The sequence below is a fragment of the Cebus imitator genome, unplaced genomic scaffold, assembly GCF_001604975.1.
Source record: "Cebus imitator isolate Cc_AM_T3 unplaced genomic scaffold, Cebus_imitator-1.0 Scaffold92, whole genome shotgun sequence".
In the NCBI taxonomy this organism is placed as follows: domain Eukaryota; kingdom Metazoa; phylum Chordata; class Mammalia; order Primates; family Cebidae; genus Cebus; species Cebus imitator.
In genome coordinates this window covers 12,666,600-12,738,688 of record NW_016107407.1, presented here as the reverse complement: position 1 = coordinate 12,738,688, position 72,089 = coordinate 12,666,600, and positions in this window count along the sequence as shown.

The following is a 72,089-nucleotide window of genomic DNA, read 5'->3' as shown; positions in this document are numbered from 1 at the left end:
CTTGCCGAAGAGATAGTGTGTATTTGAGCATCTACCATGGCCAGCTGAACTGCAGAATGTCCCACCTTCTTGGTCTATCTGGAACAGTCTAGAGGAAATGTCATTTAGTTTGTTTCCCTATCCTGTAGGAAGATTTTTCCACAGTCACTAGTGAAAAGATAAAAAGGAATAAGCATAAAAAATGACAAGTCTAAATGAAGTATGAAGACAGCAAGTGCAATAAAATTTCAGAAAAAAAGGGAAATGATATTAGAGCAAGCCGTTAAGTAGCAGGGCAGAGTGTGGATGTTAACCGGGTAGAGATCAATTCCAATGAGATAGCACAATGAATGAAGGCTCACAGCAAAGAGAATATAGGACTCTGATCTAATGACTTAGATTAATTGTTTTTATTTGGATAATGCTGGTACCGCTTGCCAAAATTACTGAGTGATAGAAGTAGTTGCTATACTTGTGATTGCTCTTCTATGTAATGGAAAAATAATTGCAAGATACATTTAAAAAGGATATTTTCTTTTAGATTATGCCATTGAAGAAACTGATGTTTCTGTAAATTTTATCATCTGAAAGAGTTAAAACAAATGGAATTTATTCAGAATGTGCATTTGATACAGAAACATATTCCTATGCTTTAACCTTCTGATTGTGTTTTATTTGGATCACTTAAAGATTTGTTCCAGCCTCTAAGTTCAAGGATATAAAGCTTCAGGATATGTTGCATATGTGACCATTCTACTGAATTTTTTTTTCTGATAAAACCAGAAAGCTTGGAATAAATATTTTCAGTTAGAAGATAATTTCATGGAATAAATGTAGACCCATGCTTCTGAAAATGAATGATATCAAATGTCTGCTTAAAGTTACCTTAGTAATTGGTGCATTCTTATAAGGTTTGATCACTTCAATAAGCAGACATTTCCATCCTGTTAGTTTGTTAACCTAAGTTCCCATCATAATCCTAACAAGTTGATTTTTTTTTTTTTTTCCTGAGACGGAGTTTCGCTCTTGTTACCCAGGCTGGAGTGCAATGGCGCGATCTCGGCTCACCGCAACCTCCGCCTCCTGGGTTCAGGCAATTCTCCTGCCTCAGCCTCCTGAGTAGCTGGAACTACAGGCATGTGTCACTACCCCTGATTAGAATCCTTTCTTAAAAGGCCACCGTACTATTGAATTAAGGTCCCAAGCTCTCCAGATACAGTCACATTGGGGGCTAGATTTTCAGCCTATAAATTTTGGAGAAACAGTTCAGTCTATATCCATCCCATCTCTGGATCTAAAAATTACAGAATTTGGGCTTTCAATAATTGTCTTTATGAAGTTTAAAGATAATATTATTCCTGAATGCGTATAGATTAAATGACACTGTTAAGGTCAGTACTAGAGCTAAGGCTGGGCGGCCTGAAACCAGAAAAAGCATTCTTCCCACTTCATTAGTCTATTCTTTTTTAAACAAATTAATAAATAATATGCAGTTCAATCATGAGCCAGTTGAATTTTCTAATCTACTTTCCTGCCACACGGAGTGTCACTTCCTGCTCAACCTATAGAGGTAACACCTGATGGCCCCAAGGGCTGGCTCTAGCTTTGCCAGGAAATATATAGAGTGAGAGTCTGTTAGATCCCAACACTCTGTTATTTTAATTTGCCTTCTGGATTTTTGGATTGTTTTTGCTTGAACTTATTTTGACTCTCCCCTGATAACTGTGGACACAAAGTAGGTATATGTCACCTGCCTTTATTAAAGAACTTCCCTGTGATTTGACTTCAATAAGTGCTTAGCTTTCATTCATGCATTCCAGCATTTGTTCATCTGTTCATTGATGTTTAGCTAATCGATTCATTTCAGGGCCATGACTTTAAGTTGGGTTCTCTACTGGACATGCAGATACATACATGAGTAAGGGGTAATCCTGCCAATGAGAACTTTGCGATCTTCCCTGTCTTGAATAAATAGACAACAAAAGAGTTTAATTTACATTTTCGATAATACACAGAACTTATGATTCAAATTAAAAGAAGTCAAATGAAGAACCACAACTACTCAGTATCAATTAATGCTCATAAAGTTTGCTAAGGCTTTTTGAAACATCCTTGGTCACTAAGCATTAGGAAATAATGACAAAAAACATGAGATAAGATTGTAGAGAGGATTCATCGCTATTTTCTAAAAACCTACTCTGGCCTTTTATTCTAAGCTTGTAAACTCCATTAGTAAAAGAAAAATGTAGGGGATGAACAGGAAGAAATAAAATTAACTTTGCCTTAATAGCTGCTCTGTTTTATTTGGGTTGACAGTATAAAAATATTTAGGGACCAGGAGATGGAGTGAGGGGGATGGTGGGAAAACAGGTCGTTGAATCATGGTATCTCTGAGTATTACATAGAAGCCAAGTTATAATATGGAGAAGACGAGTTGTAATACGGAGTATTACAGAGAAGCCAAGTTATAATATAACTCTGTCTAAGGCAGCAGTTCATAACCTTGGCTTTACATCAGACTCACTTGAAGAGGTTTAATAGAGAATATTTCTGGATCTCATACCAAAATTCCAGTGTAATTGGCCAAGGGCTCTGTGTGGGAATCTGGCATTTTAAAAGCTCCCCAGGTGATTTCTAATGTGAAGCCAAGTTTGAGAATCACTGAACTATTATTGTCCAGTGAAAAGCATTTCCCAGATTTAGGGAAAACCAGCCGGTTAGGGAATCATTTCAGGAAACCAGGAGACAAAATAAGTACCAGAAAGGCCAGATGTAGCCTTCTCTGGGAGAAATGAAAAACATTTCTAAAAGATCAATTAAAATCTAAATTATAAAAGGCATCCATTAACTAATAAGAAAGAAACTACATAGCCAGTAGTCAGAAATAAGTAAGAAAGAAAAGTGTTTGTTAGTAAGGATCAGTGGATAGTCATGTGACCTGGCGAAACCTGCAAACTCATAGCAAGGTGCTACATTAGTTTGTGCTTTGCTTTAACGCATATGTTATATTATTATAAATAGAAATCAGAGCACAATTAAAATGCTTTTTTTTTTTTTTTCCCCCGAGACAAGGTTTCACTGTCATTCAGGCTAGAGTGCAGTGGCATGAACACAGCTCATTGCAGCCTTGACCTCCTGGGCTCAAGCGATTCTCCAGCCTCAGTCCCCCAAGTTGCTGGGACCACAGGCTGAGCCACCATGCCTGACTAATTTTCTTTTTTTATTTTTTGTAGAGACAGGGTCTTCCCATGTTGCCTAGGCTGGTCTCAAACTCCTGGTCTCAAGCAATCCTTCCACCTTAGCCTCCCAAAGTGCTGCGATCACAGGTGTGAACCACCACGCCTGGCCAAAATGCTTGATGTTAATTAATGAAAGAGTTATATTAATAGTTCTCAAAATATTTCATGTGGTTAAGTTTTTAGAAGTCATGAGTCTCTTCATGGAATACCATGAAATATTGATCTAGTAAACATGTGGAAACTAAATACATCTTTTTGTGTTGAATAAAAAATGATCTATTTTGGACAAAAAGTCCTATGTACAATTTATAGAAAGAGTCAAAGTTTTAAGAAAAAAAATACTCATATAAAAACCAACAAAGAAAACACTGTTATTAACCTACATTTCTCTTCGAGTTGTGAAAGAGTCATCATTATATGATTTTTAAACAGCAGGATCTCTTAGTTCTGTGAACAAAAATCGATATTCTTTGAGAAGCTAGTTTGGGAATGACTTCCTTTTATCAGTGAACAAAATATATTAAAAAGTGCTGTACTCTTGCCTTTCCTGTGATTCACACAGGAAGAGAACCTAAATCCTGACTTTGTACATGACAAACAGGCTGACAAAACAGAGCCAACTGTGGGATGTATCTTATAGCACCAAACATTTCAAGCAATAGAGAATATTAAATGGGGATTTCACAAAGAAACAAATGAAAGGAAACACCTCTGTTAAATGATGCTCTTTGAAACTGACTAATAACTAAAACTCATTTCAGATGAAGGCTCCATTATAAAAAGGTCTATATTCCATGATGTATTTTTTGTACTAGTGCTATAGGTAAAAACATTTGGTCTTATGGGAATTCATTTCCTATTAAGTATTTCTTTTAGAACAAAATATGTGCTCTTGTTTAAAAGGGCCAATCATTTTAGTGTTCCATCATCTGAGTTAAATTATCTTGGGACATTTTTCCCCCCAAAATTCTAAAATTTCCCCAGAAATTAAACTCAAGTTAAAAAAAAAAAGCAACCACCTTGCAGATCAGACATATGGAAAAATGTTAAGATATCTTATTAAAATTTACCAAGAAAAAAATGCTACTGGGATTTAAAAAATGTGACAAATATACTTCACTGCATAAATGACTACAATAACATTCATTTCTATCTCCAAAAAAAGTGGTTTTTCTTCTACAAAAACATTAAAATTCTTCTAACCTTAAACTTTGAAGTGGGCTAGTCTTAGATCTGATTGAAGGAAAAAAACTGATACGTCATAGCTTTGTCTCCTTGTCTATTTTACGTTACGTTAGATTACATTCCATAAGTTACATTAATAATTTATTCATCTAGTACTGTAAGAGAATGAGTTCTAGGGAAACTTTGCAGATAGTTCAAACTTAGCATTATACATCCAGCTATAAAAATCAAATAAAATAAAAACAAGAAATTTTTAAAAATGAAAATATCTTGAATGTAAAAGGGGTCCCTGCCTCTGTCCTGGGCCGGGGTGGGGGCCCAGCCATGCCTTGAGATGAGAAGGTCACAGTGGCCAGCAGGCCTGGATGGCCCTGTCCCTACTGTGGCCCATGCTGCTGCATCTCCCGCTATAGTGGGTTGGATGGTGGCCCCCAAAACATAGGTCCATCCAGACCCTCAGAACTGTCCTTATTCAAAATAAAGGTCTTCAAAGATGTCATTAAGATGAGTATCTTGAGGTGCCATCATTCTGGACTGGCTGAGATGACAATGACAGGTGTCCAGTTAAGAAGAGGAGAGGGTACAGAGACACGGAGACACAGAGGAGGAGGCCACGTGAGGGCAGAGATGGGGACAATTTAACCTTTCCTCAGTGTCTTAGGGTCCTCATTATAAACATCAGGTAAGGTGAAATACGGAAATAAAATGATGTCCCCAGAAACCAAGGAGGTATGTACAAGTTTTGTATGACAAAAATGGCCCCAGAGTATTTTGTTTTGATACCTGAGTTCTTCTGTTTTTTCTCATAAGCTTCTACTTCTAAAGCACCCCAAACATTCCTTTGCCAAAGGGTTCTAGAGTTCATCTTTACCATAGCTTACTTCTGGGTTCTCAGTTGGGTTCTATGTCCTTCATGGTTCTATTTATGATATACTGGGAAGAGGAGATTTTATGGTCATTTCTCCTACTTTGGATCTCTCCTGTTTGAAGAAATAAGTCAACCATGATGCTTTATAGAAATAGGTATTTAAATACACTCATTGATTTTTGAAGGAAGTGGGGAGATGGCAGGCAAATATATCTTGTAGAATCTATATTATATGGAATTGCCTGTTAGCGTCTCAGCAAACTCATCAAGAACTGAATCAATGAATAGACCTTCAAATGTGGAACTACTCCGGAGACTGGAGACCCATCTACAACTGTCTTTCTCTCTCATCTGGTGCCAAATCCCTTCCCTAAGAATCTACTGTAAGTGAGATATTCAAGGCAGGGTAGTGACTTCACAAGCAGAGAGGTAGAGGCAGTGCAAGGGAACATCACTATCCTTCAAAAGACAACCTGTCATCTCAGTGTCCTTGCTGGCAGAGGAGTTGCCACTAAGGAGGAGCAGCCGACCTAGAATTCTTCATCCTGAGTTTCCCTTCCCAGGCCCCCATGTGCTGATCTTGCGGAGGCACAGTTCCTGTCTGACTCTGGCCCAAGCCTCAGTACAGCCCGGGGACTTGATAGCCACAGCACAGCTGAGCTGCTTGCAAAAGATTTGATAATAGATGTGACACCTTTCTGTCCACTTGTCTCACTTGACTTGGAGCTTCTCGAACACAGAGACTATCTGTATCTCAAGCACATAATGATCAGTGGTCCTTCCTCATCACATGTTTGGTAAGGACATATGCTGCTGAGGATCCCTTCGGGAATTTCTTGTTTGTTCAATGTAGCTCTGAATACAAACCATGACACAAGGTGAGGCTACCTAGAATTACTGCTAATCTGATAAATTTAGCTTCAGTGCATCAATTTTGTTTTGATTGTTTCTTTTTTATAGAGACAGGGTATTGCTATGTCACCCAGGCTGGAGTGCAGTGACATGATTGTAACTCACTGCAACCTCAACCTCCTGAGCTCAAAAGATCCTTCTACCTCAATCTCGCAATGTGCTGGGATTACAGGAATGAGCCATTGTGCCCTGCCCAATTTTGTTTTTAAAATGGTAGATTAAAATAAGAAAATCTTTGATGTTCATGAGATGGAAAGTGTTAAGGGTCAGAATAAATATTTCAAAGTATACACTTTTACCTCAGATTAACTTTTGTTTTAAATACAACAGAGATGATACTGAAGTACAGATGCTTATATTATAGATGCTTAATATTATTATACTCAATAAATCAAAACAAGGAATAGCTTGAAGGATCTCTGCTTCAGTTAATTCTAATGATGGTTTGATCATAGTAAGTTTCACACGGTACCCATCAGAGTTAAATCTCATTAGGTTTGAGGACAAGCAGATACCATTTCGACCTTTAGAGATGTGTTACCGCTTGATTAAACTTTTTAGCTGAATGATGACTTTTTATTGTTTTCCACCATAGTTAGCCCCAGTTCCCTCCAGTTTAGAATGAGATTTTAGTCTAACATTAGAAAAGGGAGGTTTAAATTCTATCTGGACACACAGAAAGTGCTTGGATAGGCTTGTGAGGGGGAAAAGTGGTTTTAGTTGTTTGCCGTGAACTGTTAAGATGTTTAAACAGATGGTGATCACTGTCACATGTCCTGGTGAAATGGAATATCCTTTTCAAAAATTCCTTGCAGCTTCTTCCTGATTATAATAGGCTCATAACTTGGATTATCAGATTTTTATCACATAAGCATCTATATATACTTCCACATCTGCAATGATATGGAGGCTGCCCAGCACTGGCCTCAGACAGGTTTAAAGCCGTTTTGCAAATTCCTTCAAGGCTAGCTAACACAGCTCGATCCCACCCCCGCCATCTGAAACCTTTTAACCTGTCATGGTTTCTCCTCTTTCTGCTGGCTTTTCTGCAGGTATTCTGTTATATACAGCCCCGGGCAATGCCAATACAAATTTCGCTTAAACAAAAAATAAATTTAACTATGCCTAGTTATTTATAATTTTTAACAAAAAGAAAAATAACTATTTTCCTTCTTCCCTTTCACCTTGTCTTTAAAGACGTTTCCCTGATGCCCTTTCTGATTTCATGAGTTTGTTTTGTTTTGTTTCATTTTGCTTTTTTGGCAGAGTCTCACTCTGTTGCCCAGGCTGGAGTGCAGTGGTGCAATCTTGGCTCACTGCAACCTCCACCTCCTGGATTCACATGATTCTTGCGCCTCAGCCTCCTGAGTAGCTGGAATTACATGAGTCTACCACCATGCCCAGCTAATTTTTATATTTTTAGTAGAGACAGAGTTTCACCATGTTGGCCAGGCTAGTCTCGAACTCCTGGCCTCAAGTGATCTGCCTGCCTTGGCCTCCCAAAGTGCGGGGATTACAGGTGTGAGCTCCTGCACCCAGCGCATTACTTCTTTATATTCCCCATGACCTACCTATTGAGTAACAAGTTCCTATTAGTGAGTATTGCATTTTTCAAAGAGGAAGAAATTCTGAGAGTTCAATGTAAAATAGTTCTAATTCTACATATATTTAGACGAACAGAATCTAAGTTCTGTAAATACATAAGGTGGTAGATAGGGTTAATTAGCCCTACAATAGTTCTAAATAACAGTTCATGCTGGGTACAGCGGCTCATACCTATAATCCCAACACTTTAGAAGGCTGAGGAGAAAAGATCCCTTGAGGCCAGGAGTTTGAGACCAGACTGGGCAACATGGTGAGAGTCCATAAAAATAAAATAAATTTTTATAGTCCTCTATAAAAATAAAATAAAAATACCATAGTGTCTTAATTTTAAAAAGAAACCAAAACAGTTTACTTCTCCCATAAATGGAAGGTTGTTAGATTTGTGTACTTAGAAAGTTTGTGAAATGTTCCTTAAGTGTAAGGAGAATGTGAAATTTGGAAGTTTCTTGTAGAACCAGCTTTTCGTGATTTTACGATAGATGGATAAGCCATTCATGTACTGGCTTTCCTGTCATGGTGTCTTTTTATAAGCCAGGCACTGTCCTAGGCACTTTATATACATTATTTCATTAATTTTTCCTAACAGTCTTACAAATAAGGCGCGATTGTTAATCACATTTCAATATCTTACTTAACCTATTGTAGCCCAATGGGACAAAGCATAGGCTGTGGCTTCACTCAGATCTGAATGGAGTAGACAGCTAGAAAGCTCCAGGCACAGGACCCCATTCTGATCCGAGTGAAACCACAGCTTGTACTTTGTCCCATGAGGCCACGTCACCCGTGTGCTGTGAGCTGACTGATTCCTCTTCTCATTGTGTCTCAGGTGCTTGAAACTTACTGAGATTTATTCTTTTATGTTAAGTCATCGTCCCTAGTTAAAATACTAATCCTTTGGGTGGGTCAACAGGTTAAGCTGCCTTAGTCATTAATAACATTTAGTGTGAGCTAATGCATCAGATTCTTTCCACTGTGATTAACTTTAGCTAAAAATAGCAGGGAACTAGTAAAAGACAATCCATTCTCCACTTGGAGAAGATAGATGTGTCCTTTTGGCTTATTGGGATTGGTGGTTTCATATCAACAGGAATTTCATATTTTACTTGTTAATGCATTAGGTGCCATTTCTGCAACAAGATTTCATATGTAGCCTCTTGGAATAATTGAATTAAATACTTTGAAGTGTGTGAAGCCAGTGAACAAACCTTTATTTGAAGACTAACGTTCGATTTTGGTGTTCAGCTTTGTGGAAAATCAAACAGAACCATCTTCATTTTTTGCTTAGATCTCCCATGAGAAACTGATCATGGTATTGGCTCATGTTTCAATTTCCAATCTGTTTTAAATTGGGATTCATGGATCCTTTGGGGGCAGCATTTCAGTTATATCTGCGTAGCTTTCCCTTGAAAATCTGCTTACTTGGAGTCTTTGGGAAACTAGGAGAATTTACATATTTTTAAATGGCATTTTAAGGTTCTCCCACTGACAATTTTGTTAGAAGGTAGAAACACCAAGTGAAGGGTGGAAATGAAAATAAACTAAGTGAACAATTGGCAAGGTTTCATTTCCTTCTCAAGCAATGGAGACAGATGACCACCAGCTCACAGTGCTCACAATTCCCCCCCAGGCCACATCTGTGCCACTGCCACCTACTACACTGCTTTCAACATGTGCTGCCCTTGGCCACAGGTATGGGCAAGTGAGTCCAGGTGGGGGGCTCACAGCACCTCACCCTGCCTGGCTCCAGGTGGGCTAAGATTGTTTCTACTTAAGAACCAGGGCAACAGGTTGTATTATCTGGATCAAGTGACTCCCTTATTTTAATTAAACAGAAAACTTAAATTCAAGGAATCTGTCCAACAAACTGAATGTTTCTGAGAGGTATTATTAACTGATTAACTGGTCTGACCACTCCAGGCACTAAAATCTTGGCTGAAACATTCAGTCATGGTACACCCAGGCCAGATTGTTATCGACAACAATGCCTAAAAGGGTTTCATTTTACCTGGGACATTGGAAGGCCACAAAAGAACAAATTGAAATGGACAGAACCCAAATAGCTCGGTGTCATTGAACATTTGAATTGTACAACTCATACCTCTTGCTCTGATTCTAGGCTTACTAGATTTCTCACAAATTGGTTTTCCACATTGTTCACATACGGGGTGGGGAGGTCTGGGAATGCTGGTGTCTGCTTCAGCTACACACAGTGTTATTCATGATAAATGAACCAGTTGGTCTGCTGGTTTATTAACTTCATCTTTTGTGAACTTGGTTGGGGTGAGTCCCTGAGCCCAGTTAACCCTGGAGAGTGACAGGAATGCGGGTATACGACTTGGGCTGTGTCCTGGACAATGGTGAACTGGAACTAGTGTCACTTGGGTGATAATCAGTTGCCCTTCCCCCAAGAGACTACCCCAGGGGTGACTGCTCACTTCCATTTAAAACTTTTATACCAAGGTGTTAGATCCCAGAACAATAATAGTGTGTCTTCACTGATTCATTCCAGCAAGATTGTGTGACTCAATCAGCTGTTTGAGTAACAAGACAACTTATGCAAATTCTTATGCAAAGTCTTATGCAAATTCCTGCAAAGTTATATTAAAGGGAAAAGAGAAAAAATGTTTTGAATCAAATTATACCACATGACTGGCATAACTGTCTCAAGCAGACACAACCCTAATCACTGAGTCTGAATATTATTCCATCTATAAAATGAAGAGGATATTAATTACCTAAACTAGTCATTATATCTAAAATTACTTTATGCAATGTTGAGAATAAGCGCAGGAAGAAAAGCACCACATAAGAACAAGGTAAGAAAGCACGATTCCACAGATTTGAATGATCATTTTGGGAACACCTATAATCTATTCATGTGCTCGGCCAGGTGCTTTGCCTGTCATTTCCCTCCATCCTGAGCACAGCTCAGTGAGGTGGATGTCACCACATTTCACCCATGAAGAAACTAACGGTGATTTTGTTGCAGGACTTCTCCTTACTTCAGTTAAAGATGGGGTTTTTGTCCATCACACAGCCATGAAAACGTAGGCTCGCAGATGGTTTAAAGGGTGAGTAAAGCAGGGTTTTATTGGGTGAAACAGGGGAAATAAGGGGAAACAGGGACACTCACATGGCCAGAGTCCCTCTGCTAGAGCACTTCCCGCCAGGTCATGAGCACTTCCTGCCACTTCCTGAGGCTCCACCTCAGTGGGCAGGCTGGATGGAGTTTCCCCAGGGACCCCCTTCCTTCTGGCTCCCCCATTCCCTTCCCCGCCCCCATCTAAAGACTACCACTAGCTGCTGCTAGGTTAAGGTTAAGAACAAAGACTGATCCTTACTGCTTCCTGCTGACAGGAGGCGCTGTTGTTTTGGGGAAATGGCAGTCAGCGCTCCCTCAGAGGCCTATGTAAGGGTTCCTGGCAGAAGGGGCCACTGTCAAAGGCTCTGGTTTCACGACCATTTGGAGTTTGGTGGTCTGAAGGCAAGAACAGACAAATCAGGCTGTTAGGAAACGTGTCAAAATGAAATGTATCTGCGCTGTGCCTTTCAGCCTCTGCTGCCGTCTGCCTCTGGATCCCTCAGACCCAGTTTTCTTTCTAGGGCTTTGACCCAAAGCTTGAAATGGAGCCTGTGACAAAACAAGGGGAGGGGAAGGACAGCTCAAAGAGCTCTGACCAGTTTGCACAGGGAGAGGGAGGCCAAAGGCCTGAGTGGTAAAAAAAGACTTTACCCTTGTGCCAGCATGTTGGACTTCTGGGTTCCCTTCCCCTGAGCCCAATCCTAAGCCAACAAATTTAAGGTCTGGGAATTAACTTTTCAGCTTGGAGGACACATCTGAGGGGAGTGTCCTATAGTACAGAGACACAGTTACCTATCAGTGAAGAAAGAACTGAGAAGAAGAAAGGAAGAAGAAGGCTTCTTTTTAAAGAGTCCCAAGGGTTCAGGATACATTCAAAATGGGTACAGACTGCAGATGAATGACTGCCAATCTAGAAAGAGGGGAGCGGCATCCCTGATTCCCTTCTCTTCTTAGCAGATACCTGGGGTAAGTAAGGGAGAGAGGGAAGAGCATCTTCTTTTCATCTCTTGTCCTTGCAGTCCCAAGTCCTGGCGACCTTGGCAGGCACCGCAATGAGCAGCAAAGTGGCTTGCACCCATGAAGCAGGGGGTCCCAGAGAACAGGAATTATCCATTCTCACCCATGCCTTTATCCCACTTACTGCCAGTAGCCTGGAGTTCCCTAGACCCCATTTGTGCCATGGATACTAACATGGCCTTTATCAATGAAACAGGAAGCTTGGGTTGGCTAAATTGGCACTTGTGCTGTGCCTTTTAGCCTTTGGTGCCATCTGCTTCTGGATCCCTGAGATCCAGTTTTCTTTCTAGGGCTTTGACATAAAGCTTGAAATTGAGTCCAGGACAAAAATGAGTCTTGGGGGTATTGCATGGACTCCTTATTATAAGCCAAATGATACGGTGAAGCTGTGGAACTGAGTCCTCCTCCAACAAGGGAGAGAAAAGGGTGTCTTGTGATAACTGGCAGCTATAGCTATGCCTGCCGGGATTTGCATGCATGATGCTTGGCTTTGGTTAGTTCCCTTGGTTTCACCTTCCCAAAAAGGAAACCTCCAGGTGATGGGCACCCTATTCATCCCATCACCCGGCAGGATTTGCAGGATAATTGCTCAGAGCTAGAATATTGATCCAGATTTCTATAGTATCCATCCCTCTTGTTCTTTCTGAGATGCAGCCAGGGATTACAGTTGGTTCACAGGAGCATGCAGTGTTAGTCTGAAATGCAGGTGAAAACTTAAAAACAACTAATGAGTTTAGGATTTAATGACAAATGTATGGTAAGTTTTAGAACATCATTTCTCTCTCTCCAGTCCTCATTTTTGTTAAAAAAAAAAATTATGACAGGACTGAGTGATTTGCAAAATAGACCTTAGTCTTATACTTGGCCTGATTATTTGCATAAAGTGCAGCAAGAAGAACTATTTCTATATAGGCTTTTTGGATTGGCTTTCTTGAAAGAGTCCGTTTTCCATAAGGAATCACAGATAAGACCTTTTAAAGTCAAGTCTGGCCATGTGTTTGCATCCTCAAATACCTGTGAGTTTGGTGATCCTCTACTCTTAAGATTTCAAGATAAACCTGGAGCTCCTGGACCTGTTAGGAAGTGACAGTATTTAATGACCACAAGTCAGAAATCCTGTACAGGGACTGCATAGACAAGGGTATGAGGCAAGTGTCCCCATGGGGCTTTTACTGGCTCTAAAAGTCAAGCTTGACTTGCTTGACTCCTTAAAGGGAAGCATACCCTACCAGTCAAAGCCTTGGTAAAATAACTACTTTCTCCAAGTGTGTCCTGTCACAAAATAAAAATGGATTCTTACTGCATGGATGCAAACAGCCATATTGCCATAAGAATACTCACAGATAGTTTCCAAATTCTAGAGGAACCAGGCAGAGAGAAACAAACATGCTTCAAATTTTATTCATAGAAGTATACCTTACTCAATTATTAAATGCCATAAATAGTTCAAAATAAGTTTCCTTGACTGAAAAACAGAGCATGAATTAGCAATATTCCAAGCAAAAGTCAAAACGGCTGCTTCAGCTTCCTGAGTTTAGCCCATTTCGTTAACTCTTGTTTTGCTTCATAGTTGTGAGCATTTCAGCTGTTCATGAATCCTGTACATTTTCCTGTATTCCAATGTCACAATATCCAAAGTAATCATAAGCCTATATTTGAGAGCACCTGTCAAAGTCTTACAGCTTAAACCATCTTTTAAAAAGGATTAAAACAATATGACCTTTCTCTATACAGTAACATCCTTGGGATCGCAAGTCTGATGGGTTAGTTATGTTTTTGTTTTTACTAATACCAATTAAAATAAATACATTTCTATTAATTTGTCGCATTTTATCCATGCCTCAGCTTAAATCACCATACATGCCTCTAGAGAAAATTATACATTACCACACATAGGAAAACACTAGCAAGTAGAAAAATGGTGCCTTTGATCGGGAATTTCCAAACATACAGAAGTTTTCTCTAGCTTCTAACAAGAAAAATTTTCTGCATTTGACCTTTGAAATAATTATTCATCCTAAAAGTGTAGTTCAACAAGCCTGAGCATTTACTTCATGTCAAGTCCAATACTGTGCCCTGGTTATACCAAAGACTCATCCTTGCCCTCCAGGAACCTGGAATGTAATGCCAACAGAACGAATCCCTCCCCCCACCAAAATACTTATCATATCCTAACAAGTATTCTTATTATGATCCAACCTTAGCATCTACTTCCTCTTGTGACCATTTAAAGTACCATTTGAACGAAACTGATTCCTGAAAAAACAGACTGGGGAGCACAGAATCAAATGTTCCCCAAAAGGAGCCAGGTCAGATCAATTCTACTTTTGGGGTTTTTAAATTTTTATTGAATGAAATAGAGATGAGATCTTGAACTCCTGGGCTTAGGCAATCCTCCTGCCTCAGCCTCCCCAAGTGCTGGAATTACAGGTGTGAGTCACCACACACAGCCTGGATCAATCCTCTTTGACACATTAAATTCTAAAAAGGCAGTAAAATAATATGTACAACAGGAGCAGCATTGTATGAATGTATGCATATTTATGTGTAAAATAAAAGAAGAAAGTACGCCAAAATAAAAGTTAGAAGAAAGTACATCAAAATAAAAATATTAACAGAAAAAAAACCCAGTATGTCCAGGGTAGTTATAGTTAGAAACATAAATGACAAAGAAGTCTGATTATCTCTGTGGTTTACAACTTAGCCTTAATTATAATTGATAGCATACACTCAGACATTAGAATTTTAGAAATCCCATATAATTTTGCAACATATATTAGCATTATTCACCAGGATATAACCTGAAGAAGATTGAGCATCATTTTGGCAATCCCATGTACATAAACATGTCAAATAATCCTGTTTACCTCTCTTTTCTGGACACTTCAGGGGCCCTCTGAAGTATTCGAAAAGCCAGGTGGCAGGGAAGACAATTTTGAAACTGAAGTTTGATTCTGGGAAGGCTGCTAAATGTTCGAGGTTTAAAACACTTGATATTATGAAACAGAATTCCAGATTACCATAAGTTATGTATTTTGCCAAAATGACTCAGTAATTTTAAAAAAGCAAAAACCTTTTCTAACCGTTTACAAATTTTGCCACAGCAGATTAGCCCCTGAGGAAAACTTTGCTATACTTTTATCTCAATGCTCAATTTACAGAAAAACCATATAATACCCTTTTTAAAATGTAGTCAGTATGTTCACACAGAGAACCTCTGTGCAAGATAATTTTTACTTTTTCTACCACTTCTTTGAACCTTTAGCTTCTTCCTAATTTAACTCGAAACAATCCTTTAACCCTAAATAAAAGCTTACATGCCCATACCTTTTATTAGAAAGCACATTTCACTGTTCTTGCGCAACCTGCATGTAAATCTATTTCTAGGTGTTTCAATTAATTCCTGGAAATTGTTTTTTCTTTTTTTTTTTTTCTTTTTGAGATGGAGTGCAGTGGCACGACCTTGGCTCACTGCAACCTCCTCTTCCCGGGTTCAAGGCATTCGCCTGCCTCAGCCTCTAGTGTAGCTGAGACCTCCTCCTCAAGCTAATTTCTTGTATTTTTAGTAGAGCCAGGGTCTCACTGTGTTAGCCAGGATGGTCTCCATCTCCTGACCTCATGATCTGCCTGCCTCAGCCTCCCAAAGTGCTGGGATTACAGGCGTGAGCCACCATGCCATGCCACTCCTAGCAATTTTTAACTTTAAGGTAAAATTTAGTAAGTTGCTTTAATTGTGTGCTAACTGCAGCCAAGGTCTGCCTCCTTAGCTAAGGCTGTGGTTAGTTCCATGTGTCCTCAAGCCTCACCAATTGTGAAGCCGGCAAGTCAAACAGTTCTCAAATCCAAAAAGCAGTTTGTAACCTTAAAACGCTTAGCTAATCTTGCATCTCACCTGCAATTTACCAATAGTTTTTAGGGATGTCTATATTTCTTAAAGACTAAAGCTACATGAACTGGAAGGTATCAGTGATTTTTATCTTCCCTTTAAAAAATATTAGATCCAAGAACTTGTCTTTCTTTAGGCCAAATTAATTAGAGCTCTTTTTATAGACATCACACACAGTACACACACAGACAGGCAGAAGAAAACTCTGTAAGAGACAGGGCCAGGAAAACGTGCAGATGTTACCTCTGAGAGGGGCATCCCCTTGCGCAGGATTGCTAATCAAACCTCCCCAAGCAGTAGCCAGCCATGCTCTCAGGATGGAAAACAAGATGGAGGCTTGATTTCACAACCAAACTTTGCAGAAAATATAGTGATGGTTGCGGGGCGGGGGGCAGTGGCTAGCCTAGTATAACATCTTCTAAAAGAAAAAAAAACACTTGTAAAAGTTAACTTATGGGGCCGGGCACAGTGGCTCAAGCCTGTAATCCCAGCACTTTGGGATGCCGAGGCAGGTGGATCACCTGAGGTCAGGGGTTCGAGACCAGCCTAACTAACATGGTGAAACCCCCTCTGTAGTAAAAATACAAAAAGTAGCCGGGTGTAGTGGCGGATGCCTGTAATCCCAGCTACTCTGGAGGCTGAGGCAGGAGAATCGCTTGAACTCAGGAGGCAAAGGTTGCAGTGAGCCGAGATCATGCCATTGCACTCCAGCCTGGGTGACACAGCGAGACGCCTTCTCAAAAAAAAAAAAAAAAAAAAAAGTTAACTTGCTGATGGGGTAGAGAAAGAGAAAGGAAACAAACAGTTTAAAACTGCCTGGGAAGAACATCTTATTCTTATGTGGAAACAAGTTTAAACTTAATTACTGTCTGATAGAGTTAAACCCCCTCGTTAGGGAAGGGAAGGCTGGGGCAGCCTCAAGGGGCTGGGAACCTACCAGCTGGCTCTGCGGGACCCTTGGGCCATGCATCCCAGCCCAAGCGGGGAGCAGAGGGAGCTGCTGCTCACCAGTGGGTCCCGGAAAAGTAAGCAAAAGGCCAAAAAAAGGTCCAAACAGGCCCGGGAGCTACCAGGGGTGGGGTCATGGTTCCTCCCTCCACCCTTAGAAGTCCGAGGATGAAAAGGTATAGAAGCAACAGTGAGAGGTTCAGAGTGCCCATTTCACTCACTGCCTCTCAAGCCCTCATGCTGCACCCCAAAAATGTTGCAGGACTTTTCAGTGGGCAAGCTGGTTGGAGTTTCTCCAGGGAACCCTCCCACCTGGCTGTCTCAGTTTCTTAATTGTTGATGATTTAGAAACTCAAAAAAGATCAGGAGTAGAAAATGGCAGAAGCAATTTTAAACCCACATCCTCTGCCTTCAGGTCTGGATTACACTTGCTTATATAACATGCTGTTTTCTTACTTTTATTTTTGGAGCTGCGAGCGAAGTTTGAAAATAAGATATCTAAGAAACCCCTAATCAGACGTTCTTAAACGAGGATCATTCTGTGGCTTTTTTTCCCCTCTTCTCTATTTGGACTTTTATAAAATGTCAGAATCATCAGATATAGATAGCTTGTTAAATTAAGATGGTAGATGTTTTACTTTGAAAGGAAAAGATACTCCTCAGCAGATAGCCTTGACTCGTCAGCTACCACTGTGAAACAAAAATCAACTTCTGATTTTGGTCTTCTAGTTGTGCTGAAAGTCCACTGCTGGCTGATTGGATTGACTTAATTTAGTTCAATTCAGGAAATATTTATTGGGCAACTACCGTATGACAGATGCTCCTTTAAGGAGCTTACAGGGTAGGCATGATTTGCAAGTAAATTGGCAGCTACAACATAGTGTAATAAATCCCACTAAATTCTAGTGCTGTCGAGGTGAAAGCAAAGAAATAACAGCATGGCTTTGTGAAGATTTACTGGCCATTGTCATTGTCGGTAAACTCTTGAACCAGGAAAAATCACGCTAGTGCATAAAACAGGTATTTTGAATCCAGGTGTTGGCGCTGGGTTTTTTTTCTGTATAATTATACATACGATTTGGATTTTCTAAAGGAAGTCTATATTACTCTGACAATCTGAACAAAATGATGAAGTAACTAGAAAAAAGCAAAGCCAAATGGAACACAATGAATGACCCCTGTCTTTGCCACATCATTATTACTTGCGAATAACTTTGCCCTGTTCCTTTTCACTGAGTCATATTGTGCCAAACAAGTTATTTGGGTGAATGGGAGCAGAGCAGGAAAAGAATGAGGGGCCCAAAGTCAACCTGGGATTATTTTACTTGTTTTTTCTGTTGAGAGATACGTATAGAAAACTGAAGCCTGATTACTACAGAATGAGAATTATCGCAACAATTGAATTCAATGGATTCTGTGACCTAATGAAGATTAAAGAGGTGATTTTTCTCTCTCCTCCCTCCCTCCTTTCCTTCCTCTCTCTTTCTCTCTCTCTTTTTCTTTTCTTTTTCCCTCCCTCCCTCCCATCCTCTCTCCATCCCTCTCTCCCTTCCTTCCTTCCTTCCCGCTTTCTCTCTTTTTCTTTCTTTTTTCAAAGTCTCCCTTTGTCACCCAGCCTGGAATGTAGTGGCACAATCCTGACTCACTGCAATCCCTACCTCCTGGGATCAAGCAATTTTCCTGCCTCAGCCTCTGGAGTGGTTGGGATTACAGGTGCATGTTACCATGCCTGACTAATTTTTTTTGTATTCTTAATAAAGACAGGTTTACCATCTTGGCCAGGCTGATCTCAACCTCCTGATGTCAAGTGATCCGCCTACCTTGGCTTCCCTAAGTGCTGGGATTATTATAGCCATGAGCCACTGTGCCTGGCCTGAAGAGGTGATTTCCTGGCAGTCAGCCAAGTAAGATATGGTTGATTCAGGAGTTGTGATGATGGATAAATATGAATTCTGTATCATCAGGTTTGGTTCCCCCTTCCCAGAATATCTCTTTTTCCCCATAACATTTCCCAGTTCATGCATTTTAATCAAACACGTAACTGAATGAGTAAAAAAGGTCAAATCCAACTTCCATCCTGGTGATGATAGGCTAGATGATAGGATGAAGTGAATGCAAAGCAAAGCGGTGTTTGAACTGCTCAAAAGCTGGAAGGGGTTTCAGAACAGTCCACTTAGCCTCCTCAGGGACTGAGGAATCTTGGTCTTCCTAGAAGTCTTGGTACACAAACTATAAATGCACGATTTACAACAAGACTAAATAAACACATGCTTTAGCAGTGTAGATTGTAGGCTTTTGAGGGAAAGGGCCTACTTTGTTTGATTCTCATTTTCTGAAAAGTATCACCTTCATCTCAAGCAGGATCAAAATAGCCTGTAATAATTTGTCACACTGTGTTTATGTGGTCTATTTTTGCATTTCCCCAGGAGAAGCTCTAAAGGATGTGTTTATTGTGGTGAGCTCCCTGCTTTGACTGTGGCTATTGCTACTGGATAAATCCTCTTGCCCCTGTAGAAACAATGGAAAAGTATTATAGTGTGCTATTGCTGAAAAGACAATGTCATGACTGTTTCAAAAAGGGCCTTTGCTTTTAGTACGCAGATGAATTGTGATAGTCGAGGCTGAAAGAGCCCTTATTTGTGTGTGCTCTGTCTCTGGGAAAATGACATGCTGAAAAACACAATCAGTACATTCTACTAGTTTTAGTGTTGTGTATGAAAACAGAAGCTTTGTTGACTTTTTTAATAGAAGAGCAAAACTTACTGCACACTATAACTGATAGCAGCTGGTTTACATTTTCTGCTTTTTACCAACACACACATACACACACGTCATCATCATCTATATTAATCAAAAATAGACAGTTAAGGCCAAGAAAGGTATTTTTAAGTGAAGTTGAGCCAATGTTTGTGTGTGTGCCATAAACATATCTGTATTTTTATCTAAATTTGTCCTTAACTTTGACTGGTTCAATTGTATATTGGAAGGAGCATAGCTTTTTTTAACCTCATCTCTTTTTTTTTTTTTTTAACTTTTTTCATTCTACTGGAAGATTTTATTGTAGCAAAAGACAAAGGGACAAAATGGATAGTATTTTGATTGTCCTTATGACGCACAATGAAAGTTTCCAGGCAATAAGGTGGATGCATTGTTAAACACATGTGATTGAAAGAAGTCTTGAGAACATTCTCTGACATTTAGGGCACAAGATAACACACTCATATGTTTGATTAATTCTCTAAGCTTTCATATTTAATAAAGGTGGATTTACTACCATATAAATCTGGGTTCTTTTCTATGAAATTTATGAATTTCCTATGAGGCACAAAACAAGAGAGCCTGGAGGCTATATCATGAACAAATCCTAGCACTTGGCCAGTAGAGGGAAGGCACAGATGTGAAGGGCAGGAATGAGAGGAGCAGATTAAAGTAAGAGATATCTGCTGCAAACCAGGCTCTATTCGTTGTTAGCACTGTAGTACCCTATTTGGGGATAAAAATAATACATGTGTGCTTATATTACTGTTGCTTTATATCAAAACTTAGCAGTAATGGAGTCTGCAGATTATGGTTTCTGAAGCCTAGAATAACAGATAAAATGGAAGATTTGATACATTTGACACAGAGTCAAAACCTTCTGTACCTTCATTCAGAACAAGGATAAGGCATTAGTCCAAATTAGACCACTTGGAAGGGTTCTGAAAAAGCATTGAAGATTCATTTTCTCATGTGGCTTGCCTAAAACCACTGTGTTATTAAAATGTGTTCTAATATGTAAGAAATATTTAGATTTTTACAAACACACATTGAAAATGATCTAGGCTAGGTACTGTGGCTTACACCTGTAATGACAGCACTTTGGGAGGCTGAAGTGGGAGGGTCACTTAAGCCCAGAATTTCGAGAATAGCCTGGGCAACAAATCAAGATCCCGTCTCTAAAAACGAAAGAAAGAAAATGCTCTAAAGAGGAAACTCTCTCCACAGTCCAAACAGGTTGGCATTACCAATTATTTTATCGTATCCTCTATATCTTCAAAAACACCTTATGATCCTTAACCACACAATGTAATCCAAAAGAAAAACAAAATACCTATCTATAAAAATCAGATGCATGTCTTAATGTAAGTTTGATCTTTCTCCATAGTCAGAAACTTAATGTTTCATAGCTTTAGCAGAAAATGAAACCTTTCTTTACCACAAGTTCTCTATCTATATAATAGAAAAGTGTTATGGAAATTACCAAATAATTCCATATTTAAAATGTAATTTAATCAGCACTTATTTAAATACCAATGCAGGCCAGGCACTTTGCTAGGTATTGGGGATCCAAAAATTAAGGAGGTCACGGGTTTATTGTCTGGCAAGGATAGACAGCTGTTCCTTTAACAAATATAATTTGATAACAATACAATGTTTTTACAATGGGAACATACGTAAACAATGGGCATACAGATGAAAAGTCAGTCATTTTAGGGCAATTCCTAAATATACCTGGCATAGCTTTCACCTGAATGTTCAACTAGTTTGCTGTCGGGAAGTTCCCCCTACTTGTAATGTAAATCCCCCAGTAACTGGGAAGAGTACAGTAATCATTTAACCACAAATATCACAGCTGCATATCCTCTCACTTGGCAGTCAGGTGTTATCATAGGAACAGGAATAAAACAGTTGACCACCATTGTTGTGTTCTACACAATAGCTACTTGCCTAGGCTCAGATAGATGAGATTCCTCTTTCTCAATGACTGTACATGCCAATATCTCTTACGAGTTATTTTTCTTGAGACTACTGAGTCACTGCTCTTGACAGAAGCCTCAAACTAGAGCACCCAACTCTCTGAATGGGTTCATGGATCATTTGTAAGAATTTAAGGGGTTCTTCTATCTCTGGCTGTATGGTACTAGGTCCATCTCTTTCTTGCTATAAAAATCCTTTTCTGTTGATATTGTTGTTATTAACTTCTCCAGACATCTCACCCCACTTTACACATCTAAGAAATTTTGTTGGTTTAGCCATCTTTTCCAATTTTATAAAGACATAAAGAGAGTCACTCTGACTAATTGAATATGAGCCAAAAAATGAATTTTGTAAATCCACATGATATAAAGAAATATAATTTCAAGTAAGAAATATTGGACTATAAGATTTTGTGGGGTTGGGCAGGGAATTTTCTCCCCATAAACTTTTAAAAACAAAAACGTTAAGAAATTAGCAGATTGGCTACATAAATGCTATGTAATAAACATATGAGTAACAGTGCTGGGTGGCTGGGTGCGGTGGCTCACGCCTGTAATCCCAGCACTTTGGGAGGCTGAGGCGGGTTGATTACTTGAGGTCAGGAGTTCATGACCAGACTGGCCGACATGGTGAAACCCCATCCTACTAAAAATACAAAAATTAGCTGAGCATGGTGGCATGTGCCTGTAGTCCCAGCTTCTTGGAAAGATGAGGCAGGAGAATTGCTTGAACCCAGGAGGTGGAGGTTGCAGTGAGCTGAGATCATGCTACCACACTCCAGCCTAGGCAACAAAGCAAGATTCTGTCTTAAAAAAAATAAACAACAACAACAAAAAACCAGTGGCTTTCCTAATGCCTTTTATTATTTTCAGTGATCTTCTAAAGAAAAACACAGAACAGATTATTGATTGGTCAGGCAGAAAGCTAGCTTAGGGCTATAAGGCTCTGCTGACTGAGAGTAGCCGCTGTTAGGAAGCTCTGTTGAACTCCCAGCCCCGTGCTCTGGAGCTCCATGGTGTAGCCCAGTGCCTGATACAGAGCTGATGTCAATGTTTATCGAATTAATGAATGAAAGATGAACGCATAAGAGCATGGTTTCCTTATAGGGTTATTTGGAAACTAGGGTCCCATCTGACATTTAATATTTAACGTGATGGCAAGAATGCAGTAAACAATCTAAGTTTTTGTTTTTGTTTTGTTTGGGGAGGATAGTGAGATAAATTTCTGTTTGAACATCTAAAATCCAGGAGCAGTTCTAAACAGATCTTTATTGATCTAAAAATTATTTAATGACTCGAGTAGTGATGGCATGCTATTTTAAAAGTGTGCATTTACAAATAGTTGAAACACAGCAGATTATTGGAGAATTAACAAAGGAAGTGACTTTAGGGGGAAAAATGGCAGTTACTGGTAGTGAAGAAGGAAGTCAAGGCTTGTCAAATCTGGCTCTTACGTATTTGTGAAGGTAGAGTCTTCTATCACTGTGGTAGAGGGTTTGTGTATTGATATTGTAAAAAGAACAAAGAATGAAGAATAGTGTTGATCTTGAACTTAATTGTACCTCTGAGTAAAGCCTGGTAGTTTAGTGGCTGCAAAAGAGACTCCTTCCCACCACTGTGAAAGTGGCAACTCTTACTGGCAGATATAATTTTGAGAAGTCAAAAACCTTCTTAAAGCCTGAATATATAATATAGAGATAATACTGTTATCAATTAATGAACACACTGAAAGACCCATTAGGAGAGTATCAGATAGTGTCATGAAACAGAAATTCAGTTAGAAACCCAGTTTTAAATTATTGGGATAGCTAATGTAATTATGACATTAGACATTTATTGCCGCCTTAATTCCCTGTGCTTTAGAGGATTCTTTAAAGATTGTGATACCCTGAGCCTGAGACAGTGCCTCACATATGGAGGATAGCCTGTCAATATTTATTTGATAAATAGTTCATTCATGAAGAGTTTCTACTTACCTATCAATCATCTAAATCTCTAATTGTCCATTAGTCATAATGTCTATGTACTCTAAAAGAATTTATAATCTAAGTGAGAGAGCCCACCTAATCAGTAAAGTGTAAGTTCATAATAGTAAGTACTACAACAGTACAAGGAAGAAGGGGCTTGGCAAATGCATAAGGGAGGTAATTCATTTTATTGTGGCCATCCTGAGTGCATTATGATGGAAATCACATTTGATGCTGCAGTTAGAGGATGGGTAAGACTGGGGAGAAGAGCAGTCCAACTGTGAACAAACGTAGAGTAGAGGGGAAAGGAAAAGGTGGGTGAGGAAAAAAGAACATGTGACAAAGCACAAGGATAGATGGCAGGGGCTGAAAGCCAGGAGACAGGCTGGAAGAGAAGTGGCAGTGAGACAGTGGAGGGCTTTGAATGCTCACTTCTAGGACCTGGTCTCCCCTTCTTCAAGGATCTTTTGCCTCTAGTACAGTGATGCTAGCACTCTGATTATGTACCCCATAAGTCAACATTTCTAGGATATAACTTTGATGTATAAATGCTAATTTAAAATCATATATTAATATACACTACTATTTATGTATGACCCACATTGTCTAGAAAAGTCAAGGGAAGCTTTTCTATAATAATATTTTCATGCATAGGAACTGAAATCTATTAAAAATAAAACAGTATTGCTTTTGGTTTGGGCTTTCCAATAAGTTTTCTGTTGGAGTTTATCCTACAGAAGCCACTTTTGAAATGGGCAGAGTGATTTATTAACTCGTTGAAAAATACTTCTTGGCCCGGCACAGTGGCTCATGCCTGTGATCTCAGCACTTTGGGAGGACGAGGAGGGCCTGAGTTGATCAGGCTACAGTGGAAAGATTCACATAAAGTGCTATGAGATCACATAGCAGGGAAGTGACCTAAGTTAGGGGGTCAGGAAAGAAATAGTGAGGAAGAGAAGAATGAGTAAAATTTTCAAGGCTAAGTAGGAGCAAGAATTGCTTATGATAAATGAAGTGCCACATTGTTTATGATAAATAGAAATGTACAACAACCTAACGCGATCGTATAGCCCTTCAGTAGAATACTATGCAGCTATTACCATGACGGAGCTATTACCGTAGAAGCAAGTCCAACATGCATTGCTAAATGGCATAGCATTGCATTTTATGTGATTCTGTGTATGTTAAAAATGTTCTATATGTGTAGAAAATGTTGGATACATACACACATGTATATCCATTAGTATATATATTGATTGTTTGCAATAGGGGTTATGATAGATTTTCACTTTCTACTTTAAGTATTTCTGCAATGTTTGAATCTTGTACAACTCTGTGTTATGTTTATAGCCATCAAAAATACAAGTTTTTTTTTGACACAGGGTCTCACTCAGTCGCCCGGGCTGGAGTGCAGTGGTACAATCATGGCTCACTGCAGCCTTGACCTCCCCGAGCTAAGGTGATTTTCCTAAGCAGATGAGACACAGGTGCACACCACCATGCCCAGGGTTTCACCATGTTGCCGAGGCTGGTCTAGAACTCTGGGGCTGAAGCCATCCACCCAACGCAGCATCCCAAAGTGCTGGGCCTATAGGCATGAGCCACCATGCCCACCTAATAAAAGTTATTTTTAAAACTGTGAACAAAAGCCAAAATAGACAAATGGGATCTAATTAAACTAATGATCTTCTGCACAGCCAAAGAAACAATTATTGGAGTGAACCAGCAACCAACAGAACGGGAAAAAATTTTTGCAATCTACCCATCTGACAAAGGACTAATACCCAGAATTTACAAAGAAGTTAAACAAGTTTACAAGAGAAAAATAAACAACACCATCAAAAAGTGGGCAAAGGATATGAACAGACACTTCTCAAAAGAAGACATATATGAGGCCAATAAACATATCAAAGAAAGCTCATCATCACTGGCCATTAGAAATGCAAATCAAAAACACACTGGGACACCATCTCACGCCAGTTAGAATGGCGATCATTAAAAAATCAGGAGGCAACAGATGCTGGAGAGGATGTGGAGAAATAGAAATGCTTTTACATTGTTGGTGTGAGTGTAAATTAGTTCAATCATTGTAGAAGACAGTGTGGCAATTCCTCAAGGACCTAGAAATAGAAATTCCATTTGACCCAGCAATCCCACTACTGGGTATATACCCAAAGGATTATAAATCATTCTATGATAAAGACACATGCACACGTATGTTTACTGCAGCACTGTTCACAATGGCAAAGACTTGGAACCAACCCAAATGCCCATTAATGATAGACTAGATAAAGAAAATGTGGCACATATACACTATGGAATACTATGCAGCCATAAGAAAGGATGAGTACCTGTCCTTTACAGGGACATGGATGAAGCTGGAAACCATCATTCTCAGCAAACTGACAAAAGAACAGAAAACCAAACACTGCATGTTCTTACTCATAAGTGGGTGTTGAACGATGAGAACACAGACACAGGGAGGAAAGCATCACACGCCGGGGCCTATCAGTGGGTTGGGGGCTATGGGAGGGATAGAAAGGTGTAGGGAGGATGGGGAGGGACAGCATTAGGAGAAATACCTAATGTAGATGATGGGGTGATGGATGCGGCAAACCACCATGGCATGTGTATACCTATGTAACAAACCTGCAAGTTCTGCACATGTAACCCAGAACCTAAAGCATAATAAAAAAGAAAAAAACAAAACAAAGCTGTGGTCTGCAGCTTACTATTGGCATGGGGATTGAAGCACCCACACACACATGCACACATAATATGTTATGTGTATTAAGTATGAATAATTCTGATATTGAAGTACATAGTCAACTCAAATGATATTTCAAAATATGCATTAAACTATGTGTTTTGAGACTATTTAGCTCATCATTATTAGTGATTCTGAACTGATAAAACAAAAACCATCTCTGTGATGGCACTGAGTCTGGCTGGAAGGGGAGAGATTAGATTATTTCTTGAGATCTCCATCTTTTTTACCAGTTTCCTAAGGACTGTAGTTCATAAGGCAAGACATTTTGTTATAGGGATTGAAAACCTTCTGTAGGTCCAGTGAGCCATGGACCTTAGGAACTTGCCAGGCTCTCATCTTTCAACATTGCCAAGAGTTTGTTAAAACTATCATAGAGGACTACTGGGCCCAGTGGGTCTCAGACTTTCATGTGTACAGGAATTACTGGGAAACTTGCAAAATAATGGATTCTCAGGCTCCACTTTGGATCTGCTGAATCGGAATTTCTGGAGGAAGGCTCAGGATCTGCATTTTAACAAGGTCTTTGGTGATTCTGAGCAAAGGAGCCCTGGACCCCATGATAGGAAACGCAATCCCCTCCAAATCCAACCAATCAAGCTCTGGCTTGACAAAGAGGGTGCTGCCAGTTTGAGATGAAGAAAATTCAAGAACAAGGAATCCTTTTGTAGGAATCTTTCTTTCTTTCTTTCTTTTTGAGACAGAGTCCCACTTTGTCACCCAGGCTAGAGTGCAGTGGCATGATCTCGGCTCACTGCAACCTCCACCTCTCGGGTTCAAGCAATTCTCCTACCTCAGCCTCCTGAGTAGCTGGGATTACAGGTGTCTGCCACCACACCAGCCAATTTTTTGTATTTTTAGTAGAGATGGAGCTTCACCATGCTGATCAGGCTGGTCTCAAACTCCTGACCTCGTGATGTACCCACCTCAGCCTCCCAAAATGTTGGGATTACAGGCATGAGCCACTGCACCCAGCACAATCTCCTTTCTAACAGATTTCGATGAGTGGATAAAAGGAGAATCTGAATCCTATTGGCAGAAATGATTTTCCTCTTTCCTTTTCCTCAGATTTTATAAAAGACATCTCAATAATAGTGGTTTTAACTCATTATCCACTTTGTTTTCTTAGTGGACACTGGCTTCTTAATTTAAAACAGTACCTTTGTCATTGGACATAGCACCCTTCATGTTCTTGGGACAGTTGCATGATTATGTCACAGGGAACTAATTTTCATGGTGGAGTGTGGTGTGGAGGTGAAGTCCTGTCAGTAAAGGGAGAGCACTGTACTTCCCTGGTCTTACACTGATAATTATCAGTGGTGTAGCTACGACAATGACCAATTCACAGGGGAGACACTGCCGCCCTGTTATTATGCCTCTTTCTGTAATTTAAATATCACATAATGTTTTTTAAAATTCATGATTTTTTAGCTTAAAGGGCACATTATGACATTAAAATTAAATAGTGAATTTATTTAAAAATGAATTAGACAACTGCATATGTGATAATAGAAATACTCTTTGCATTTAATACAAAATTGTACTTTATACAATTATATGACAAATACAAAATAATTATACTTAATACAAAGTCTGTGCCACCTGTGCATTTCCAAGCACAGAACCAATCAACTAATTTTTATTACTTTCTACTCTCTTTTTCTCACTTTCAACAAATACTCAGTGAAGCAACAGAAAATACTGCCACCCTTTTCAGAAGGCCCTGATTTCCCATCGTGACATAAAATGAGCAGGTTTGAAGACACAATAATGTAAACGATTACATTTTTCCTCTCCCCTAATGATTATTTCTAATCCCCAGAGTAAATTCCCAGTAAGTATTTCAAAATAGTATTGTTTATTTGTCCTGATTCCAAAAGAAGTATGTATTTTTTTTTTTGAGTGAAAAATTATTAGCCAGGTGTGGTAGTGCATACCTGTAATCCCAGTTACTTGGGAGGCTGAGGCAGGAGAATAGCTTGAACCTGGGAGGTGGAGGTTGCAGTGAGCCCAGATCATGCGCTACTGCACTCCAGCCTGGGTTACAGTGAGATTCTATCACAGAAAAAAAAAAAAATCAGAAAAGTATAAAAAATAAAATCATTTACCATTATAAATGGTAATTAACAATTAATTATTTTCACTATCTAGAAACAATCTCACTATCTGGAAACTATACTATTTGGAAACTACAGTTAACAATTTAGTGCATTTCCTTTCAATTTTTACATGAATATACATGAAATTATATATATTTTTGATTACAAAATTTATACAATTACTTTTTTTAAAATTGTCAATTCAATACCGAGAACATTTTACCAAGCCATTAAATATTCTTTGAGAATGAAATTTAAAATTGGGTCTCGAGTTTCCCACCATCTGGAGCTACCATCATTTAAGTAACTCTTCCCCTATAGTTGGACTTCTCAGTAGCTTCCAGATTTTTTCTAATAAAAACAGGATTAAAAATATTATATTGGCTGCTCTCAGAGTTCTGTTTAGAGAGGAAATTGTCTTTGTTCAGGAAACTTGCATGAGTTCATGCAAGTTTCAGTAGTCAAGGAGCTTTCAGAAAATGAAGATCAAATCCAATTTGAAGGTATTTGTATCCTCTCGATTTAAAACAATCTCTCCCACCTCAACCAAACATAATGAGCTGCACTCCTTTGCTTTGTGTGAGAGGTTTGAGGGAGAATCAAGGAAAGGGTGTGAGTAATGCGGGAGTCCTACATGAGAGCAAATGTCTAGAGGTGAGCAGAAGTGACAGTGAAGTGTTAAGCGCCTAGAAATTTGCAGAAATATCAGAGAAGGGTGCTTTGCTTCCCTAAGGACATAGAACTAAAGGCTTGGGCCAATTTATTTTAATTTTAAAAGGTCAAAATGACCTCAGCTGACATCTATGAAAGAAATAACACTATAACACTGACAAAAGAGCACAAAGTTGGATTTTGCTGTTTTGATTCATTGGCGTGTCTTTTGTCTTTTCATAGAGATTTGACACATACATGTATGTCATCTCGTTCCATGTTTTCAGCTAAAATATACTCTTCATGCTCTTAGAAGTTTATTTATTTATTTATTTATTTATTTTACTTTACTTATAATCACTATGTTGACTTTGCTTTTTATACCCTCCAGTGATTTGGAAGTCACTTATTGTCATAGGTCAGGATCCCCAAGAAACAACGAGAGATCAGCACGCAGAAGTTTGCAAGAAAGTGTACTCAAGGAGCAGCATTTACAAAGACGTGAGAGATGTAGGACTGAGCTGAGAGAGACGGTGCCTCAGCTAAACTTATATGGAGCTCTGAGATTGAGAAGGCCCTTCTAGAATGTTCCAAACTGAGGTGTGGGGGTGGAGGGGGGTTGAGGGGCAGTTAGGTATATAATATTTCTATTCCTGCATTGGCCAGGCATGGATATGGGCTGTGCTTGGAGAGGAATAATGTTTTAGGAGCAAGAAAGCTCTCCAATTGCAAGCAGTTCCTGGGGAGGGGCTGAGCTGTGAGCCTTCGGCAGGCAACACTCCCAGCAGCTAGAGGAATAAATGTCTTCCTTCTGAAGAGGGGATCTGAGCTTATTACGTTTCCACTAACACTTAAAGTAGAAGTGTCAAGTGGAGTCAAAAATACCCAGACTTCTTTTCTCTCATTTTAAAGTCAATAATTACGTTATATTTTAACGTAAAGAATTACTGACTTGCTTTTAGGTTAAATGAAAAATTTAACAAGATTTTATTCCTTTACTTCCCAGTTTGGGTTGATACAATCTGGCATTTTAGACTGACATAACTAACACCACCATGTGGTTATGTAGAAATATTATTTGTCTTTAAAAAGTTATTTTTGTCATTAATGTTGCATTTTATCCCAACATCTATACAGATTTATCTATGTCTAAACTCATAAAGACTAAATATGAATTTTCTCCCCATCTTGATATGAATGAATGCATGCATGCATGCATGCATGAATAAATACAAGAATGAAAGCCTCAGAGCTGAGGAGAATCAAACCTGCTTTGCTGTTAGCCCATAAGCCACCATTCCCTCCCAAACTCACATTGATACTGCAAAGCTTATATTTTAAAAATCTGGGGCCAGGTGCGGTTGCTCATGCCTATAATCCCAGCACTTTGGGAAGCCGAGGTGGGTGGATCATGAGGTCAGGAGTTCGAGACCAGCCTGACCAACATGGTGAAACCCCGTCTCTACTAAATATACAAAAATTAGTCAGCGTGATGGCGTGTGCCTATAATCCCAGCTACTTGGGAGGCTGAGGTAGGAGAATTGCTTGAACCTGGGAGACAGAGGTTACAGTGAGCTGAGATTGTGCCACTGCACTCCAGCCTAGGTGACAGAGTGAGACTCCATCTCAAAAAAAAAAAAAAATCTGTTTGTGAAAAGTTGCATTTTAAACAGATTTTTTTCCCTTTTGGCCTCACAGGAAGGTGACTTCGAATTCTACTTATTAAAAACCAATTTCTAGTTCTTCCAAGCTGTGAGGGACATGGTAGCAACAAACAAGAAGCCAGAATCACATTCACTTTGATCCAGCCACCCACCACATTCACTAGATTGAATCCTTCAACCAACTTGGAAAGTACCTTGATCCTTAGAGATGCCCTGGACATATGCTACAGCGTGATTCTCAGCACAGACCATGCCAGGTTACGAGGCTGAAGCTATGAGATCGACTCCAGAAACCACGGGTAAAATCCAGGGTCAGCAACCTGTCATCACCTCTTGCATGACATCCCCTTTTTAACAAATCTCTGAATCTACCGTCATGTCCATTCTGTCATTCATTCAATTAAGGAGTGTGGAAGGAGAGGAAAGACTCCAAATGGAGTCAAAAGTATTATTCAGAACATGCAAACTAGGGGGTTGCATGATGAACTGCTTTCAGTGGTCAAGGAGCTTTCAGAAAATGAGTGCAAAGAACATGCAAACCAGGCGTCCCAGTAGCTGGGACTACAGGCGAGCACCACCATGCCTGGCTAATACTTTAAACTTTTTTGTAGAAACAGGAATCTTGTTATGTTGCCCAGGCTGGTCTGGAACCCCTGGACTCAAGTGATCCTCCCATCTTGGCCTCCCAGAGTGTTGGAATTACAGATGTGAGCTACCTCGTCCATTGACAAAACGTTTCATTAGAGAAGTCTAAAGCACACCTCCTCAGAAATGGGACTCCAGCGGGGTTCCAGACAGCGCATAGGTTAGTATGCCTACCAGGAGTAACTCGACTTTTTTTAATGTGGTTGTTTTAGCGACTTGACTGTGAATTGGAGGGAATTTGGATGGAGGTGTTGTGGACTTGAATCATGCAATATGGTGGCGTCATTGGTGAGGTGTTTAGAACACTGGCATGACTTGCTGTGTCCAGTATCTATCATTGCAGGCTACTTTAGATACAATTCAAAGCAAGGGATGATGCCCTCTATTCAATAGAATGATACATTGTTCACAATTTGGGCTTTTTTGAATCCTTTTGTTACCAGTTGAAGGTGTCCAGGTTCTTGCCATCTTGAACAAAGAATTGGACAAAACCCACCAACAAAGCAAGAAAAGAATGAAGCAACAAAAGCAGAGATTTATTGAAAACAAAAGTAAGTTCCACAGGGTGGGAGTAGGCCCAAGCATAGGGGCTCAAGAGCCCCATTACAGAATTTTCTGGGGTTTAAATATCCTCTAGAGGTCTCCATTGGTTAATTGGCATATGCCCTATGTAAATGGAGAGGATATTTTCTGTCATAACTGAAGTTTTTCCATTTGATTTAGTCCTAGGAAGTCAGCAGGAATTGGCCTTATGTTCCTGCCTCCAGACCTTACTCTCCTGCCTCACTTTTAGCCTATAAAGATTTAAATCCCTCGGGCTTCCACTGTTTTTTTTTCTGGTAAATATATAAATAAACTGCCAGGTGCGGCAGTTCACACCTGTAATCCCAGCACTTTGGGAGGCTGAGGCAGGCGGATCACCTGAAGTCAGGAGTTCGAGACTAGCCTGGCCAACATGGTGAAACCCCATCTCTACTGAAAATACAAAAATTAGCTGGGTGTGGTAGCACAGCCTGTAATCCCAACTGCTTGGGAGGCCGAGGCAAAAGAATCGCTTAAACCCGGGAGACAGAGGTTGCAGTGAGCCGAGATTGTGCCACTGCACTCCAGCCTGGGTGACAGAGCAAGACTCCATCTCAAAAAAAAAAAAAACCAAACAAATGTGTGTGTGTGTGTGTGTGTGTGTGTGTGTTTATAGATGTAATTTTGCAAAGACATTATCTTTAATTTGGTCCTGTTTCCTTTTCCAGTTGTTACATGTAAGCACTGTTCATATCTGTGAATGTTCATTTTATATTAAATATTTAAAAGTTAGCTTTTAATACAATACATTCTTTAATTAGATAAGACATAATAACAATGTTCATATATACATTTTTTCCCTGAAGCCAATCTGCCCTATTAGTCAAGCAGCTGTTTCACTGAGTAGATGTCTACAAATAACATTACTTTAGAGCTGATGGCAAGTATGATGCCTATGCAGATATTTTTTTGTTTGTCCTTAGAATGCCCTTTTGCTATTTCCAAGGGAATGTGATCACATAAGGACGGATGCAATTAATTAGCCAATTTGAAAGTACTTTCTTCTGACAAGCTAGCCACTTTCTTTAGCAAGAGTGTAAACGAGCAATCGAAGGGACAGGTATTCAAGTCACTAATTAAATTAAGTACAAAACCAAGGACTTCTGGGGATCATGTTTCTTTTGTAAAGCAAACAGACATTTTATCATTAATAGTTACATTGCGGCCATTCATTTAATTGTCAATAGTGCCCAATTTTAAGGGCAAATTCAAAAAACAACATTAGATATCAAACGTATTTTTATGCTAGCACCTGAACATTTCCACCATTGGGTTTTCAACAGCAATTTCCCATGATATTATCAAAGAGATTTTTTTCCTACAATTATGAGTTCTATATCTTTCTAGACCTCAAAAGAGAGAATGTACTGTAGAATGCATCATGCATGCTCATATCCTAGCCATATTGGTGGTGTGACAAGAATGTCACTTGCCACTTGAGAAAGATGTTATCACACAGGAGGATAATTATTGCAACTTGTCCCCTCTGCAAAGAAAGCATATCTGGGCTTGATAATGGAGTCAAGCAGATCCTATGTGATGGTAAGTGAGGGCCACTGCAAGGCTCTCTGCTTCCTAAGGGACTAACAGCCTATTTTGCCTGACACACTTTTATGTGTGTTGTACTGTCCAACGAAACAGTGGTAAATGGTAAATTCTGCAAGTGGCATTGAATATATGGATCTGAAAATCAAAATGAAGTTTCGAGCTGATCTACCTATTCCAGAGTAAAGAATTCCCAAGGAAGGCAGGCAAAGTGCAAAGAGAAGGTGTCAAGGTGGCGGCCTGAGGGATACTAGTGTTTAGCGGCAAGAGGAAGAAGAGTATGTGAAGGAAATGTACATAGCTGGGCAGAGAGGGACAACACAGAGAGGAGAGGGGAGCGACTAGAACCCCAGGAGGTCAGAAGCTGCTGCATCAGGGTTAGTGGTCCCAAGTGAGAAGTGGCTTGGGGTGGGGAGCAGAAGGACAAATAAGCTGGAATGCATGGGTAGGCAGGGGACCTTAAGACCAATCCAACCATTCTGCAAATATGCTTAGGTCTGGGTCCGGGTCACCTTCACCAGAAGAACCTACTCCCCTTCCCATGGGACAGACTCAGGAGGGTCTTGCCCACATACACAAACCAAGTTATAGTTCAGCTGGCAGAATCAGAGAAGCCTTCTCAGGAGGCATGGCCACATGTCACGTTGCGTGTGAGGTTAAATAGGAAATAACTGAGACTGCAAAGCCAAGTTTAGAATCAGAAAAACAACTAATCAGAGCAACAGCAGTGAGAACAATCTGTCCCGGAGCTGGAGCAGAGGCCGCCGGGCTCTGACAGTCACAGGCGCCGCCCTGCACAATGCAGCCACTATAACTGCCCAGCACCAACGTGGCTGAGCTCCAACCACAAGCCTTTTCACCCTGGAAGTTCTCTGTTAGGAAGCAGATTCTGGTAAGCAGGGAGAAGAAGAAGTTTTAACGCAAATCAGTGAGTGAAAAAAAGGAAGAGAAATCAAAAGGTCCAAACTGAAAACCCAAATATTTCCTTAATTTCAAATTCCACAGTAAGTGGAATAATAATACATAATATTAGGGAACTCTGCAACAAAACTGCTTTGCCAAAAGAATATTTGCCTATTTTGTTATCTAAGAGGGAGACGTAGGGTAAAAAACAATTTATGATCTGCTAGTTATACAGCAAAGACTTTATTTTTTATTTATTTATTTTTTGAGATGGAATCTCGATCATCCAGGCTGGAGTGTGTACTGGCATGATCTCAGCTCACTGCAGCCTCCAACTCCTGGGTTCAAGAGATTCTCCTCCCTCAGCCTCCTGAGCAGCTGGGATTACAGGCACCCACTATGATGCCTGGCTAATTTTTATATTTTTAGTAGAGATGGGGTTTCATCATATTGGCCAGGATGGCCTCGAACTCCTAACCTCAGGTGATACACCCACCTCGACCTCCCAAAGTGCTGGGATTATAGGCATAAGCCACTGCACCTGGCCAAGAGTTGATTTGAAAGAATGCTATCCTCCCCTATGAATTAAATTATAGGTTAGATAATAATCAATATTTCTACAGAGATACACAAAGACAAAATACTGATCACTTACTCATTTGTTCTTTTAACAAATGTTTACTGATTGCCTACCTTGTGCTTGACACTTTGTCAGGTGCTAGGCAGACAAAATGGAATCAGGCCCTACAGGGTCCCTGTACTCACAGAGCAGCGTTCTTTAGCAAGGGGTGACAGACATTAGTTAAATAATCATACGATAATTGTCAAACTGAAACCATATTGAAGGGTATTTTATAGTAGGGAGACTTTCTAACCACACCAGACCAGTCTGGCTCAACTTTTACCTAACAAAGTTGTGAGTTGTTTCTCTGTTGCCAAGGGCCCCCAGGTTGAATCTTGCAGAACCTGACCATGCCCAAGTGTGCAACCACAGGAACCTAAATGCTCAGCCTGAGGAGCAGGGACTCAATTAAGAAGCAGACATGGCATGGCAGGATCCAATCAGATTTAAGTGCTGTCATCACCTCATGGCAGGATCAAATAAGCTCATGCCCCCTGGCATCACCTCATTGCCAGATCCAATCAGATCACACCTCATTACCCTATTCTTCTAAACCCTGCCCCAGCCCCTAGCCCCTAGCTCCTGTCTTCTTGAGAGTTAAATTACAAGCTTCTCTTTTCTCAAAAGCCGGTGCCATCATATTGACTTCTATGTGCGTCAGGCAGTGAGCCCATTGATTGTGTGGTGACAATTTGACAAGTAGAACCACAAGAGAAGTTTCTGCTAGAAAACTGACAATTCCAAATAGGGGGAACAACACGAAAAAGGTGCTGTGGCATGAAGAAGCATGACTTCAACAGCCACCAAGGGCATCTGTCCCAGGAGATGGCAGGATAAAGAGTTTTCTCTTTATTCTTAGAGCAATGGAAGCTGTTGAAGTGTTTTAGCACAAGAGCTGCATTCTCAGAATTATGTTTCCAAAGGATCACTCTGGCTTCTGAGTGGAGGAGCAGGGTAAAGTATACTTATAGGAGGGATAGTGTGGCAGTCCAAGCAGTTGCAGGAAGAAGCTACTGACATCACACAGGCTGGGGGTGATGGTTGCCTGGGTTCATGTGGAGATGGATTTGAGAGGTATTCAGGCGGTAAAATGAGCAGAACAAGGTGTTAGAATCAATATGTGGGCAAGGGAGACAGGGAGGTTGGGAATGATTTCTAGATACCTGGCTTGGAGAACAGGAAAGACAGTAGTGTCTTTTGCTGAAAGAGAAGTAGACGAAGAGCATGCACTGGAAGGTGGGAAGACACACAGTTTAGTTAGGAACTCTTGCTGTGCCTTTGTGACGTCTGCATGGAGATGACAGGATGACAGGTTGACAGGTGGACAGATGGGTCAGAGGCGCTGATGGAATGTCTGGTCTAGAGATACACGTTTGTGAGTCATCTGTGCAAATTTGTCATTGCAAAGAATGCCTAAGAAAAGCATACAGAGTGAAGGCAAAGTGCTGGCATCACATGGTGGATATTTAATGGCCAGGTTTGTGCAAAGGAAATGGTGTAGCCAGAGAGGTGAGAGCAAGACAAAAAAGTCCTACATCGCCAAAGCCCAGGAGAGAGAGTGCTCTGAACAATCAGAGTCCTCCGGTTACAGGGTCACTTTTCCTCGTGTAGAAGGGGCAGATGTATATGTTTGTGTGTGCGTGTGGTATGAGAATACCTGTCACTAAAGGAGGGGAAAATCTTTGGAGTTTTGATGGAAAGCAGGAAAGTGAGTTAATCAAAATATATCTTAAGAGGACCCATTTGAGATTCTTTTTTTTTTTTTTTTTTGAGACAGAGTCTCACTCTGTTGCCCAGGCTAGAGGGTCCATCTGAGGTTCTTTATTTTTATTTTTATTATTTTTTGAAACAGAGTCTCACTCTGTTGCCAGGCAGTAGTGCAATCTGGGCTCACTGTAACCTTTGCCTCCTGGGTTCAAGCAATTCTCCTGCCTCAGCCTCCCGAGTAGCTGGGATTACAGGCGTTTTTACAAGAAAAAGTTCTGGCATCACATGATGGATATTTAATGGCCAGGTCTGTGCAAAGGAAATGGGGCCCTCACGCTCAGCTAATTTCTGTATTTTTAGTAGAGACGGAGTTTTACCATGTTGGTCAGGTTGGTCTCGAACTCCTGAACTCAGGTGATCTGCCCACCTCAGCCTCTCAAAGTGCTGGGATTACAGGCATGAGCCGCCACACCCAGCCCTGAGATTTATTTTTATACAGTAAAGCCAGTCTGCTCCATTGTGTGCCTTCTTCAGAAGGATTCAGCTGCTGGGGGCTGGAATCCAAATACTTGGGTTCATTAGGGGTGAGACTTTGCCAGTAGAGAGAAACAAGAACAACAAAAAAAGCTCAAAGGGCAAGGGAATAGAGAGTATTGGCAAAAGGGCTATAAGCTTGCTGAACCCTTGGCATCTGCCAGATGAGGGGAATGTGCAGACAGGACAAGGTCAAGACTGAGGACGGAGCTGCCAGCCTGAAATCCTGATGGAATGTCCTCAGTGGGTGGGAGGAGCTGAGCCAGCAAGGGCGAGGGGAAGTAGTGGTGGTCAGAGGACATTTGTTTCAGTGACTCTCAAGTGGGGTACTACGGAGTGACAGCAAGACCCAATATGTGTGCACTGTGGTGGATGATTGGAGTGGAGTGGAAGAGCTACTGCAGATGAGAACTCGAGGAATCAGAGGCCATTTGGTACAGTGGAGTGCCATGGGTTTGTTGAAGTTATTGGGCATGATGGTGGGACTTGGAGTCCAGAGGCTAAGACTCCAACAAATGGCTGGGAGGGGAATGACCAGGAATTGGCTGGAAGACACTAACAAGAAGGAGTGGGAGAGCTGAAAAACCATGAAGTCCAGAAAAGCGGGAATTTTTGCAAGAGGAAACAATAGTCGTGGATAGAAGCAGAACAAAGAGCAAGGAGAACGGCAGCCCACCTCCATACTAGGGTGCACATGGGAGAAGGACATTCTAGGGCAATCAGAAGCAGTGTCTTCTGGGAAGAGGCAGCTTTCGACTGATGCAAGATGCATGAAGGAAGCTCAGGAAGAGCAGAGGAGGTGGGAGGGTTTCTGTGATGGCAGAGGGGAAAGGGCTGGGAGGCAACTCAGTGCCCAGAAGTGCAGCATTATTGTTGCAAACACAGATAGGAGAATATGGTAGTCCCCTCTTATCGGCATAAGATGTGTTCCAAGTCCCCCAGTGGATGCCTGAAACCATGGATGGTACTGGACCCTGCAGATATTACGTTTTCCCCTATACATACATACCTATGATAGAGTTCAATTGATAAATTAGGCACAGTGAGAGATTAACAACAGTAACTCATAATAAGATAGAACAATTCTAACAATATACTGCAGTAAAAGTTGTAGGAATGTGGTCTCTCTCTCCAAATATCTTACTGTTCTGTGCTCGCCCTTCTTCTTGTGATGATGTGACATACCACAGTGCCTTTGTGATGAGGTACAGTGAGGTAATGACTTAGGCACTGTGATGCAGGGCTGGGCTACTGTTGACTTTCTGACAGTGAGGAGGACCATCTGCTTCGGCTGAACCTGGATCATTGAGCCATGATGTTGGCAGTGGCTGGATTTCAGGAGAAGATGATACTGATGAGTAGCGGGTGGGTAGCACAGTGTGGATCCACTGGACAAAGGGATGATTCATGTCCCAGGTGGGATGGAGTGGGGCAATGCAAGGTTTTGTCACCATTCTCAGAATGGTGCTCAGTTTAAAACCTATAAATTATTTTTTTCTGGAATTTTCCATTTAATATTTTTGGCCTGTGGTTGACCTCGGGTAAATGAAACCACAAAAGGTAAAACTGTAGATAAGGGAGGACACTATCATAAACTGTAGACCAGGAAGAAGGAAAATGCCTGAAAAATTATAATGGAGTGAAGAAAAAGAAACCATTAGGCACGAATCCCTACCAATATTAAGCCAAATCAGACCAAAAAGATCAAGCCCTCCAAGGAGAGTTCTGATTTCTAAGCAAATGGCTTTCAATTTAGAGAAGAGTTTGTTCAAACTGGGGTTCGAACTCCATTTTTAGACAATTCTCTTAACATTTAACCCTAAATATTTATATTATAACTAAAAAAAGATTGTTTGTACTCTAGTGAAAAAAAGAGCTGAATTAAAAAAGAAATATATATATACACACACACATACACACATACACGTACACACACATTTACACACACACACACAATCTAGCCAATTAAAGATTCCAATTTAATCACCTCTTGGCTTTCTCTTCACAATGAACAATCTTCAGCCCTTACTTGTTTGCAGAAGTCCTACTTCCTAATCCTGGTTGACTTTAGGGATAGGATGTCTCCAAGCTCTCCAAATTCCTTAACTCTAGAACGCAGGAATGGACACCGTGCTACCAGAAAAGTTTCACTAGTACCATGTATAACGGGAGGGTGATCTCATGGTTCCTCTGGGGACTTGGTTTTGCATCTTGGCACTGGGAAATCTTTAAAAAGCTGCTTTATGACTGACCCCAGCTTATCTATTTTCATTGCTGGCTCCTTTTTAGACATCCTCCCCTGTAGCCAGTCACATCTCATCTTCTATTTTTATACTTCACTTCCCTCTCCTGGAGGGACTCCTATCCTGCATGTATCTTCAGCAAACTTTAAAAAGCATCCTGACCACTTTTCTAATTTAGTAGGGTTATTTTAAAGTTTGGTCTTCACCAGCAGGGCGAGGCTGGTCTTCCTACTCCTCCATTGAGGCAGTGACTAATGTGCTCCGAGTTTCCTTCATGCCAACACTATGTTTCATGATGTCTGTTTGCAAACATTTCAGCCTGAGTTTTTTCTGCTACTCCTGGGGCTTCCCTGTGCTGGGAGCACTTCTGTGGAGGTCAGGCCTTGGTCAGTGTCAGTCCTTGCTCCTTTTGGCCTTTATCAGTTAAGAGAATCAGCTGGGTGTAGTGACTCACACCTGTAATTCCAGCCCTTTGGGAGGCTGGGCGGGGGGTGGATCACTTCAGGTCAGAAGTTCAAGACCAGCCTGGCCAACATAATGAAAACTCACCTGTACTAAAAATACAAAAATTAGCTGGGCATGGTGGTGTGTGCCTGTAGTCCCAGCTACTTGGGAGGCTGAGGCAGGAGAATTTCTTGAACCCGGGAGGCGGAGGTTGCAGTGAGCCGAGATAGTGCCACTGCACTCCAGCCTGGGTAACAAGAGCAAAAAGAAAAAAAAAGAGAGAGAGAATCAATTCCCTAATGTTTCAAACCTTAGGTCAAACGTCTACAGATGTTAATGTTGAGGAGGGCTATTTCAAAATTAACATGCAGACAACAAGAACTTAATCTTTTAAATCCAAAATCAGGACTTGGATTATTATTATTTTTTTGGTTCTTGTAAATATTGTATATCCCAGGGTCTATGTCTGTTTTGCCCTGCAAGAGCTGGTGATATCTGTCCTTCTTTTTTTTTTTTTTTTTTTTTTTTTTTTTTTTTTTTTTTTTTTTTTTTTTTTTTTTTTAAGTAGACAGGACCTTGCTCTGTTGCCCAGACTGGAGTGCAGTGGAATAATCAGAGCTCACTGCAGCCCTGAACTCCTTGGCCTTGGTGATCCTCCTGCCTCAGTCTCCCAAATAGCTGGGACTGCAGGCACGTGCTGCAATGCCCAGCTAAGTTTTTTATTTGGTGTCGAGACTATGGTCTTGCTATGTTGCCCAGGCTTGTCTCGGACTCCTCGCCTCCAGCAATTCTCCCACCCAGCCTTTGGAGTAGCTGGTACTACAGGAGTGCCATCGCACCTGCCTGGTCACAATTTTTAGTCCAACCATTCCAGAGGGTAAGAGCATCATTAAATAGTGAAAGAAAGAATGAATTCAGAGTCAGAAAATGCTGGTAAGGATGCACAAAGGCAGGTACAAATCCTCCTTCAAGCCAGGACTAATCCCTTCCTGTCCAAGTTCCAACAGCTGATGCTTTATCTCTCTTCCTTTCCTCTGGTCCACATGATTTCTCTGTAAATGTTGTTACAAGCATTTGCATCTAAATCTTGTTTCCCTATGAAACTACAGACCTGCAGAGGGAAGTCCCTGATGGTTACTAATCTATCTCCATTTCACTCGCAGTATTTTTACCTAATGTCTTAAAACAGTCAGTGCTCAGTAAAGATTGCTCAGTAAAGATTGCTCAGTAAAGACTGGTCACAGTGGCTCATGCCTGCAATCTCATCTCAACACTTTGGGAGGCAAAGCAGGAGGATTGCCTGGGCCCAGGAGTTCGAGACCAGCTTGTGCAACAAAGTGGGACCCAGTTTCTACCAAAAAAAAAATAATAATAATAAGCTGGGCTTGGCTCACGCCTGTAGTCCCCACTGCATGGGAGTCTGAGGTGGGAGAATCACTTGAGCCTAGGAGGAGGAGGCTGCAATGAGCTATGATTGTGTCACTGCACTCCAGCCTAAGCAACAGAGTGAGACCTTGTCTGAAAAAAAAAAAAAATTGGTGGAGTGCAGTGGCTCACGTCAGCAATGCCAGCACTTTGGGAAGCCAGGGTGGGAAGATCACTTGAGGTCAGCAGTTTGAGCCCACCCTGGCCAACATGGTGAAAAACCCCTCTACTAAAAATATAAAAACTAGCCAGGAGTGGTGGCACACACCTGTAATCCCAGCTACTCAAGAGGCTGAGACAGAAGCATCACTTGAACTCAGAAGGTGGAGGTTGCAGTGACCTGAGATCATACCACTGTAATCCAGCCTGGCCAACAGAGCCAGACTCCAACTCAAAATAAAAAAATAAATAAACTGCTGACTGAGTGAACAATGAAAGAACACATGCAATTTAGGAAAGTTTAGTCTTAAGTTGATTTACTGCTTTGGTAAAGTAATTTAATTTTAATCAAACTCCCTTCTTTCTAATTCAAAACTTTAATTGATTTCAATAATAAGAAGATGTAAAATAACCAATTTGAAATCTAGGGATATAGATGTTTGGATAGAAAAGGGGAAATCTTTGTGGATTTTCTTTAAAAAACACTCGAATCAGTTTTTATGAATGAATGTAAGGGGAAGTTATATGTCTACCTGCCTCTTTCAAACCTGGGCAGAGTGTTTTCAAGTATCTAAAAGGAAGCTCCGTAAGTTTCCCATAATAGAAAATCAATGAGAACAATATGTCTGGATCCCACTAGACATTTCTAAATGATCTTATTATGCAGAAAAAAATCATACACAAGGAAGTATTTCTGGATAAAAGAACACATTAAAAATGAACAAGATAATTTGGAAAAAATTAGATCGAATTAAACATGCAAATGAGATACTTTGTTATACTGTCACTACACATGCAGAATCACCTAGACCAGGCTAAGAAAGCTATTGTTTGCAATAACGATGATCACAGACACCACTAATTCCTCTGAGTAAATAACCCTTTATGCGTCCAGCCGTCTAATCCACTGTGCCCAAAGAGATGTAGCAGGATCACAGAACTATTCAAATTCACAGCTTCGCGTCGTCTCTACAGAAGTTATACAATGGCCAATGCAAAATGAATCTTCAACATTTTGATGAGAATAAATGACAACATGTAAAACATAATCATCTGCTCAACTACCTATTTTAAGGTAGTTTAATACGTTAACTAAAGATTCACCTGTAGCTGATGTTTCTTATGTCATGTGGAATGCGGAAAAGATATTGTGAACCATGGCCTCCTGCGGCACCTCCCAGCGGCTTCTGTCTACATGTTAGCTCATCAGGACCCAGTCCTGAGCTTCTCCAGCCAGACCCAAGAGGAAGGCAATAAACCAACCTATTGTCTGGTGGGGTCTGAAATGATTCCTGCAATTATAGACCCCACAGGTCTAGAGAGGAGCTTGGAAATTTATGGCACACTGAGTTGCAAAACACTCCTGCCCCATGAAAAGTTGGACCAGCCTAAAGAACATCAACACTAACAAAGAAAACATAAACCCTTCCCCGATATTAAATATAACTACTATCACTTGTTGACATGTTATTGTTAGGTACTATGCTAAATGCTTTATATATAATATCACATTTCATTCTTCACCACCTCCTTATGGGGGACATTATTATTCCCATTTTATAAATGGGTTTGCAGAGAATTAAATGACTTGCTCAAAATCATCTAGCTGGGAAGCTATGATGCTAGCATTTCAAACCAGAGACAATTGATTTCCAAGCCCTGGCCACAGCCAACCCTTAGAACATAGAACGCACACCTTGGTCCTTTTACATGGTAGCCCTGACTTGAACCCCAAACTGCTTAGCAGAAAACTTGGGATCCTGCCTAGTTCTCATCAGCCCCCTCTATATTTTCCTCATGTGCTTGGTGGAAGAATCTGAACGTTACTCTTTAAAATAGTTTGTATGGGGAATGATAAATAATAAAAGGTAACATTGAATGAATGAATACCACGTGCCAGGCGCATGTAAAATGTATCCCACTTGATCCTTACAAATCTGTGAGCTAGACATTGTTATCCCCTCTTACAGACGAGGAAACAGGATCAGAGGAGTAAAATGCTATGCCCAAAGGTACACTTTTATTCAGTTTAAGAGCCAGAATTCAATACTGTGTTTTCTCCTTAGAGTCTGTGTACTTGGATACTACCATATTCTGACTCTCAGTCAACTTGATTGCATACAGCCTGTGATCATTTATTTGTTGACAATTCTTCTCAGATAAATCACCTTCCTTTAAATTAAAAAAGAAAAAAACATTTTCACCTTCCTTTAAATTAAGAAAAGAAAAATCACTCAAGGGTATTTTTTTTTTTTTTGCTTCCAGGAATAAAGCAGCCTGAAAATAAGTGATGTATATTAGATAGTAGGTCTTGGTTTCTAAAATTTAATAGTAGGGCAACAAATTTTTGTAGAAAATTACTGCTTCTTACAAAGATAAGAGTAGAAAGATACAGAGGAAAAAATCACGCTAGTGCACAATCTCAGTTTCTTCCACAAGAAACCAGATCTGGAGAGATTAATATGTCACCAAATAAAATAAAGTGAAAGAAAAATGGAGTAATTAAGGATCCCATCTCCAGTTTCATATAACACAATCATGCTAGTTCCCTACTGGCAGAAATACACTGTCATTTACTGCCAGGGATTATCACTTGACACAATATATTTTATAGAGTTATATTGGAAAACAAGCAGAAAAGAAGGTATCCTGAGATTCACATATTAGAAAAATCTTGAGTATAAGTATGGCAGCTCATCTGCTAGGTTAGGCTGTTGGTGTGTTGTGTGAGATGTAAATGAACTAGAATTCCCTTCTGATGTCACCAGTACCATCTTCCTCTTTCTTTCAGAATTGGAGAAGTGATTTGGATGTGAGGTTCTCCCATGCAAAGAAACTCTGGTCAGGAAGCATAATACAATCAGGGTTTCCATTTCAAGAAATAAAGACAAAATGATATAAATGAAAAAAATATAAACTTGTTCACCTGTCCCAGCACATCCTAAATCTGAAGGCACTCAAACCCCTTCAGTCATGAACTGCTTAAACTTTCATGGATTCCTGTATGTATTTGCTTCAGAGCAAGTGCCATGAGGTGGCATAGTTGGGGATGGCGTACTCCTGTTCCCCTATGACAGTGATGGGCAGGGGCAACAAGTCCATCCTGTCTATGGGCAGTAAAGACCATCTACCTAAGAGAGATGAAGTAGCTGGAGAAATGAAAAGGTCTTTCCCACAAATTTCCTCTCCCCAGGACAGAGCTAGAGCTACATACAATGAGTCCAAAAGAAGCCATCCATTCGTAGGTGTCACATACATGTAAACATACAATGTGTATGTAAATATACACATTTGCATATACAGATTTATTACAAGAAATTGACTTACATGATTACAGAGGTCCCAAAATCTGCACTTGGCAAGCTGGAGACCAGGGAGAGCTGATGGCATAGTCTCAATGCAAGTTCAAAGCTCTGAGAACCAGGAGAGCTGACAGAGTAAGTTCCATTCTGAATGCCAGCTGGCTTGAAATTCAAGAAGACTGGATGTTTTAGTTTGAGTCTGAAGGCGAGAAAAGGACCCATGTTCCAACTCAAGTAGTCAGGCAGGAGGAGTCCTCTCTTACTCAGCCTTTTTGTTTCGTTCAGGTCTTCAGTTGATTGGATGGGGCCCACTCACATTAGGGAGGATAAACTGCTTTGCTAGGTCTACCAATTCAAATGTGAATCTCATCTGGAAACACCCTCACAGACATACCCAGAATAATATTTGACCAAATGTCTGGCCACCCTGTGGTCCAGTCAAGTGGATACATAAAATCACCCTAAAGTGTGCTGAGGGGCTAGATAACAAATGCCTGGAAGAGATGCCTTTTGGGTTGATACAAGAATGATAGACTTTAAATTCTCAACCTAAGAGGCTCTAAAAATTAACTAGTAGGCATTATATAACTACAGATATTAGTCTATCTGCTGTTTCCTGTAATCAGAGAAATTTCCAAAGAACTTGGATGGGCTTTACAGGTAGAAAAGGAGGAATCTTATGATTCACGTATTGGAAAAATCTTGACATAAATGTGGTAGCGCATCTTCTAGAACAGGTTGTTGATGTGTTTTGTGAGATGTACCTAAACTGGAATTCCCTTCTGATATCACCAGTACCATCTTCCTTTATCATTCAGATCAAGTATTAGATAAACTTGGGTTGATGGCTTTCACTACTTCCAGAAAATACACCAATCATTTTCTTTCCTCCTCTCTCCCTGATTTGACAATCTCATTTCTTTCCTCCCTTTCTTATTTTCCCCAGTCTTTTTGTTCTGAATATCATAGTTAAGATGAATATCAAGTAAAATTTGTTAGACAATGTTGCTGCTTTCAAAGAATATTTGTCCTACAGATGTTGAATCTTTGATTATTCCAATGACTGTTGAACATAAAATGGTTAGTGTTACATATAAAAAGAACAAAAATTTTGAGAGGCCAAGGAAGGAGGATCACTTGAGGCCAGGAGTATGAGCCAGCCTGGGCAACATAGCAAGGCCCTTTCTACAAAATAAAAAAATTAGCCAGGAATAGTCCTAACTACTCAGGAAACTGAGGCGAGAGGAATACTTGTGCCCAGGAATTTGAGGTTGCAGTGAGTTAAGAGTGCACCACTGCACTCTAGCCTGTCTCTAAAAAACAAAAACAAAAACGAATGTTCTCACTGCAAACCCCTTGCAGGGAAATAATTCCTTTTAGAGTGAGGATTAGAATCTCTGCAACTGGGAGAAAGCTTAAAGGCAACTGCTGTGATTCGTCCTTCACTCTTGCTTACCGTGCCCAATTTTCTCAAACTTCCGTGATAGATGTTTCCCCGGTGACTGTCATGGAAGAAATTGTGATTTTCCTAAGCCTACTTAAGCGCTTCTAGTCTTGACTTGAGTCTAACACTTTTGGGACAAATTTTGATTTTTCTAGGAATAGTATATAACTAGTTTCAAGGTTTGCCAATAACTGGGATATATATCAAATAATGTATAATTATCATAAAATCTATGATTATGCTTTTGTTGGTGTGCTATTATGTATAATTAGCAATTTTTAGATTAATAGTCCAAAGAGCAACTATATTAATAATGTGTCTATAATATGGCCCACAGAATATAATAACTCTTAAGGAGATACTTGCCTCTGCGCTTTTTCGAAATTTATACAGTGAAAACTCAGCTCATCTGACTTCTCAGCTGTAAACCGCTTAACAAATCCGGGGCGAATTTTTTAAATGCCAACCCTGCTATCTGAAGAGCCTGCTATAGTGCCAGATTCTGCTGATGAAGAATGTTTCTCACAGCCTGCGTACCAATTCTGAAAAAGGATCCAACAGAAAGCAGAAATATAAGACAAAGGGGAAGACTGTAAACCCGAGAAAGGATATATTCTTTCCTTTAGCCGTGGTGGTTCTGTACTCGTGACTGACTGAATCCAAACTTTTCAGATTTCCCCATTATTATTTTTTTTACTTTTCTCTTTTTCAGAGACAGGGTCTTGCTCTGTCACCCAGGCTGGAGTGCAGTGGCATAATCATAGCTCACTGTAACCGTGAACTTTTGGGCTCAAGCAATCCCCTTGCCTTAGCCTCCCAAGTAGTTAGGACGACTCCTGGCTACTTTTTTTATTTTGTAGAGCTAGATTCTTACTATGTTTGCACAGACTGGCTTTGAACTCTTGAGTTTAAGTGATCTTCCTGTCTTGGCCTCCCAAAATGCTGGGATTGTAGTCATGAGCTACTGTGACTGGCTAGATTTGTTCACTTTAGAAGTGTTACTTTTACGATTTTCAACTTGAAAACATTTTACACTATTCACTGTTAGCTGAATCCTAATTTTTAAAAAAAGTCATGTATAATGTTATATATTTAAGCCAACTTTACAAATCGAAGTTAGTAATTGTCCTTTTCCCCCCTAGAATATAAAATATTCTGTGCTATTTCTATGGGAATTGAAAATATCCATTAGGTATGAGTGTCAGGCCAGGATCTACAATAACTTACTTTACACCCAGTCTAGTGGAAGAGTCAGAGAAATTAGGGCCACGCTGTTCAAAAGAAGATAGCAAGAGCCACATACATAATTTCTAATTTCCTAGTAGCCACATTAACAAAGGCAAAAAGAAACAACCAAGATTAATTTTTAAAATGTATTTAAGCCAATATATCTGTAATATAAGCTTTCAACATAAAAGCAATGTAAAAATTATTAATAAAATATTTACATTCTTTTTTTCATACTCTGGCTTTAAAATCTAATGTGTATGTTATGCTTACAGCACACCTCAATTTGGACTAGCACATCTCAAGTACTCAGTAGCCACATGCTGTTGGTGGGTACCATATTGGATAACACCAGTTGGATTAGATTGGACACCATCTGCTTCTTAGACTTTTGTTAGACAAATTAGTTGATGGCTTTTTTCTTCTTTGAGATGGACTCTTGTTCCCTCACCCAAGCTGTAGTTCAGTGGCATGATCTGGGCTCACTGCAACCTCTCCCTCCTGGTTTAAGCAATTGTTCTGCCTCAGTCTCCCAAGCAACTTGGATTAAAGGCACTCGCCACCATGCCAGGCTAATTTTTCTATTTTTAATAGAAATGGGGTTTCACCATGTTGGCCAGGCTGGTCTTGAACTCCTGACCTCAAATGATCTGCCCGCTTTGGCCTCCCAAAGTGCTGGGATTACAGGTGTGAGCCACTGCATCCAACCAGATGATGGATTTAAAAAATGTGAGCCATTTAGTGATGCAGAAAAACATACGGAAAAATGCATAAATAATGAGTGCATTTTGATGAGTTTTCATGAAGAACACTGCTGCTTAACTAGACTCCAGATCATGAGATGGAACATTAACAGAACCCCACAGGCTCCCTCATGTTCCCTTTGAATTTTCTTTTGATATCACAAATACCAAGACCTTGCTTTTCTTGCCTCTCACTCTACGAAGCAGACTCACTTATATATTAGGTTGGTGTGAAAGTAATTGGTGCACATTGAAAGACAGTCCTTTGGCTTTCAGGGAAGTTCCAGTCCTCATCATGAACCTACGTTATGGATACTCACAGACTGAAGAAGCCCTCAAGGAGACATGCCAGAAAAGGAAAGCTGATTTAAAAGAAGGATGTCCCTGACTACTTAAAATATCGGGTGTATGTGTATTTCTCTTCCCTCATTTAGTTTCAGATATAGGCTGATACAGATTCAAATACCTTCTGAATCTGCTTCTTTCTTCACGTGGTCATTAAATAGGAGTGGAAGAAGGATGAGAAAATAACTCTTAGTTAAATCAACTTCTATGGAATGTTGCAGAGCTGTGATCCTTTTTGATCAAGCCAAGTTTTCTCTTGGCCTAAGACAAACTGGGTATACAACATACACTCTGTAAACAGTACATGGCTAGGAGAGCAAGAGACCGAGCAAACATCTCCAAGCATCTTATATGTTTTTCTAAGAAAAATTTTTGGAAAAGTAACTCAGGTTTATAGATGTAGTGCCTTTCTAGAGCTACACAGGAGGACACAGAAAGGGTGAGAGCCTGGCGTGCAGTGGCTCATGCCTGTAATCTCAACACTTTGGGAGGCCAAGGCAGGTGGATCACCTGAGATCAGGAGTTCGAGACCAGCCTGGCCAAGATGGTGAAACCATATCTCTACTAAAAATACAAAATTAGCTGGGTGTGGCAGTGGGCATCTGTAATCCCAGCTCTTCAGGAGGCTGAGGCAGGAGAATCATTTGAACCCGGGAGGCGGAGGTTGCAGTGAGCTGAGACTGCACCATTGCATACCACCCTGGGCAAAAAGAGTCAAACACCTTGTTCCTGTTGCGACTGCAACGGCTCCCTCTTTCTCTCTCTTTCTGCCCAAACCTTCCTTGTGGGGTGCCTTTCTTTGAGGGCAACTGTCTTGATATTTTCAAGCACCCAAAAGATGAAGGATATCATGAGGGTGGGTCTGTCATGTAGTTATTTAAGTGGTTAAAGACAGAAAATGATACTGGCTAAAACACCCAGTCTCTCCATAGCTTAGTGACTGTGATGGTTAATATTGAGTGTCAACTTGATTGGGTTGAAGGATGCAATGTATTGTTCCTGGGAGTGTTTGTGAGGATGTCGCCAAAGGAGATTAACGTTTGAGTCAGTGGACAGGGAGAGGCAGAGCCACTCTTAATCTGCGTGGGTACCATTTAATCAGCTGCCAGTGCATAATATTCATATGTTGGAGAATTCCAGCCTCCATTTTCTCCCATGCTGGATGCTTCCTGCCCTCAAGCATCAGACTCCATGCTCTTCAGCTTTTGGACTCTGAGACTTAGACCACTGGTTTGCCAGGGACTCTTGGGCCTTCAGCTGCAGACTGAAGGCTGCACTGTCAACATCCTTACTTTTGAGGTTTTGGAACTCAGGCTGGCTTTCCTGCTCCTCAGCTTGCAGGTGGCCTACTGTGGGACTTCACCTTGTGATGGCGTGAGTCAATTCCCTAATAAACTCCCCTTCATATATACATCTGTCCTATTAGTTCTGACCCTCTAGAGAACCCTGACTAATACAGTGACTATTCTGTCACATCTTATTCTGAACAGAGTGAAATCCTTTGGTGTTGAGGGGAGGCTGAGTATTCCCTGTTCCATCATTTGTTCTATTTCGCAGGATAGGATTGAACCCCTGACATATCCGAACGTGACGACAAACTGTGGTATCATGCAGTCTCACGGCTCAGCAGGGAAATGGGCAGGCCACCTAGATGAGTCAAGGGACTAAGCTTTTCCAATTCCCATTTTTTAGTAACAAAGCAAAACAAAAAACTATATAAAATTTTAAAACTATATAAAATTAAAAACTATATAAAAAAATTTAAAAATTTAAAAAGTATATAAAAAAATTTTTAGTTTAAAAACTATAAAAATTAAAAACAATATAAAACTATATAAAATTTAAAAAACTGAAAAGAAAACTTGATATATGGAAAAGTGTATCATAGGGATAGACGATGGCAATTGTACATAGGTGGTCCACAACAGCTGGCTACCATCATCATCCACTGTATTTTGAAGTCTTGTCTTGTAATGAGTGGTTGCTTTTTGATGGGGCCGTGGCTTTCCTCAAATGGTCAATATGTTCACATTGATTTTCTATGTGGTGCTGCTCTTTTAAAAATTCTTCCCTGATTTGATATACATGGAAATGAGCATTCCCTATTTTGCCTAACGTAATGCAACCATCTTGTGACAGTGATTTTCGGGCTTTTGTGTGATTAATTAATTAATTAATTTTTTGGAGACAGGATCTCGCTCTATCACCGAGGCAGGAGTGCAGTGGTGTGATCACAGTTCACTGCTGTGTCTACCTCGCAGCCTCAAGCATCCTCCTTCTTCAACCTCCAGAGTAGCTGGAACTGCAGGCACGTACCACTACACCCGGCATTTTTTGTATTTTTTGGTAGAGATTGGGTTTATGTGGCCCAGGCTGGTCTCAAGCTCCTGGGCTCCAGCGATCCTCCCACCTCAGCCTCCCAAAGTGCTGGGATTACAGGCATGAGCCATGGCGCCTGTCCTGATTTTCAGAATTTTGTATGTTAGAGAATTAATTTATACTTTAGGTATTTTGATCTTTTGAAATTTACACATTAAGGATTATGGTTTTTGGCATTGTGTCTTCCAGGATTATAATCCAGACCTGAAAAATACTTTGAAGTTTTACTTTCTCTGGCTCTTCCACCCCTTTCTGCCCAAGGATATAGCCTTTACTACCTAATGAAGCTCTAAAGTGTTGCTGAGTTTGAGCAGACTCTGTAGATAAAGTTGTACCAGAGCTTCTCTTGGTGCACATTTTCTGCCTGTATGAAACCACCCTCACAGAGTTAAAAAGAATTGCATGCCAGATTCTGGATAGAAATATAATACTTATAATTAAGCATTCATCAGACTGCACTGTGGCCCACTTCCCGTAGCTGCTTACTAACCGAAAATCTAGTGTGCATATCATGCTTACAGCACATCTCAATGTGGACTAGCCACATCTCACTAGACACTGACCATTTGCATTCTCGTTGGTACTAGATACTAAATTCTCATTGTTTCCATAGCTAGTCTCTCTGACATTAGAATCATAAGGCTTTTTTGTTTAAGAATTTCTTAAGGTGTTTTTCAGATCCTGAATTACAGCAAAATGGGTGATGCCAAACAGTTTGAAGACCCCAAGGAGGAACGGAGTCAACATGAGAATACGCTTTCTTCATCTCTCTATCCTGTGACTTCACCCTACGCTCTTCAACCAATCAATGATCTCTTCACCTCAGTCCACTACTTGTTCAAACCTCATCCCTATTCCTGGACTCCTCATGGAGGCAGATTTGAAGTTTCCTCCCGTTTTTCATTTGGCTGCCTTATTAAACCTCCTTCTCTGCTGCAACCTAGTGTCTTAATGTATTTGCTTGCCACGTGAGGACTAAGCTCTGATTTTTTTCATTTTGCCCAAATTCCTGTCTAAGGGGTCTGGGGAGTCATCCCGTACAAACTATAAATTCTCATCAGATGGGTTTTATGTAACCTTATATATTGTGATTTACTTTCCAATCTGACTCTGGAAAGAGTCTAGCACCTTTTAAAGGTCTGAATAGGAAACATTTGTCATCTATTCTCTCTAAGGACAGGCACTGCAAGACTTCAAAATAACCTTGGTCTCCACGATCTTTTATCTTAACCTGAACATTTCCTTTCTAATCAATTGTCAACCAGAAAATGTTCAAATTTACCTACAGGCTGGAAGCACTCCCCGCCTCCCCCCCCGCCCCTGCCACCCTTTGAGTTGTCCCACCTTTCTGGACCAAACCAATGTATTTTTAAGAAATACATTTAAGATGCATTTAATTGACATCTCATGCTTTTCTAAGTGTATAAAACCCAGCTGTGCCTTGCCCACTTTGGCACATATCCTCAGGACCTCCTGAGGGGTATGTCACAGGCCATAGTCACTAGTATTTGTCTGAGAATAAATCTCGTCAGATATTTTACAGAGTTTGACTCTTTTTGTTGACACACATGTCGGGAAATAAACCTGGTACCGTTTTGTAGGTAAGCCTATCACTCCCATGAATTTGACATCTTCTATATGCCCACAACTCCTAGATCCACATATGCAGCACTGGACTTTCCTCTGAGCTCCAGACCCACAATTCAGCTTTACAGTAGACCTCTCCAACCACAAGGTTTGCAGCAATGCCAGGCTCAGCAATTCATCCCCAGTTGAGCAGGGGATGCTTCCTCAACAATCCTGTCCTCTTCTAGTGTTTTCTGCCTCAGTGATGTGATCCCCAAATATCTGAGACAGGTCTCAGTGAACTTGGGAAGCTTATTTTGCCAAAGTTAAGGATGTATACCTATGACACAGCCTCAGGAGGTGCTAACGACATGTGCCCAAGGTGGTCAGGGCACAGCTTAGTTTTATCCATTTTAGAGACACATGAGACATCAATCAACATATGTAAGATGTACTTTGGTTCTGTCTGGAAAGGCGGGACAACTGGAAGTGAAGAGGGGGCTACTAGGTCATAGATAGGTAAGAGACAAATGGTTACATTCTTCTGAGTTTCAGATTAGCCTTTCCAAAGGATGCAATCAGATATGCATTTATCTCAGTGAGCAGAGGGATGACTTTGAGTTCTATCTGTCCTTTGTCCACAAGGAAATTCCTTGTGAGAGAGGTGTGTAGCTTTTTTTTTTTTTTTTTTTTTTTTTCTATGTTTTTAGGCATAGAATGGGAGGCAGATTGGCCCTAAGTAGTTCCCAGCTTGACTTTTCCCTTTGGCTTAGTGAATTTGGGGTCCCAAGATTTATTTTCCTTTCACAGTGAACAAACAGCCTTCTCTTGTCCCTAGTCGTGTCTGACACCTGGGATCTCATGCATCAGTACTCCAATTTCCAATCCATCACCAAGCCCAGTTAATTCTAGCTCCTGCAGATCCTGAATCTATCCATACTCCTCCACCACCCTTGACTGTGCCATGAGGATTATTCTTATACCAGCCATGTCACTGGAGTGGATTTAGGTTCCGCATGCCGACTAAGTAACTATTAAAAAGGCAAGTCTAATAGTCGTTTCAAAGTCTTTCTACTTTTCTAAAACAAACTCCAAAGTTCTTAACAGCAATGCATTAGACTCTGTATGAGCTGACAACTCTTTCTTCCTTTCCCACCTCTGCTCGCCCCACTTTCTGCTGTCCAGACACTGCAGCCCATTGTAAATCCTTCCATTGTGATGTGCTGCTTCCTGTCTCAGAGCCTTTGAATGGACTCAACCCTCTTCTTCAAATGCTCTTCCACGTCTAGGGAGACTTCCTTGATCCCTAAGAATAGGTAAGGCCTACTATTATGTGTCTCACTATTTATTCACATAGGTATTAATAAGTTTTTCTCCAGTGTCTTCACTGGTCCATAAAGATCACAAGAACAAAGACTGCTCAGCCTTAGTCCTGTTGGGGCTCAGAACATATTATGGGCATCATAATTATGGCACTTGGCACATTGAATACTTTAAACTGAGGAACAATGGAAGGCCTCAGAAACAAGATCCCTCTGACCTCTTGAGGCAGGAGAATAGAGAATTAGGGTAGCCAAGGGTTGGGGCATAAGCAAAGGAAGAGCAGTTTGCATAAGCAAGTGAACAGCTGGTGCAGCCAGTTCTAGGCAAGATCGGGCAGCATACAGGCCACTTCTTCATGCCTATGATAACAAGACAAAAAGTCTCCACTTCAGCCTCTGATTGGTCGCAGGCCAATCGTTTATAGGGTGTAACAAATGAGAGGCCTCTATAGGGCATCTAAGGGTGTTACCAAATTCTTTGGCTTTATAAAAATCCTGGAGAACATTGTAATAGAGGAGGCTCTTGGACCTCTTACCTAAGCCTGCCCTCACTCTGTGAATTGTACTTTTTCTTCTTCAGTAAAGCTGTGGCTTTTTTACTTCATTCTTTTGTTGCTGTTTTTTGTTCCTTTGCTCTTTTGTTGCTTTGTTTGTGCATTTTGTTCAAGTCTTTCTTCAACCAGCCAAGAACTTGGACAACTCATCATCAATACTTTCCACCCAGGAACACTCTTACATCATGTCTTTCACCCCTCTTCTTCCCTAAAGCCAGCCATAGAAATCAGATTTCCTCCTCCTCAAGGTGAGTCATGGCACTAGACAAGGATGCCCTCTCACACCAATCCTATTCAATATAGTATTGGAAGTTCTAGCCAGAGCAATCAGGCAAGAAAAAGAAATAAAGGGCATTCAAATAGGAAAGGAGGAAGTCAAATTGTCTCTATTTGCAGATGACATGATTGTACATCTAGAAGACCCCATCGTCTTAGCCCAAAATTTCCTGAAACTGATAAGCAACTTCAGCAAAGTCTCAGGATACAAAATCAATGTGCAAAAATCACAAGCATTCCTATACACCAATCACAGACTTAAAGAGAGCCAAATCAAGAACGGACTGCCATTCACAATTGCCACAAAGAGAATAAAATACCTAGGAATACAACTAACAAGGAACGTAAAGGACCTCTTCAAGGAGAACTACAAACCACTGCTCAATGAAATAAGAGAGGACAAAAACAGATGGAGAAACATTCCATGTTCATGGTTAGGAAGAATCAATATCGTGAAAAATGGCCATTCTGCCCAAAGTAATTTACAGATTCAACACTATCCCCATCAAGCTACCAAAGACCTTCTTCACAGAACTGGAAAAAACCACCTTAAACTTCATACGGAACCAAAAGAGAGCCCGCATAGCCAAGTCAATTCTAAGCAAAAAGAACAAAGTGGGAGGCATCACACTACTGGACTTCAAACTATACTGCAAGGCTACAGTAATCAAAACAGCATGGTACTGGTACCAAAATAGAGATATAGATCAATGGAACAGAACAGAGGCCTCGGAGGCAACACAATACATCTAATACCATCCGATCTTTGACAAAGCTGACAAAAACAAGCAATGGGGAAAGGATTCCCTGTTTAATAAATGGTGTTGGGAAAACTGGCTAGCCATGTGCAGAAAGCAGAAAGTGGATCCCTTCCTGACACCTTATACTAAAATTAACTCCAGATGGATTAAAGACTTAAACATAAGTCCTCATACCATAAAATCTAGGCAAAACCATTAAGGGCATAGGCATAGGCAAGGACTTCATGATCAAAACACCAAAAGCATTGGCAACAAAAGCCAAAATACAAAAATGGGACCTAATCAAACTCCACAGCTTCTGCATGGCAAAAGAAACAATCATTAGAGTGAATCAGCAACCAACAGAATGGGAAAAAAAATTTTGCAGTCTACCCATCTGACAAAGGGCTGATATCCAGAATTTACAAAGAACTAAAACAGATTTACAAGAAAAAAACAAACAAACCCATTCAAAAGTGGGCGAAGGATATGAACAGACACTTTACAAAAGAAGACATACGTGAGGCCAGCAAACATATGAAAAAATGCTCATCATCACTGGTCATTAGAGAAATGCAAATCAAAACTACATTGAGATACCATCTCATGCCAATTCGAATGGCAATTGTTAAAAAATCTGGAGACAACAGATGCTGGAGAGGATGTGGAGAAATAGGAACACTTTTACATTGTTGGTGGGAATGCAAATTAGTTCAACCATTGTGGAAGACAGTGTGGCGATTTCTCAAGGACCTAGAAATAGAAATTCCATTTGATCCAGCAATCCCATTACTGGGTATATATCCAAAGGATTATAAATCATTCTACTCTAAGGGCACATGTACATGAATGTTCATTGCAGCACTGTTCACAATAGCAAAGACCTGGAACCAACCCAAATGCCCATCAGTGATAGACTGGACATGGAAAATGTGGGACATATACACCCTGGAATACTATGTAGCTATCAAAAACAATGAGTTCATGTTCTTTGTAGGGACATGGATGAACCTGGAAACCATCATTCTCAGCAAACTGACACAAGAACAGAAAATCAAACACCACATGTTCTCACTCATAGGTGGGTGTTGAACAATGAGAACACATGGACACAGGGAGGGGAGCATCACACACGGGCCTGTTGGGGGGAAATAAGGCAGCAACAGTGGGGGTTGGGGAGTTAGGGAGAGATAGCATGGGGAGAAATGCCAGATACAGGTGATGGGGAGGAAGGCAGCAAATCACACTGCCATGTGTGTACCTATGCAACAATCTTGCCTGTTCTTCACATGTACCCCAAAACCTAAAATGCAATTTTAAAAAGTAAAAAAAATTAAAAAAAGTAAAGAAAACACAAAAAAACAAAAAAAACTAGACTCCTCACCCCCAAAGCAAGTCGTAAGACATAGGATAGTCACTCTCTCTCTTCTCTCTGGAATGTCCTCATTCCAGACCTGTCCTGCCCTATTCTTGGGAGGAGGAAGTGATGCTCAGAGAGGCCAAGACAAATATGGGCAGATAGTTTTTGCTAGGTTCCCCTCCTCAGCCTATGACCACTAGATCACAGCCTTTTTGTTCAATCACGTTTCTACATGGCTGCCCATTCTTCATTGAACCCGAGCACAAAAATAGACAATATTCCTGGGTCTTTGAGTCTTCATTTCTGAAGGCTTCTATGTTATATAAATCTGTGGTTAAATAGTTATGCTTTTCTCTTGTCCACCTGTCTTTTGTTATGGAAGTGTCAGCTGTGACTCTTATAATAGGTGAGGAAAGGCATCAAATACAGCTGACACTCGTATAAAAAAAGACAGGTTAAAAGCACAGTCCCCCAGAATGTCATATCTGCCCAAGACTTCTGACACCAGCAACAAGTTCAGGGATCCTCAGGGCCACCCTCACTTCAGATGAGACAGCCACAAATTTGGAGATCCCCATGGATTCCCTCAGGTTTGATAATTGGCTAGAATGAGTCACAGAACTCAGGGAGCATTATATGTAGGATGACAGTTTTATTACAGCAAAGGATACAGTTCAGAACTAGTCCAAGAAAAAGATCATAAGGCAAGATCTGGGACTGGGAGGGTCCCAAACACAAAGCTTCCATGCCCCTGGGACATGTTACTCTCCTGCTGTTGATATGCTGCTATATGCAGAGTGTTGCCAATATAAGAAGCTCACCTAGGTTTTCACATCTAGCGATTTTCTCCAGGCTCCACTACATAGGGATGACTGATTGTATCATGGTCATATGGTTAAACCCAATCTCTAACCCCCACCCCTTCTTGGAGATGAGGCTAGCATCATATTGCTCAGAGTCCTGACCCCCTAATCACATGGCTGGTTTTCTAGTATGGCCAATGCTCACCTTAAGACTATCCGTGTGGCCTGGGCCTCACACTGAGTTATCTCTGAGTGTAACGTGTAACACACCAACGGTCCACCCTGAATCACCTCATTAGCACAAGCTATCAGGTATGGCTTAAGGGGTCCAGGATGAGTAACAAAGACACTCCTATTACTCTAGAAATTCCAAGGGGTTAAAGGCTAACTCCGGAGAGCAGGAAACAGAGACAAGACTTCTCTTTGGGTAAAGTTAATTCATCACTATGCAGTGTCTTTGAGCTGGCAGTACCTAGGAGAGGCAGACTTCATTCCTTCTCTTGCTGTATATATAAAGCCAAAGGGCAAGAAAAAGCAGATTGGTTCTTAGGAAGATTTCAGACTTTGAATGCCATTGGCATACTTTATTTTGTCTTTGGTTACTTAAACCTCATGGTATAATTCCCTACTAAAAAACGTAAAAGGCAGAGAGACAGGGAAGATTAAATATCACTAGATACATACGAATGAGAAGTTAACACCCCAAATCACTGTAGCAGAGCTTTGTTAAACCAAAGATTACAATAATTTTACTTTACCTTTCTCCAGTGATTTATAGTTTCCAAAGTTCTTCATACACCCTATCCCTTGAAATGTTAAAGACACAGAGCAAAAAGAATATAAAGAAAGAATGCAAAAACTGAGTGGCAATTAACAGAGCAAAAAGGTTGCTCAACTTATTTAAGAATTACATTGTGCTAGAATCCATTTTTTTAGCGCAGCAAAAAGCATCATTTACATAACAATCGATATGCTAATTAAGATTCATCTAGAAAATCTGCTGTGCGACAATGCTTTGTTAATACATTTCAAGATATTTTATAAATTTGAAAGTTTAAAATTTGATAGACAGCAGGTTTTGTCAGTTCTTTAAAATCAAACAGTGATACGAAAAATTAAGTGAAGCAGACAATAACATTTTCTTCTCAGAAGGAAGCTATTTCCTATTTAAGCAGCATATTTGCCCTTTTCCCTCCTAAATGAATGGAGATTCCATTATGTCCTTTTTTGAGACAGTATAAAAATTCTCTGTATATGTCAATATATTTTATATTTGTTCCTCTGCCTCTAATGTGATTTTTTTCCTTCTGACTGCTTTATAATTTTTCTCTTTATTATACGGTTTTGACAGTTTTTAAATTTTTAAAAATATATATTTTTTTACTATAATAGCTCTTTTTATTTTAATAGCTCTTCCTGGCTACATGGATGAATTGCATAGCGGTGAAGTCTGAGATTTTAGTACATCCGAGTAGTATACATTGTTCTCAATATGTACTTTTTAATCCCTCATCCCTCTTCCCCCTTCTGAGTCTCCAGTGTCCATGAAATTAATATCACTCTGCATAACTTTGCATATCCGTAGCTTAGCTCCCACTTATAAATGAGAATATATGGTACTTGGTTTTCCATTTCTGAGTTACTTCACTTGGAATAATTGCCTCCAGCTCCATCTAACTTGCTGCAAAAGACATTATTTCATTCATTTTTATGGCTGAATAGTGTTCCGTGGTGTAATATACCACATTTCCTTTATTCAGTCATCATTTAATGGGCACTTAGACTGGTTCCATATCTTTGCAATTGTGAATTGTTTTACAGTAAACATATGCATGCAGGTGTCTTTTTGGTATGATGACTTGTTTTCCTTTGGGTAAATACCTAGTAGTGGATTGCTGGATTGAATGGTACATCTACTTTTAGTTCTTTGAGAAATCTTCATACTATTTTCCACAGAGGTTGTACTAATTTAGCAGCCCACCCGCAGTATAAAAGTGTTCCTTTTTCAGCATATCCATGCCAACGCCTATTGTTTTTTAATAATGGCCATTCTGGCTGGGGTACAATGGTATCTCATTGTGGTTTTATTTTGCATTTCCCTGATTAGTAATGTCGACCACTGTTTCATATGTTTGTTGGCCATTCGTATATCCTCTTTTGAGAAATGCCTGTTCATGTCATTTGCCCACTTTTTGATAAGATTATTTGTTTTTCTCTTTCTGATTTGTTTGAGCTCCTTGTAAATTCTGGATATTAGTCCTTTGTTGGATGCATAGTTTGCAAATATTTTCACCCATTCTGTGAGTTTTCTGTCTACTCTGTTATTTCTTTTGCTGTGAAGAAGCTTTTTAGCTTAATTAGGTCTCACTTATTTTTGCTTTTGCTGCATTTGCTTTTGGGGTTATAGTCATAAATTCTTTGCCAAGTGAGTGTCCAGGAGTGTTTCTCCTAGGTTTTCTTCTAGGATGTTTATGGTTTCTGGTTTTAGATTTAAGTTTTTGATCCATCCTGAGTTGATTTTTGTAAATGACAAGAGATAGAAATCCAGTTTTATTCTTCTATGTGTGGTTATCCAGTTTTCCCAGAACCATTTATTGAATAAAGTGTTCTTCCCCCAACTTACATTTTGTCAAAGATCAGTTGGTTGTAAATAGTTGGCTGTATTTCTGGGTCCTCTATTCTGTTCCATTGATCTATGTGTCTACCTTTATACTAGTACCATGCTGTTTTGATTACTATAACCTTGGAGTACAGTTTGAAGTTGGATAATGTGATGCCTCCAGATTTGTTCTTTTTGTTTTAGGATTGCTTTGGCTAGGTGAGCTTTTTTTTGTGGGTTACATATAAATTTTAGGATTGCTTTTCTAATTCTGTGAAAAATAATATTGATATTTTGATAGAAATTGTATTGAATCTATAGATTGCTTTGAGTAGTATGGTCATTTTCACATTAATTGTTTCAACCCATGAGCATGGCATCTATTTTCATTTGTGTCATCTTTGATTTCTTTCAACAGTGTTTTGTAGTTCTCCTTGTGGAGATTTTCACCTCCTTGGTTAAGTATAGTCCTAGGTAATTTTTTGCAGCTATTGTAAAAGGAAATGAATTCTTACTTTGATTCTCAGCTTTGTTATTGTTGGTGTATAGCAGTGCTACTGTTTTTTTTTTTTTTTTTTAGACGGAGTTTCGCTCGTTACCCAGGCTGGGGTGCAATGGCACAATCTCGGCTCACTGCAACCTCTGCCTCCTGGGTTCAAGCAATTCTCCTGCCTCAGCCTCCCGAGTAGCTGGGACTACAGGCATGTGCCACCAAGCCCAGCTAATTTTTGTATTTTTAGTAGAGATGGGGTTTCACTATGTTGACCAGCATGGTCTCGATCTCTTGACCTTGTGATCAACCCGCCTGGGCCTCCCAAAGTGCTGGGATTATAGGCGTGAGCCACCACGCCTGGCCTACTGATTTGTTTACATTGATTTTGTAACCTGAGACTTTACTGAATTCACTTATCAAATCTGGGAGTCTTTCGGTGGGGTCTTTAGGGTTTTCTAGGCATATGATCGTATTATTAGCAAACAGAGATAGTTTGACTTCCTCTTTTCCAATTTGGATCCCCTTTATTTCTTTTGCCTAACTGCACTGGCTAGGATTGCCAGTGCTATGTTAAATAGAAGTGGTGAAAGTAGACACCCTTGTCTTGTTCCAGTTCTCAGGGGGAATGCTTTCAGCTTTTTCCCCTTCAGTATGATGTTGACTGAGGGTTTGTCATACCTGGCTCTTATTATTTTGAGGTATTTGTTGAGGGTTTTTATCATAAAGGGAGGCTGGGTTTTATTGAATGCTTTTTCTGCATCTATTGAGATGATCATATAATTCTTGTTGTTAATTCTGTTTATGTGATGTATCACATTTATTGACTTGCATATGTTGAACCACCCCTGTATTCCTGGGATGAAACCCACTTGATCATAGTGAATTATCTTCTTGCTGTGCTGTTGGATTCAGTTCGTTAGTATTTTGTTAAGAATTTTTCCATTTATGTTCATCAAGGATATTGGTTTGTAGTATTCTTTTTTTGTTATGTCCTTTTCTCGTTTTAGTATGAGGCTAATATCAACGTCATAGAAAGAGTTAGGGAGGAGTCTCTCTCAATTCCTTTGAAATAATTTCAGTAGGATTAGTACCAATTCTTTCTTGAATGTCTTGTAGAATTTGGCTATGAATACATCTGGCACTGGGATTTTTTTGTTGGCATTTTTCTTTTTTGCTGATTCAATCTCATTGTTTGTTATTTGCCTATTCATGATTCCTTTTTCTTCCTCATTCAAGCTAGGATGGTTGTATGTTTCTAGGAATTTGTCAATTTCCTCTAGATTTTCTAGTTTATGTACATAGAGGTGTTCATAGTAGTCTCAAATGATTTTTTGTATTTCTGTGATGTCAGTGGCAATGTCTCCATTTTCATTTCTGAGCTAATTTGAATCTTCTCTCTTCTTAATCTAGTTAATGGTCTATCAACTTTATGATTTTATAGAAGCAACTTTTTATTTCATTGATCTTTTGTATTTTTTGTTTCAATATCATTCAGTTCTGCTTTGATTTCCTTGAGGTGTAATGTTGTCAATCTGTGATTTTTCAGACATTTTAATGTAGGTATTTAGTGCTATTAGCTTTCCTCAGAGCACTGCTTTTGCTGTATCTCAGAAGTTTTGATAACTTGTGTCACCAATATCATTCATTTTGAATAAATTTAAAATTTCCATCTTGATTTCATTGTTAACCTAAAAGTCATTCAGGAGCAGACTGATTACTTTCCATGTATTTGTAAAATTTTGAGGCTTCCTTTTGGAATTGATTTCTGGTTTTATTCTGCTGTAATCTGAGAATATACTTGATATGATTTTGATTTTTAAAAATTTATTGAAACTAGTTTTGTGGCCTATCATATGGTCTATCTTAGAGAAAGTTCCATATGCTGATGAGAAGAATGCATATTCTGCAGTTCTTGTATAGAATGTTATGCAAATATCTGTTAAAATCATCTGTTCTAGAGTTCAGTTTAAGTCCAGCATTTCTTTGTTGACTTTCTGCTTTGATAATCTGTCTAGTGCTGTCAGCGAAGTGTTGAAGTCCCCCACTATTATTGTGTTGCTGTCTATCTCTTTCCTTAGTTATAGTAGTAATTGCTTCATCAATCCAGGAGCTCCTGAGTTAGGTGCATTTATTTTTAGTATTATAATATCTTTTTGTTGGGTTGATCCTTTTATCATTATGTCATGACCTGCTTTGTATTTTTATACTGTTGTTGCTTTAAAGTCTGTTTTATCTGATATAAGAATAGCTATTACTGCTTGCTTTTAGTTTCCACTTGCATGGAATATCTTTTTCCACTCCTTTACCTTGAGTCTGTAGGAATCCTAAGGTGTCAGGTGAGTCTTCTAAAGATAGCAGTTATTTAGTTTGCAATTTTTAAAATGTATTCTGCTACTCTGTATCTTTCAGTTGGGACATTCAGATCATTTACATTTAATATTACTATTGAGGTGTTAGGTACTGTTTCTTCTAGGAGTAGGAATCTCTGAAGGCAAGACTACTGTGAATGCTGCTGCTCCTCTGGACCTAGCTGCCCAATGGGGCTGCCATACTCGACACTGGTGCTGGGAAATGTCTGCAAGGTGTCCAGTGATATGACCTGTTCTCAAGTCTCCCAGCTGTGAATATCAGCACCTGCTCTGATGGGACTGGCAGCAGAGTGACATAGACTCTGTGAGATTCCTTCATTATAAAAAGCCTTAGTGTGTTGACTTTCTCAAATGCCAGTTATAATAGTAATGACCTGGTCATGTAGACAGAGTCAGGGCCTCCTGGTTAGCTAGAATGATGCAGGCAATGGGGTAGTTGAGGTCACGCACAAGCTCTCTCCTTCCTGCATGCTGTGTTGTTTTGTGCCTGCAGATGCTGCAATGTAGCGGTCCCCAAACTTTTTGTCACCAGGAAACAGTTTCATAGAAAACAACTTTTCCAGGGATCTGTACGGGCTGTGGATGGTTTTGGGATGAAACTATAGCCAGATTCTTATAAAGGTCATGCTACCTAGATTCCCTCATATGTGCAGTTCACAATAGGGTTTGGCTCCTAAGAAAATCTAATGCTGCTGTTGATCTGACAGGAGGCGGAACTCAGGTGATAAGCTTCCTCACTCACTGCTCCCCTGCTGTGCAGCCCAGTTCCTAGCAGGCCACCGATCAGTATTGGTCTATGGCCGGGGACTGGGGACCCTTGCTGTGATGGGCTGTGTGCTGGGTGGTCTTTAGCCAGGAGGCGGTGCTTGCAAAAGAGCACCAACTACTGTACTAGCAGTGGGATTTGTGTTTGCCTTGTGTTACCCAAGGGAGATATTCTGGTGACTCACACAATAGGCAGGGCCATAGAACTCCCAAAAGTTTCAGTTTTTTGTGTTAAGCTACCAGGGTGGGTGGCAGGGCAAAGCTGGATGGTAACTGGGTCAGGCAAGTTCGCACTCTGGCTCTCCACATACATACAGGTAGGTGCAAGCAGTGGCCCCAGTAAGGATTACAGGGTAATCCTGGAAGCAGAGGTAATGGTCCAGGGAGGAGTCCAGTTGTCTGTGCTGCACAGAAGAGTCTGTATGGAAAGTGGGAAGTAGCAGGAGGCAGTAAGGCCCACCCAGCTCCCACACACTTGGCAAGGCAGATCTTACACCTGCAGTGTTCACTAAAAACAATTGGCTAGGTTCAAGGTAATCTGCACTCAAGAACTCAAAACCGCCCCAGGCCATAAGCCTTTCTGGGGAAGACAGCAACTGCTGCTTTCGGGCCACACCCCTGCCGGTGTGCCCAAGAAGCAGGGGTGCCCAGTTCCTTTGCCTGTGGCTGCAGTACACTTCCCACTTGTCCCTCACTTCTGGCCAAGGGAACGTGTCTCCAGTGGAGATTATTTTGTGAATATTTAAAAGTTGGGACCTTTTAAATATTCCATGTTTTCAATACATTCTCTCCATTCTAGCTAGTTAAAAAAATCGAAACATCTCTCAACCTCATCTATGCTCTGGGATTTTTTTTTTTTTTTTTTTTTTTTTTTTTTTTTTTTTTTTTTAGCTTACAGCTCTGTTGCAAGGCCTCATGGAGTTTTGCACACCATATGGACAGCTTAGTATTCTGTCAAAAGCTGAATAGATCTTTGTGTATGTTTCTGGAGCTCTCCACAGTTCCCTATTCCCCAGTATTCTGCCCTGCAAACTCCATTCACCTTGATATTCCCAAACTCCAATCCCTCTCTTGTCAGCTCAATGAAACCATTATGTTCCACTTGGTTTCCTCTCACTGAAAAATGAACTGACAATAGACAGATTAATAGGAGAAAGAGGGATGCAAATTTACTTAGTGTTCATAGCATGGGGGGAATTGCAGGAGAATGATTACCCTAAAACCCAGTGAGGACCACATGTTATACACTCCTCACAGTTGAAGAGGAGACAGAGAGGTAGAAGTGAATGCTTTTCAGGGGAAATTACTGAGCCCAAAAAGCAATGGCCTGAAACAAAGTTCTTCTGGGCCCTAGGGGAGTTCCTGGGAAGGTGAGGAATGGAACTTCACTGTGAACAAAGATTGTCTTATTATGTAGATAAAGCCTCCCAGGTAATCTCTCAGAGCTGCCCTCAGGAAAACAGATGAAAAGTTTGTTTAGGAATGGTAACTTCCAGTTTCTTCTCTTCTCTGGTAGTTAATCCTTCCTGGTTATTTGATGTGATTCCTAGGAAGAAGGTCTTAAGACAATTGTATTCTTTTCAGAAAGAAGCTTTGCTAATCAGACAGGGAAATTCCAGAGATAGTCACTCTTGGTTCTTAGGGAAAGTAAGAGAATCAGAGAAGCAGGGAAGCAGGGAAAGGTCAGAGAGAGACCTTGAGGCTGCTTCCTTCCTTCAGCCAGCAAGTCAAAGTGGTATTTTGGGGTACTGCTTGCTAAACATAATAGTTGTAATCTGTAAAGCACCTCTATGTGAAAACAATAATGATAATCAGTTTCACCGTTTGTGTTTTGCAATGGCTAAGAACTGTTGTTTCAAATCCCATCAAAAAGTGGGCTAAGGACATGAATAGACAATTCTCAAAAGAAGATATACAAATGGCCAACAAACATATGAAAAAAATGCTCAACATCACTAATTATCAGGGAAACGCACATCAAAACCCCAATCAGATACCACCTTACTCCTGCAAGAAGGGCCATAATCAAAAAATAAAAACATAGTAGATGTTGGCACGGATGTGGTGAAAAGAGAACACTTTAACACTGTTGGTGGGAATGTAAACTAGCACAACCACTGTGGAAAACAGTGTGGAGATTCCTTAAAGAGCTAAAAGTAGAACTACAATTTGATCAGCAATCCCACTTCTGGGTATCTACCTAGCGGAAAAGAAGTCATTATATGTAAAATACATTAATATTTACACATGCATGATTATAGCAGCACAACTCATAATTGCAAAAATATGGAACCAGCCTAAATGTCCATCAATCAATGAGTAGGTAAAGAAAATGTGGTATATATATACCACGGAATACTCAGCCATAAAAAGGAATTAAACAATGGCCTTCTTAGCAACTAGGTAGAATTGGAGACAATTATTCTAAGTGAAGTAACTCAGGAATAAAAACCAAATTGTATGCTCTCACTCATAAGCGGAGGCTAAGCTATGAAGATCCAAAGTCATAAGAATGATATAGCGGACTTTGGGGACTCAGGGGAAAGGGTGGGGGGGAGCGAGGGATAAAAGTCTAAACATTGGGTACAGTGTACACTGCTTGGGTGATGGGTTCACAAAAATCTCGAAAGTCACTACTGAAGAACTTTTTCATGTACCCAAATACCACCTGTTCCCCAAAAACTCATTGGAATAAAAAAAGAATCTCCCCTACAAATAGAAACTGTTGTTGCAGATGTTTTGTCCAATTTTCTAGTTGTTTATGGCTAGTTCAGTATCAGGTCTTCTTTCATGGCTGAAAGAGGTAATCTATCGTTTCTCTTGGTTGCATCACTGAGCCACAGAATCACATAAAAATGACCTATACCACGGGCTTTTTAGATACATGATTCAATAAATTTCTTCTTTATTTTACGACAGTGTCAGTTGGATTTTTCTCCTGCCTACAACCAAACTGTGTGTAAGTGGGACTCTAAATAATGACTTGGATTCGCTGCCAAAAATGGAAATAGTTATTATTCTACAATTTTACCTATTTTTTTAAATTGATCTATATCAGCATTGCTTTAATTTGTCACCTTCTACACACATTTATTGAGTACTTAAATATAATTTAGATGCTATGCTAAAAACTAAGAGTAAGGGTAAAGAGCTTCCTGCTCGCAAGACACTCTCAGTTTATAAAGGAAAATCTGCATATAAGCAAATAAAAGCAATACAGTTTGTTTTGGGTTGAATCACATCCACCAAAAAAGATATGTTGAAGTCCTAACCTCTGTTAATTCTGAATGTGATTTTTTTTTCTGAAATAGGGTCTTTGCAGAGGTAATCAAGTTAAAATGAAGTCATACTGGATTAGGGTAGGTCCTAAGCCAATGACTAATTTCCTAACAAAATGGAGGGAAATCTCAACACAGATGAAGAGAGAATACCATATGGAGAGAGGAAAATGCCATGTGGAGGCAGAAGCACAGAGACACACAAGGGAGGTCACATGAAGACAGAGGCAAATATTGGAGTGATGCAGCTACATGCCAAGGAATACCAAAGATTGCCAGAAACTAGGAAAAGCTAGAAAGAGGCCAAAAGGAGGACTTGGAGAGCCTTGAAGAGAACAAGGACATGCCTATACCTTGATTTCAGATTTCTAGCTTGCAGAACTATGAAAGAATAAATTTCTCTTGCTTTAAGCCATCCAGTTTGTGCTCCTTTGTCACAATAGCCCTAGAAAACAAACACACAATTTTGTACATACAATGGTGAAGTACAAAGTAAAGATGCAGCTGCTAGGAGGGATTAGAAGGACCTGATAATAGATTCTTATCTAGGTACTTTGTATCAATCAGGAGAAGCTAGACAAGGAGGCAGAGCAGAAAAATATTTGAAGAAATATGGCCAAAAATTCCTTAAATTGATGAAAGTCATAAACCCACATATCCAAGATTCCTAAGTCTCAGTGACTGAAGACAATAAAGATTTACTTCTTATGCACACAAAGTTTACTGAGGCTCTGGGAGATCTCCAGGACAGCTGCCATCCAAGATCTGCCTCAGCTTTTGAGGCAATGTCACACCATTCTCAGTATGGTCCCCAGTGCAGGACTCTTCAGAAGGGCGGTCTTTGCTCCAGAGTTATGACTTTCAGTGGCAAAGACTCTGCCCTGTCTGTACGGTGGCTTAATGGTCCCTGCTGTCCAGTCCTGCTTTCTCCCTTTCTCTAACTTTTGCTTCACAATTAAATGTATATACCCTAACTGTGTCACCACAACTACTTCCTGGAGAATCTAACCTGTGACATGTCCCTTCCTTTTTCAGCCCACCATTGTGGGAGGAATTTGGAAATCAAAGTTACACAAATTGATTTTGCCACTTTTTGCTCACAAAGAAGTGTTTTACACTAAATTGAGAGCACCTTTTAATGAAAACAGGCCTAGGTAGGAGGCAAATATTCATTTAGCATAGTAAGAGGCTGTCTTAGTCTGTTTTGTGTTGCTATAAAGGAATACCAAAGACTAGATAATTTATTTAAATTAAAGGTTTATTTGGCTCATGGTTCTAAAGACAGCCAAGTTTAAGACTGAGCATCTGCATTTGGTGAGGGCTTCAGGCTGCTTCTATTCATGGAAGAAGGTGAAAGGGAGCTGCATGTGAAAAGGTCACATGGGAAGGGGGCATGTTCGAGGCTCTTTTTAACAACCAGCTCTCACAGGAACTAAGAGAGTGAGAATTCATTCACCTCTGAAAGAAAGCATTAATCAATTCATGAGGGCTCTGCCCCCATGATCTACATGACCCCCATTAACCCCAACACCAATATTAGTGATCAAATTTCAATACGAGGTTTGGTGTTTTCAATACAAACACCTAAACCTTACCAGGGGCATTATTTTGTAAGACAAATGGCCTAAGTCATAGTAATAGGAGGAAAGTGTCATCATGTAGTCTTCAGAAGAATATGAATTCTTAGTGGAGTCAGAGGAAGACAGCTGTGATCTATCCCTGGGGAGAGAAAGAGTCCAAATGATCTTGTTCAACATTTGCCTCTTTTTCTTCCTTCAGAGCCAGGCCACAGCTGGGCAGAGGAAAACCCATTAACACCCAAGTGAGGTTTTTGTTGGCAGATTTTATAAGCTTAAATAGGACCTGAGATTAAGGCTGTTAGATTTTGTGGGATAATTTTCCCCTAAATTGGCCATATAAAGAGATCTTAGCCCTCAAAATCCCAACCAACAGTTTTCTGGTACTGTGCTACTTTAGGATGTTTACTAGAATATCTAAGTAATAATATTTTTATTTTTTCAAAGGTTGCTTTTATGCCATCCCAGTTCAGTGTGGTTTAATCTGGGGAGAAAAACACATGGCAGTATTTAGAAAGGGGTTGCTTCTGTTCCTAGCACTTGGCTGGTCATTGTCTGAGTTTTTGTACCAAAGGAGAGAACAACTCTCCAATCTTACTTCTCTTAATGCTTCTTCCCCCAAAAGGGACATGTTTGATGGAAGGAGAAGGGATCTTTGTTGTATTGGTGATACATATACCTGTCTGTGCATGTAGGATTTCTTTGGTGTAATCTGGTCTATTTTAATTTTATGAACCTCAGTTGTTTGCTTGTTTTATAAAGTAGTTTCCTAAAGTCTGAAATATGAGTCTCATAAAACTCAAAATGTTTCCACAAACCCCTTGGGCATAAGGTATTATGCTATCTTCCCAGCCACATGTCCTGCCCTTTCTCCTGGGCTCCATCAGCTCATGTCACAATAACTTTCCTGCAGTCTGCAAAATGTATTTGGTCAATATTATTTCCTCTACCTGAAATGAGATATATCCATTGTCAATCTGGCTAAAATGTTTCTCGGAATTCAGCTTAAATCACCTCCTCCTAAGAGCTGTCCTGGGAGCTGACTCTTTGTTTCTCCTGAGGCTGGCAGTTTTCCGTCTTCTGCTCTGACTCTTCTCTCCTCTAATCACCTAGACTGAGCACTGATGACTTAGTGATAGGGTTTATATAAAAGACTAAGATTTTCTTGTAAATATGGTACATGTATCTCTAGCCCTGTTCCTATCACTCAAATGAAGTAGAAAACATCCCTAAAATGACAATGCTTCTTCAATAAATACTGTAATAGTCTGTTCTCATGCTGCTAATAGAGACATACCTGAGACTGGTAATTTATAAAGAAAAAGAAGTTTAATGGAATCACAGTTTCACATGGCTGGGGAAGCCTTGCCATCATGGCAAAAAGCAAAGGAGGAGCAAAGGCAGCTCTTACCTGATGGCAGGCAAGAGAGGGAGTGTGTAGGGGAACTGCCCGTTATAGAACCATCAGAGCTCCTGAGACTTATTCACTATCACAGAAATAGCATGTGAAAAACCCACCCCCATGATTCAATGACCTCCCACCAGGTCCCTCCCACAATATGTGGGGATTATGGGAGCTACAATTCAAAATGAGATTTGGGTGGGGGACACAGCTAAACTATATCAAATACCTTACTGAAACAAAGTAGTTGTATAAATACCCTCATTGCTACACTCTTTAAAATGTATTACTGAAAAAGGAAGTCTTTATTTAGTTCAGAAATAAATGATGGGCCTAAATCCTGGAAGAGAAATGAAGGGACAAATTTAATTAATCAAATATCAATTTTCAAGAGTCTCTTTCTTGGTTTTATCAAAATTTTGCTTCTGAATCTTTATTTGTCTAATGAAGGACTAGGCTAACTTTCTAGTCCCAGAGATGGAGTGTGGGCAAAATACAAGTACGTTTTTTGCTTCTTCTCATCCTCGTGAGATGCAGAGGGGAAAAACAAGAAAGGTAATTGGTGAAATAGACAGTGGAACATTCAAGTTTCTTACAGTGCGGGATAGGGTAAGTGCCCACTGGCAGCAGAGAAGTAGGGATAGATTTGTTTCCAAAATTCATAGATTTCTAAGGAATGACAGTCTTTCTTGACAGTTGGATCAGGAGAACACTGGCATGGCGGTCTCAGCAGTAGAATGGGCTGGCTGTGTGTCCTACCACCTCAGACTGCTCTGACAGCTGAAGATCATTATCCCTGGATTATGGAGTCAACTGGATACACCCCTGGTTTTGTCAAGACTGGTGTGGCATTTGGGGTACAGGCTGCCTACACACATTATTCATTAGCCTTTGTTTTGCTTTAATTTTCAATTTAAACATTATTTTGTTTATCTTTAAATAAGTAATGTAATCATCTGTTACACAAAAAGTACCAAATATATCATGAAAATTAGTCTCTTTCCTACCCTCTGTAGCCAGCCAACTCTCCTCCCCAGGTAGGACAGCTGTATTTACCTGTTTATCTTCCTGAGCTTTTTCTCCACTAACAGTAGCATAATATTCACAGGGGTCCGCATCTTGTATTTTTAACCTAATAGCTCTTTGAGATTATTTCAAACCAACACATATATGTCATTTGTCACTTTTTTTTTTATTTTTTTTTTTTTGACAGAGTCTTAATCTGTCACCCAGCTGGAGTTCAGTGACTTAATCTCAGCTTACTGCAACCTCTGCCTCCCAGGTTCAAGCAATTCTCCTGCCTCATCCTCCCAAGTAGCTGGGACTACAGGCGTGTGCCACCATGCCAGGCTTACTTTTGTATTTTTAGTAGAGATGGGGTTTTTACCATGTTGACCAGGCTGGTCTTGAATGCCTGACCTCAAGTGATCCATCCACTTTGGCCTCCCACAGTGCTAGGATTACCAGAGTGAGCCACCGCACCTGGCCTGTTATTCTTTTTTTTTTTTTTTTTTAAACGGGTGCATAGTATTTCATCAGTAAATAAATCAAGATTTATTTAAGCAGTCCCCTCTTTAGAGATTTTTATGTTGATTTTGTTCTCTTGCAATTACAAATAACGCTGACATGAATATTCTTGAACACATGCCATTTCCTATATGTGTAGGTATGTGTATTTAATCTTTGATATTAGCAATTTATTCTACAGAGGTTGTACCTATTTAAAATTCCAAGAGCTTCAGAGTGCCTGTTTCCCCGTACTTTAACAGAGAGCATTATCAAACTTTTGATTTTTGACGTTCTGATGAGTGAAAAATGGTATCACATTATGGTGACAAATTGCATTTTTCTTATGTGCAGGGCTGCCATATGGTTGTGCAAGTTGTGTACTGTATAAATATGGGAAGACAGTTTTAAATACACCCTGATGTGAATAGCGCGTTCTCAAATTCTTGATGTCCAATCTGTATAACTATGAGCAGTGCCCCTATTCTGTGTGAGGATGAAGTTGAGTCAATGTCACATGACTGAAAGTCACATGTAGCAGTTCCTTTGCTATTAACTGGCATATTCCTTATACACTTCCTATACGTTCCTGGATTTTTTTAACTTATAGGAATTTTGCATATAT